Raw genomic sequence first — 72,089 nt, 5'->3', positions numbered from 1 at the left:
TAAAAGTGTCAAACAACTGACCACAATAGGAATCACAATGCTTCATTAAAAGCTCTAAAGCAGAGTAGAAAAGCTTCCAGCCATTTGCTAAACAGAACTAAATGCTAAGATACTTTCAAAAAGTGTCAGAAGATGCTTTCATCTAGTCTAGTCGGTCAGATAAATACCTCCTTGCTTATTTCAGCCCGGCTTTGGAGCTCACACCGACTCAGCAGCAAGAGCTGTATGTGTCATTTGCTTTCCTGAGGCTGGGGCATCTCTCAGTAAAACAGAAAAGGTTAATGTCCTTTCCGGTGATCAGGCCTTCATTCCATGTGGCGCAGGGATACAATCAGTAATGCGTAATTACATAGGTAAATACAGAATTATTTGAGAACCTAACCTATTTATGCAGCTGACAGGCGATGTTGTGATAAGGAATTTCAGCAGACAGGATATTTATAGACCCTTTATCTCTATGTACAATCAGAACTAAAATGTCAAACAATACCCCGAATGAAGGGTTGTTTCAGTTCAACTTTTCTCCATTGTTGCTTTTCCCTTTTTTTTTTTTTTTCTCCCTGTGTCTGGTTACTGCCTAAAACTTGGCAGTGAGAGAAAAAAGGGAATGTGACTCACACTGACAACTTCATTTGCTGTAAGAGACCTCAGTAATTGCTCTAACCCACTTACAGGAAAGCTACCCCTCCTCTTTCTCTCTTCCTCCACCCTTAGATAGACAGAGGCCATATTTGTAACAGGAGCAGCCTGGCTGATCTCAGAGGTCATGCTATCACTTATGAAGTAACCAGGCCTCTTTCTTTTCACTTTTCTTCTTCTGGATTCAAGTTAACCCCTCACAAGAAATTAAAGCAGCTTCAGTTTAAGGGGCAGCTTCCTGCCACGCATTTCTCATGAACCTAATAACCGGGGTTTCCAAAGGACTCGCAGCTCAAACGCAGCAGGGTTGAAGTGGCTGCTCCCACGACACGTACCAGCTTGGCAGCCAGCACTGCAGCTCCAGGATAAAGCTACCAAGGAGTCAAACAATTGTTGCCTTTCCCTTCTCTTATGGGATGGGGGCAGGGGATGGTAAATGGGAACAGGAGAAGAATCAGCACAGATGCCTATGCAGCACTCTACCAAAATATATTTTCATTTTTAATTACATAATCAACATAATGAGAGTAGCATTCGAAGTGAGGTGGCGGAACAGATGGCAAGGACTTAGTTTTCGGGAAGACATTAATTAACAACAACTCTGGTTTCTGCTAGAAAAGGAGGTTTGTTCTGCTCTAGCAGGGTTAAGATGGGTGCTTACTACATAGGACAAAACTCAGTTTCCAAACACAGATTTGTGATTTATTTTTTTCCCCCTACATCCCTGTTCAAATTTGCAGGATACTTTCTAAAACACAGCAACATCCTACATGCAAAGCCTTATTAAAAACCAATACAAGTTTGGGTCCTAGCAGTAGCTTGAGATTCTCCTTGCAAACACTTTTGAAGGCTCTGTGGGTATATAACTACAAAGAAGAAAAGTAAGAAGAGTTAATATGATTGAGAGAGCGTTGTGCAACCTGAAGTGCAGGTGAGGCTTGTGTAATATACAGCAGCTTCACAGAGACAGGGTTAAAGTCAGCTTTCTCAGATGATCTACTTGAAGTTCTCTCTCCTCTTTCCTCTGTTCCACACACTTGGACTTAACATCTTCAGCACAATGATGCAGCTAAGTTGGAAAGAGCTACCCCAAGGGGGACTAAAGCAGAAAGTAGCTATGAAAGATATTTAATAAAACCACACGCAGAGAATACATCACCCGGACACAATGAATAGGGAAATAGCACATGCAGCCGAAAAGTCTAGCCTCTTATTTTTCGTCTGATAAGCTGGCTGGACAGCCAGACACACTGAGCAGCCCACAAACATCCAGCTCTTCCCTCCCTGTGCTGCCAGGTGATGCGAGATTGCTTTTTCCTGCTTTGCATTCACAGTCAGAGGCTCTCCAGAGTCACACGCCCAAGTCCTGCAGAGGCCTGTGGGCCACATTCCTCCGGGGATTACATCCATCCCCAGCAGGAGAGAGGGAAGAGAGATGCAGGCCAAAAGGGATGGGCAAGCAGTGGGGAGGGAGGAGCTGGGGGGAGGGGGGAAGGAGCTGGCTGTAGAGAGCATCAAGATAAACACAGGCAGGAGCTGGAGGACAGTACTGCAGGGAAGGGAGAGGGGCAGCAGTCCTATACTGTAACAGTATTATGTAAAACAGGGCAACAGGGCATCTAGATTCATCTGCTGTGGAGCTTGGAAACGAACCCATTATTCCGACGTCTCAACACTCATCTCTGTGCTGCCAGCAAATATCTAACAGCTGACAAGAAACGTCTCTGCCCATTCTAGTGACATGCACATCTAGAGAGGATGCTTTTCCATTACTCCCACTTACTCTGTGCAGGCAGTAGATGGTTGTGGGTCTGTGCTGCAAGCTGAAAATCACACCCCTACCCATTACCCAGGGGGAGTGAATGATGTGATTGTAGATGATTTTTTATTTTCTTTTAGTGTGTGTGTGTGGAAAACATTGTTTGGATGAGTTAAAAATTACATTGCAAGAATCTTGCAGTTATGAAGTCCAACACTAAAAAATGAGTATATGCCTGAACCAAGAATGTCTGTTCCACCTTTCAGCGGCTACTTCAATTCAAAACACCAGGTCAGGCTCCCATGCCATATTGCTGTCAGCCACAAGAAAGTGCATCCTGACATTGTTATCCTGAGCATAACTAACCTGCAGAATTGTGCATGATTTGGGCCTCCATCAGTTCATGTTGTGTTAAACCAGAAACGGGCCACAGAGAGGAACTCGGTATCTTGCATACATCAGATGGCAGAGATGCTTTGCAGGATGATTTGCAGAAGTGCCAGATAACACCAAAACTGTGCTTAGGAGGTGCAAAGTAGAGGAAAGAAAAGAACACAAAAAAATTATATTCTGCTTAGCCTGTCCTCCTTTTGCAGGGGTTAAGAGGGAGAGGTGAGAATCAACAAAACTGCATTTGTACTTACGGCTACTTTTTTGGAAGGAGAGGCGAGTGACTAAAAACCCTTTGCAGATATTACCTTTAAAAAAATGAAATCAACATAACAAGAAGTTAACTCTTCATGCAAAAACAAAAAGAAAAGCACCCAACAGATGCACAGACAAGCACTGACTTCAGTGGAGCTGCAAGGCTGCATTTGGCTTGAATTCTGTGAAGTACTTTCAAAGCAGGAGCATACTGCATACAAATGAGCGTTAAATAATTCGCATCATTAAGAGAGCTCTGAGCAGCTCATCTGGACTTTGAAAAAAGCTAAAGCAAATGTACATTGTTTGAATACCATTAGGGACAGTCATTAACTAGCATTAAGACATGTACAGTATAGACACTTAGTGCTGTAATAAGAGACCCATCCTCCTTTCCAGGTTATTTTCTTTATTGATTTGTAGAATTGCTTATATACGAGCTTTAGAGTGCCACAGAGCTCAGCAATTCATGTAGGAATATCCATTAAAGAACTGTACAATTACTTCTTTTTTATATTGCATCTTTTAATTTTGGTTTTATAGAAACATAGTCCTGTTTGTTTGGTGTAGATACCATAGACAATTTAAACACCAATGTATATCAAAGAAACAAAGACACAAATGGGTAAATGGATTTATCCAGGGTGACAGAAGGGCACGTTCAAGTAGCAGAAATAGACTAAAGGGTCTGCATGCCCAGTTTCCTGGTTTAACCATTTTGCTCGATCAGCTCTAAGCAGACCTGCTGTAGAGGATAAACTATGGCTTCATATATCTCAAGTGCTTGAAAACCTTTCAGAAGTAGCAGGGACAGTACAGAACAGGTCAGGTGAAGAACACAAGTTGTGCAAAGAACCAAAGGTACACTACAGTTGATACGGCTGAAGGTATTCAAGTGCCAGAGCTGAAGGAGTTGACGAGTGATGGAATACTGAGAGCTAAATATGTGCAGCAAAGTGCATAGGGGGAGGCAGGGGCAGGCAACAGCCTACAGGCAGTTGAAGGGGAGCTGGAAGGAATCTTTAATGAAGGCAGAAATCGTTCTGGGTGACTCAGAATATTGGTATTCACAAAGAGAATTGAGAACAGGCAAAAATAAATAAAGCTGAAAGCAAAACCCAAAGGCCAAATCCCTTTCAATAGCCAGAACACTGATATAATCTGAGCAACCAAACAACAGGTCCTTGTGAAAACCTCTCTCCGCTACTTCCTGCGCACCAGCCTCTCTCCCGGCTGGCGAGGGCGGCCCGCAGCTCCCACTGCCCAGGCCAGGGAGCTTTGCAGGCTGCTGCTGTACCGAACCATTTCCCTTGCAAAACGCAGCCCCGGTGGTCTTCGCTCCACACCCCCAGCCCTCGGCTTCCCCATGACATCTCAACTAGCGCATTGTGTAACTTCACAAACTTCCCTTGAGCCCTGAGCAGCTCAGCTCGGCTTTCATTAGCTGCCAGCTTTTGTACATGTCACAGGCACACACATCGGTCACTGACAGATTCAAAGTCGCAGTGGTTTTATTTATGAGTGGATTTATGCTAGCCAGCTTCCAGATCCTGCTGCCATCAGCCCAAAACGTATGCAGGCAGCATTTAACTAAAACCCCAAGTTCTACAAGTTTTACAGTGAAGATGGAAAACCAGATTAGTTTCAATTTTTTATACAAGTGTGATGGCTTTTTGCCTTTCTTTTTTAATTTTTCATTGAAAAGTAGTCAAAGAAGTTACAGTTACATATATTGGAACTGAGATCAGTAAGACTGAAGAACAGGAAAGACTTCCTGACAGTGAGATCTATTAGTCAATGGAGTAGTCTCCCAAAGGAGGCAATGGGAGCACAAGTAGTGCTTCAGCAGAGCCAGTATTAAGTGCTCCAAGTGATGCAGCCAACTCCTAGAGGATTGCCATGAGACACACGGCCTTCAGCAATGCAGGATGCCTGCCATTAGCCTGCTAATGCACATCCTGGCTTGGCTGATTGCTATTTGGGAATAGCTCATTGACTTAAACTTTCATTAACAAGAAAATATTGGAAGACAATTTCCTAATGGTAGGGGGAGGCCTTTGCACTGTATCTACACATCTTCCCATTACAAAAGGTGATTATTAGTAGGGGGAAGAAATGAACACTTTTCATTAGTATTTGTATTAGAATTTATTCATTAACCTTTCCTTAAACTAATTCAAAGTAAAAAATAGTGAATTGCGTGGATCCCTGTCTCTTTTACCCTGCAGAAAACAGCCACTTTCCAATCTCTTGCTAGCATTACCTAACTTTTAAAAAAGTAGGAGTCACCAGTTACAAAGTGCCTTAAGTTTGAGACTACAGATCCATCATTTCTTTACCTTAGAGGGCAGACAAAACCAAGACACAAATGGAGATACTAAAATTAAGGCCAAAACCAGCCTTATAGACATTTCCAGGAGGAAGAACACAACGGTGGGGAAAAATGACATTAAACTATTTGTGAAAGGTTTTAATGTCAGTCCAAAATGAAGCACTTGAAGTGCTTTCCTCGTAATCTTCTGGTTAGTATTGTTTCCATGGTTCAGCCTGCAACTTCCAAACACACTGTATTTAGACTTTACATGTAACCTTAATACTGAATGTCTAGGGTTTGATGTTTACTTTAGAATCCTCATCAGTTACCAGTACAGGCAATTAGATCTGTAGTAGGATGAAGGTCTGTCCACGTAAGATTTGCTATTTCTAACATTTTGAAAAGATAAAAATCCATTGAAGGGTGGGACAGAGAGAGGGAGAGGATTACCTTTTGCTTTTAAAAACAACAGACTCACCCATGGAACAACAAAGCCTGCCTACACTGTTGAATTTCACCTTTGCCCCAACTGCAGCGTTTTGTTTCTTCAGAAAGATAGGAGACTTCAGGTGACTGATATGATAGAAAGGGGGAACTGGCAGATCCATTTCAGCGTCTAATTAATTCTCTCAAGTCCCTCAATAGCAGGGGTTCAACAGGAGCAGTGCTAAAGCAGCTGTGCTCCGGGGAGTCTTTTGAGAGCCAACACTAAGGACACGATACCTTTAAAGACCAATGACATTTGGCCAGTTAAGTCTGTCAGGGAAAACTGTTGACACGCATCCATGCTTCACCTCATGCCGGTCATTCCAGCTGCTGGAACAGTTGTGTGGAATCAGCTGCATCAACAGAAAGCAATTGGATGAAATATCTGATCTCAGTGGCCCAACTCGTGTTACCTGCGCCTGTCTGTAACCCAACAATTAGATCCATCATTAGCAGCTTGGCTTAATTATAACTTAGAACTTCTTCAAGCATAGACTTTGCACAAGATTTTAAATGACTACAATTAATTATACAGAAAGCTTGAAGTGTCTTCTGGTCCATTGTTAAAAATTTTTTTCCTTTCCCTGCACTGGCACCAGGATTTGCTTTCGTAAAGGAACTGGGCTGTACACTAAAAGAGAGGTATCTCTTCTAGCAGATAAATGCACAGGGAAATACCTTTTATGTCGCATATAAAGAGAATCAAGGCTTCAGATTTTTTTAATCTCGATTAAGAGATGCAAGAAGGAATATTATTCTAACCTATACTTGTTTAGTCCCACTTTTTACATGAGTGACTTCTTTCCTGCTTCCCATGTAAAAGGCTTTTTTTACTCTCCCCAGATTACTGCTCTTGGCCATTATCAGACATCTGGTACTGGACAGCTGTGCCCCAGCCTGAACCAACTACTTGAATGTTAACCAGTAAAAAGTGAAACACTGAATTAGTGCCAGAAACACTGCAATCTCTTGAAAGATACAGGGAAGGAAGGAAAGGATTATCGTGCAAAGAGACTTTTCCCACTCAGCTTCCCAGTGCCTACCTGCAAGACGAAAATATTATGGGAGCGACTCAATATGCAGAGGGCTCTCTAGAACAATTTGTGGCAGTGGGCAACATCACGTATCTTTCCTGTTGCTTTTGTTTTGCTTTGGCCAAAGGAAAGAGGGAGCCCTCTAGGGGTAGAAACACAAAGCCCTGAAGGAGCATTCAGACACCTACAGAACGATTTGCCTTTTCCATACCGAGACCCTCCTGCCTTACCTTGAGATGGGCGCAGTGTTCTGTCGTGGGCAAAGGCTCAGAAGCCGAAGGTCTAACGCAGGAAAATCAGGCTGGGTAGAAGGAAGTCACAGGCTCTTTCCTGGAAGTGCTTACTCTACAGCCTAGAATATGATGTGGGAAGTAAGTCTCTCTTCTGTCATTTGTGCAATCTTTTTCAGGGAAAATAGAACATCACCAAACTGCAGACTGAAGTGCTGTAGCTAGGCTAGCCCACCACAACATAGCTAGGATTTTTTCTTTTAGGCTATGCAAAAGACTTGGTTTTGCCTTTCTATATGCCTCAAGCATACAATGAACTCTTGTATAAAATGAGCAGGTTTATGTTTGTCAAGGCATGTTTAAAATATTTCTTTCCAAGAGCTACTTCTATTTGAAGGCTAGATAACAGCTGCACCATTTAAACATTTAAATATTTTCTCATTCTAGTAAGAACTTAAGATTCTTTCCAAACAGCTCAACGTGACAACATGAGAATGTGGCAAACCCAAACTTTGAAACATTTTAACTCCAGTAAAAAAAAAAAACAAACCAAAATGCAAGTATCAAAAAGCACCTAATGAGATATTAAGAACTAGTTGCAGTGCAAGAAGTAACAGATTTTGTTATAGTTCTAAAACAGAAAAGTTCAAGAACAGCTTAACACTTTAAAAAAACCCCGACTTTTTACATAAGGGATGTCGACTGTAAGACATCTGCACCGTTACATATGCAAAACCGCATTATCAGTTTGGTGAAACAGGTGAATACCCATTACACATCGTTTACAGGCAACTTTCTGCATGACATATTCAAGGTTATACTTGATTTCTTAAAAAAAAAATAAGAGACAGTAACATGAAAGCCTGTAATCTACATTAGTGCTACTCGAATAGCAAACCTCATCTAGATGCAAAAAATGTTTTGTCTGGCCCTCACCAAAGAGCAGAGATGTGTGAAGTCTGCATTACTAGAGGACAGCTTGTATTTCTTAAAAGTTCTCCTAGTCTCTGAAGCAGCACTTCTTCTCACACCATTTCCCAGGTGTAGAGGACAGGCATTTCTAGACTGATCTGGTAGAGCTAGAGAATTAATTTCTGCAGAGCAACTCCCAGTAAAGTTTCCTAGAGAATCCGGATGAAACCAGCAAATACTAGTCAAGGTAAACTGAGAGGCTCTACAAGAATTAAGCTCTCATTTGTGTTCTAAGTGTCACTAATTGAGGCTGAAACAGAAACATCTGCCTCATCAACACTGTTATTTTATTACTTTCTACAGTCTAGGAAACGAGTGGCTACAGATTTCACAGCGCATTCACCACAAAGAAACATACATCACATGGGGGTGGTTAAACAGGACATGAAGATTTGTTATTCCTTGCTCAAACAATTGAGGTGGATAATGCTTCTGTGTTATGAACCCCATCAATGGCATCTAAGTTTAGCTTCATGTGGCTTTAAATCAAAGTTTTACATTAATTTCCATGGCCTTATTGATTGCTTCTTGCTCAAACCCACCAGCAATAGAGACTGCAGATGATTGATATTACAGAGCAGAAGGTTGGCTATGAGCCCCATGTTGAACACATGGTCTATTGGAGATCTGCTAGATGAAAAGAAAACATTCATGAGTAAGCACAAACAGCAAGAATCAGCAACATCTGGATTTCACCTCCTACTAATCAAAAGGAGACAGTAAAGCCAACGTTGGGCACCAGCAAGGAGAAACAATAGTGATGTCTAGTCCTGTTCTCAATTGCAGCTGGAATGGGCTTCCTTTGTTAGGAAGTACCAAAGGTGCCTACAGGACACTGGAGTGATTTTGTTCAGCTCTCTGTGGTTACCAGCAAAGAGCAGCTGTAGTTGCCTTTAGATTGTGGAGTTACCTGGATGATGGATTCCCATAGTTGCTTTACATAATCCTGAAAGAACAGCAGCAGTTAGCTGTTGCTCATGCTCCCTGGCGAGCTAAGTGAATCACAGGCGAGCAAACTGCTGCTAAACATAGGCAAGCAAATCCCCAACCTACACTTTTCTGAGAATTTGCTACTTTTCTAGAGATTATTACAAGTGAATTTTCACCCCTGGAATTCTTACTGTTAAGAAAACCCACACCACAACCCAAACCAACAAAACATTTGGAAGATATTTTCAGGAGATTTGAGGTTTGATCTGAAGCAGGTTCAAGTATGCCCACAGTATCTTGGGCAGAATCTACCTGATGACTGATTACAGTTATCCTTATTCTTGTATGTCAAGAAATACCTTATCTGCTTCCTCTGATGCAGCATCATGGGCTCTTACTAGATTTTAATTTTTCTTCTTCTTCTTCTTCACTAGGATAAACACAATAGCGTTTAGACAAACTGCCTAAAAGACTGCATCTCTCAGATCCCCAAGACTGTTAAAGCTTGTTTTTTGTCAAGTCTCTTATCTCTGTCCTGCTCTTCTTTCATCTTCCTTCATCTTCCTTTCTTGAGGATATGAACACCAGCACTTCAGAAACAATCACACAGATTAGCTTAGTTTCCAAGCCATACTTGTATTTTGAAAGCTACCATCCTTCTAAAAACTTCCTTATGTTCTGTAGTAAATTAACCCAAATGTACTTCAAGAATTCGCTGTCTGTCCTTCCAATTCAGTGGTTAAAGACCACTTCTTTAACAAGTATGCAATTAAACAACAAATTGTCATGATCCCTGCTGCAACAGGGTCTTTCAGATCATTATCGCATTTCTGTAGGACATTAGGTAGTACACCAACTGCCGTTAGCTGGTACAAAGAATGAAAGAAAACTTAGATCAAATCAATCAATCAGAGGTATGCAGTGACATCATCTTTTCAAGTAAGCACGCTCTGTGATCCCAAGGATTGTTTCCTTTCATGCTACCACTGGTCCCTTTTCCCAAGAAGCCCTATGGGAGAAGGTAAGATTTGGTGACACTCAAAGATATGCAGTATGAGCATTGCAGATCCAGCTACTTGAAGTATAAGAATGAAAAATACGTTTAAGAAAGAAACAAACAATGCTTTGAATCACTATACTTTATTAATACTTCAGAAACATCAGATCCCACAGTGGAGACTTCTTATCCCCACCCACCTGTTACCAATCACTGCTTTGAGACAACTTCTTGCAATATGCAAATAGATACATGAGGCACTGTGTGAATACAAAAGTGACAATACAAAAAAACCCAACAATTAAACCTCATGCAATACATACATACATATATATAAAATATGGTAATATAGCATAATACACACGAGCACTATTAGAACAATCCACATAAATGAATGTACAATATGCATAGCATTTAATGATCAATGACAACAGGTTTCTGACCTGTGCACAAAACCAGTCAGCTTAAATAGGAGTTTTAAGATACTGGGTAACTGGTTAAGCCACAGCTTATAAAACCTGCTGTACTGCAGCTTTTCTGCTCGGGTCACAAGTGCAGATTAGCATACAAAATAAATAAGGACTACGATTCTACAACACTTGGCTAACAGCTCCTATTTCGAAGTCACTGGCCCTCTTACTTTCATTCAAGGTTCGTTAGCCAACATAGTGGCAAGAAATGTGCCTAAAGCAACAGTTCTGCTCTTGTACTATTTTAATACTGATAAGAACACATATTTTTAAGTCAGCAGGAGTAGTTACAGAGGTCTAAGTTACCACTAAATAAGCACAGGATTGAAGTTATCGTACAGAGCAGACACTGAAGAATTACACTGGCTGAGAGGCTGATTAGCCACATGGTATGCTGCAGTTACCAACCTGTCTGTTCGGGCAACTAGGGCAAGAAAGAGAGATAACTGAAGAGGTGAAGAATGTTAGAAAGTGTTTTTTCCCCCACTCTAAACAGTGCAAATGTTTGAAAACACAAACAATCTCCAGGAACAAGTAAATGCAGAGACAAGAATACTTCTAAAGTCCTGTATTCAAGATGAAAGCCACTGTTACCTGAAATAAGCGTAAGTATTCCTATGGAATAACATGCAGATAACAGGATTTTCTTCCTACACATCCAATACTGGTCAATGCCAAAGACACAACAGTTGTTGTAGTCTCTTATCTTCCTAGCTGACATGGTGCTTTCTACACTCTTGGTGTTGCAAGCCTCCAAAGATCGGACCACATTTACTATGAACACAGACAAAATTAAAATTATAAGTGGCAAACTGAGTTAACAGCCAATGGAGTTTACAGCCTAAGCAGCAGCATTTTGGGGAGGGTGACTGACAATGTAAAAGGACACAAAAAATAGAAGAAAAAGAAAATTGGGAAGAGAATAAGGAGACAAAGCAGGACGGACTTTCAGAAGAGGAAGTTAAAAGTAGTTAAAGCTGTTACGTAAGTTAAAAGTACTTGAAGTTAAAACTTACACTGGCCCTTTTTTTGCCAGTATAAAGTTTTAACCCCCAACAAAACTAACATCTTGCTATTATTAAACACACTGAAAGAAAAAAAAAAAAACGGGAGCATTGATCATCCAGTATTAAGCAGAATGCCTTTTAACAAAGTTAGAAAGGGCAACACGAAAAAGAGGAAGTCATAGTATTTAATTGCCTTGAGAAGATCCCCATAGGATCTCTCTAGTTTCCTAGCTGTTATCTCTTTCTCTTTAGACATCCAAAAGGAACCGTCATTCCTTAGATAAAAGGATAAATACTTCCTGCTGGGAGCGATGGTTACACCTTCCAGCTCCATTTGCCAAAGCAACAAACCTTCCACATACCTAATGTATTGCCACACATATGATAATAAACTTCAAGAAGTGATCCACGAGATCAGGAAAGACTGATGAAGTTCTTGTGCATGCAAATCCAGAACCATTTAATCATTAATAAGTTCAGTACTTGCTTTATTAATATCTACTGGAAATTAGGAATCAGGCCTAATAGTTGAGAGAAAATTAAATAATCATAATCTAACTAGACACAAAGCCCAGATACATTCAGCTCCTTAGAAAATTAAATATATTTTCTCTCCGCAGACTAAAAAGCACATGTCAACAAGAAGATATGAAACCCTGACTGAGAGGAGTTTGTTAACAAAACAAAGCAGACATTGCAAACCAGCCAAATTAATTTGCTTAAAACAGTGGTTTTAAGCTGACAGCGCACTGCCAACCCTTCTAGGTTGTTTTTTTATTCCATTGTTTGCATTCCAAGAAGCTTGAAAACATTTCTTTTCCTATTGATTTTGTCCTCTTCTGTTCGACAAAAGCCGCATCTTGATAAATTTTCTATGCTGCCAACACAGCTGTCTTTTGTTTATTTTTGCGTGCACCAGCAGCAGCATGCACAGCTTGGAAAACACACAAAACTAGCACCATTGAACAGTTTGTGCGGAAGGCTTGTGAGCGTTCAGGCTCTGGTGGGTCACACCAAAACAAAGGTTTAAGTGATTCTCTCTAAGATTTTGGTTTTCTGTTCTAGTCAGAGATAAGGTTATCACAAGAGCCTACCGGTTCATTTTAAGGTAGTATTTTAGGCAGTGTCTATGACAGATAGGTGTTCAGGTCCAATCACTCCCTCATGTCCCCATTTGATTACTTTTCAGCTGACATGACTGATATTAATAGAAGTAACTTTAGATAAAGTAAAGTAACTTTAAATAGAGTAAAATCCAATAATTTTATTAAAACCAACCAAAACTTACGCAAAAAGTGGCTGGCTTTGCTCTTAAGAGCTGTCAATGCTGCAAAAGAAATACTCAACAGGGCTGGCTGTTTTAGTGGCTCGATTTAGGAAAGCAGGGAGGACTAGCCCCTTGGTTTTGGTGCTGTCAGTTTTAAAGGTTATGATTGCCTTGACAGAAAACTGATTGCTTTCCAGCACTATATTCAAATGCAATCAGACCTGCTATAAACGTGTTTAGAGAGAATACATAACTTAGATTGGGAAGTTTTGCATTCATTTGAAAGCTCATTTTTCTCCCTCTCCAACCCTTCCTGAATGACATTTTGTCCGTTGGGATTCGTTTGCTCCTGAAAAAGGGCGGATGGACCATTACTTCCTAGCAGAACTTTGACAGCACAGGCCTAATTGTAAAAGGGACAGTAATAGACCTAAGCAGGAAAATTTAATTCAGGCTTAACTAGAACTAAATTATATATGAATCATCTACAATCTGCTCTGTTGTGGCTAACATCCCCCCGCCTTCTCCCTAAAGCATTTGCTTGATACTTTAGTACTATAAGAAGAGAAATAGACCATGTCTGGTGCTGTGCATTAAGTACCTGCATCCACAAGAACACGAGTAATCTAACCACCAGTGTCTCACACAAAGAGTGGAGCTGCAATCTTAATTTAGACTTTAAGCATCTTAACTGTCTATGCCCTTTACAGATGGAGGGTATTTGCTGGACACCTATTGTGCAACACCATTTAGAAATACCTGTGTTCCTCAGCCACTTGTTTCGGAAGCACCTTTTTGTCAGTTTTTTAAGGGATTGCCAGGGAGGGAAGTGTCAACCTCAAACAGCTGCTTTAAGCTATCAGCTGAAAATGGGTTTTCCAGTGCAGCCAGCCAACTTATCTCCAGAATTCAGAAAGCAAGAGAAGCATTTTTCCCAACATCCAACAAAAAAATGGAAATTTTAGTGGCTTTTCATGATGGAAAGCTAATAGCACTGGAAATGCTTTTAAAAAGAGCAGTATCTCATCTGACTTTGAATTCAGATAAGTGTCTATTAAATGCTATTAAAGTCATCACTGTGATTAACACTATTCAACTGCCAACTCTGCTGTAACCACTCCGTGCCCAATTACTCATCTTGAGAGAGCTCACCAGCCGCATCGATTCATTAACACACTTCACGGCATTTACTCACAGCAGCAGTTGCACAGTGACCAGTAACTGCACATACCGAATGCTCCTTCTTAGTGCTACCTTACACGTAAGGATGTTTAGAAAAATCCATTTAGTAGCATTAGCTTCCACAACAGTGCTGAGGGGTCACAGTAAGTCACCTTGGATGTTTCCTTCCTTGGCTGTTTTGAAGACACAGTTACCACATCTGAGTTTTGCCTTTTTAATGGGTGTGTTTCCAATTCCTTCAAGCTCTGGTATTTCACTCTAAAGAACTGACATTTGTAGCTCTATTTTCCAGCCCACTTCCTTTTTAAAATAAGCATTAATAATACTTAAATGCATTCCTGTCTCTCTCTTTCACTCCTCCATCACTCAGAGGGTGGATTTTACTTAATCTCCCTCTGTTCTAAAAATTTTCCTGCATTTCTATCCTCTGTAATCTCAAAAAAAAAAAACAAAACAAAAACAAAACCAAAGCAACCCCCCAATAAATGTAATTTGTGAAATTGTAATCTTGTCTATGTCAGACCCAGAAGACTTCACTCTCTTAGGTATGTTTCTCTGTAGGAGAGGGAAGTAGGGAAGGGAAGGGAAAGAAAGGTAGAAGTATAAATTACCCATAAGCAAAAGCGATGTTGGATACCCACTAAGCAGAATGACTAAAGCTGGTTTTCAATCAAGCACAATACAAGAATTTAAGTGTGCTCTGTTTCAAAAATGCAGACTCCTTTAAGGAGCAATTTTTCTGATGCTGGGTGCTAAAATGCAGCAGCAGACATTCATTTGGAGTCTAGTAAAATATGAAAATAACTTTTCATTGAACATTTGTCTTGAATCCTTGAGCTAACTGCTACAGCATCAAAGATTTTGGCTAGGAATTGTTTGTTGCAGGCCCATCAGAAAGACAACAAGGAAACAGGCAAATTAGTCAATTTGTCTTTAGTTGATTTGACATTGGTGGACAAGTGTTAGTATGTTGTAGATGACACTGGGAAGGCCCAGAGAAGCAAGAGCATTCTCTCACCAAAATTACGTATTATTTTTAACCGAAGGAGGGAAGGAGAACAGAATAGAACAGCCAACACCTGAAATCCAAGAAGTTTTAAGAGGAAAGATAAGAAAAGCTAATGTAGCAGATTAGTACTGTAAATTCAAAACAGAGCACCATTCCATATTTTGGACTATTTAGTTCAACTTCATACCTTCTGCTAGAGCTCCTTCCCCTCTCTCCTCACCACTCATACTAGTGACAGTTCTTCTAACAGTATTATGCATTATAGCTGGTGGCTTCTAAAAGTGATATGAAAGTCACAAGTGAAACAAAAATTGAAGGTTGCCTTGCCATCACAAGGAAAGACCATCCTGATGACCATTTTCAATAGAATTTTAAAAGTGCACTTCCAAAATCCATACTTGCATCCTGTGTCACACTTTCATTACGGATTTAACATCAAATTGACATGTTGGTTTTTCAGTTTAAAAAAATTAAGCTTCCATAGGTTTTGATCAGGCTGTCAAGAATAGATAAGACACCTCTCCAAAACCAATTTCCCCCCCAAATATATTTGGAATTTTACTGCAGATGACAATTGAGACTTACTTATTCCACTGACAGGATACAAACCGCCATTTTTGACCCAGTTACAACTCCTATAGCCCTGATCAGACTTTTTAAAGCTAGTAGGAAGTCTATGAATATTAGAGAAATATTTTTTATCCCCACTGAAATCTGTATGAGTTCCCAAAGACTACTCCTATCCACTTACATCTTAAAGAAATGAGGCACTAGGTCATTCAGAATGAAAACATCTATATAAGGAAACAGCTTCTCAGAATGCAGAATTTCTTCCCTAGAGCATAGCTTAAGAATTAAAATTTCTGTTTGCCACAGACAGCTTTCTAAAGGCCCATTTCACTCAGCTCCCATAGGAAAAAAAAAAATAATAAAAAATCGATTTTGAAACAACAAACATATTCTCACACAGCTATAAGAATCCATTGAAAGACTTAAGACTTTGTTTCCTCTGTAATGCAAATCTGCCCCCAAAAAAGCTTGAAATAAAAAGATCATTACAAAAGAATTTGGCTTGTTCAGTTCCCTCCATGTTTCAGGAAATTTGGCAAATTTCAGAAACTAAACCGTACTATGAACTTACCAACATTTCACGCCTCCTTTCATGAATACAATAGCTTCCCCCTCTCCTGATAAACCTCAGATAGCAGTGAAATCAAACAATTCTGTATGATTCTTACTATATTAATAACGAGAACTATTTCCAAGACACCAAGAGGCACTAGTGGTCATCAGAATTTAGCATGACATTGAATTTCTGGGTTAGAAATCAAAGAGACGGTAAATCCAAAGGGATTACTATGCAAGTCTGAAGACTTCCTTAACTGAAGTAGATTCACTACAAAAGTTAACACCTACCCTACCAGGTTGCCATCACAGAAAGACTTCGCCATGTATTTTAGGACAACAAAATGTAGGATGGAAAAGTCCTTGCAACCATCTCAGAAGAAAAGCTCCTGTTGTTGCACAGCAAAGCAAGGAAGTCACTGTCCGCGTTGCTATGTAATGAGATGGCAGCTCACTGAGGAGTTTCTATGTTAAACCATACGATCATCCATAGGAATCCAGCAAAAAAAAGTCACTTGGGTAACTGCATTGCCCCACACTAGCTGACAATTCAGAGACACTATGAACATAAACAGTGCTGCTCTGTTCTTCCTTTTAGCCATCTCAAGTCTTCTACCTAAATTTCTTCCCTAAGCAACATTAATGTTCAACACATTTTAATCAACAGGACTGACATATTGCAATGCCATGTGCTTCTAAATTAGGCATACAATCTTGCTGCCAGATGTAAAGCACATTTTGTTTAGATACAGAAATTACTAACACATTTATTATTGAGCCTTCAGATCTTGTTGAGTCCTGCTAGCCAGGCTATCAAGGCAAGACAAAACACAACCCGAGGCTCTAGCACGTAATGGATGTAACAGTCATACAACAACATACACATTCACTAAGATTCTTTCATCCTCACCTTAGCTTCACATCTCCTTAGAAAGGTATTTAGACTCAAAAAGTTCACGAAGTTTGGCCAAATTAACCATCTATTAATCAAAAACTGTTACTAAATTGTTTCTAGTTTGTGTTATTAAGTTTTCTTGTGAAGGTCAGAAGTGCATTTGTTTTTAAACTGAAGTCATGATGACTCAGATTGTTACTTTATGGTTAACTAACTAGAGTTTTCTGCATGAGGCAGGGGATAAGTCACAGTAAGTACTGTGAAGCTTTTACTACAAGCCACAAGATTTGGCAACAATGAAAGAGATATTTTCTTGAAACCTAGTTCCCACTAAAATAATTCACAAAAATGAAACATTTAAGTGCAGTAAACATTAGTACTAATGAAATAAAGTCACATTTTTAAAAACACTATAAACTGGCTCACCAGAATATGACAGGAAGCCAGCAATCCTTGGGTGGAAATATTTAAGGCACTTGAGGGTAGTCAGTTTTTAAAAACAGATAATAAAGACACAGCCACTTTAAATTTCTAATTTAAAGGGAAACCACAACAAAATAAAGTAACACTGCAAAAAATTCCTCCAACTGTAAAGTTCAGTAAATACACAAACACAGAATAAAAATAAAATTCTCATTTGTTATAATACACAAAGAAGTGGCAGAGAGAGAGCATATTTACCTGCTAAAGTGTACATACTGTAAAGATCCCTCTCAAATACAACAATAAACGTCTTTTCTTTTCAGGTTGCCAATTAGCCAATAAAGTATGTTTGATAGGGAGAAATAATCCAGTACAGTTAAATATTGGATTCCAGTTTATAAACCAGAGCATCCCAGAAAGCAGCTGATTTTGTACCATTTTGTCCAGGATATTTCTAGTTAGTTTTCTTGCTCTTTTTCTGGAGCATTCAGTTTCACTTTCTCCTCTCCATACACACAAAATTAAATGTCTCTGAATAAAGAGGCCACATCAATCTTGTAATATCATCTTTGGTACAAAACACAAGCAACTTACACAGCATAATGGTGTCACCTGGTCTCTCACACACCACGCCTGTTCCTACAAACCACACACAGCAACGAGCTTTTCTGTGATAGTGACAGCTTCTCTCCTCCCAGTCTCATAGAATCACAGAATCACCGAATGGTTTGGGTTGGAAGGAACCTTAAAGATCATCTCGTTCCAACCCCCCTGCCATGGGCAGGGACACTTTCCACTAGACCAGGTTGCTCAAAGCCCCATCCAACCTGGCCTTGAACACTTGTTCAAATCTCCGAAGTAACATCACAATTAAATACAACATACAGCATTCTTTTTAAGCGCTAATCTAAATTTTCACTCAGAATTCACAAACGGGTAGTCTCACCCATTAGCTTATATATATTATGGTTCCTTAACACTTCCAGGGCAGAGGGATATGACCACCAGCCCTGGGACACGCTTTAGAAGTCTGCTCCCAGAGACAAAACACCTGTACAAATCTCCATGTCTGCTCAGTGTTTTTTGAAGGGAGGGGGAAGGAAGGAAAAGACAAACGGGAACTCAGTAAGAGGAATCTTGCCTTTCTGTTAAATGTTTGTCCATTTGTCATTTTTTTCCTGACACGTTTTGCCTATTGTATTAGAGGCTTCTTCAGTGGAAGGTAGTTCCTCATGTGAACTTATTCGAACATTCTGGATTAAGCAGATTTTTGTCACTGTGTGGCTGCTGCCTCACAGCTGAGGAAATTAAAGGGTGAGCTCTGAGCATCATCACCAGCCCCAAGGCTCTTAGGGTCTCTGAGACAGTCTGCCAAGATGTCCTGAGGATCTCTCAAGAACACCACTAGAACAGTGATGTTATCACTGGATCCATTTTCTTTTGCAGCAGCCACCAGTCTTTCTGCTGCTTTGAGACCCACTCCTTTGGTTTGCATTAAATGATCTAGGACCAAGTCTACAACCTCATATGGCTTGACAGCGTCAAAGAATCCATCGCAGGCTAGGAGCAAGTAATCTTCAGAACCAGTCAGCTCAAACGAATCTCCATCTGCATCACCAGAGATGTAGGGTTTCTGACATATGTCACCTAAGACAAACAATCAAAACAAAGGCTTTATTACTTCAAATGTGAACAGTTACTTCTTCACCCACCAATTGCTTTTACTGTCCTCAGGAACAGCCAGATCATATTCCAGAGGTACCTGGCGCAGGATAAGAGTAGTGAAAAGCTATGGAATAAGCACGGAAGGCCTTTGCTTCTTTAAGAACACTTGGAAACTACCTAAATCCAGTGGGTTTCTAAGGAGTTACTTAATTCATGCTTTCCTAATTTTGCAGGGAAACTAAGGAAATTCTTTCAAAGTTTTTTCTCTCTAGATCATATTTGTGCAAGGAGATAGTCAGGCCTTCATTTTGCAGGTGTGCCTCTTGTAGAGCCTTCAGAATGCTATGAAAATAAGACAGGTTTTTAGCTATCCAGATATACAGCACGATGTCATAAGAATCTGCTCATTGTGTTTAGTACATTAGTTTCATATGGACATACTTATTAAACATGGGTTGCTATTGATCCAAGCAGTATTACACAAATTTATACTAATTTGCTTCTGCTCATACATTACAGTTATCTACTGTACTTGCCCAGGGTCTTTTATCTTTTTGCCCTAACTGGCTGTAGCAAAGTAAGCTTTTTTAATAAGATTCTGGAATACTACAATTAAAATGCCCTAAATTGCTGGATATGTGTGATTTGGAGGAGGATGCAGCGATCTGACTTCAGAACTGCAGTCAGAAGAAAGACATATTAATATTAAAGTGGACAAAACTCCCACAAAGCAGACGTTTAGACACAAAGAAGGCTAGATGAACATTTATTAGTTCCTCCACTTTTACGAATTAAACACTCTACGTTTGTTAAGCTACTGTAGAACACCACAGTATCAATGACATTTACAGGAATGTCCTGGTTTGGGCTAAATCAGAACTAATTCTGTTTTAGTGCTTTAACTTTTCAGTTAAGTCTCCTCTAACTACCAGCACTTTCTGAAACAGCAGCATGTTTTTCCAGACAGTGACTGCTCCTAGCAGTGATAAGGCCTGGTGTTTATAGTTTGTACCAAGGAACGGTATGCAGAGAGGCCCTTGCTTATACTTGTTCTTATGGCGACCAAGGTCGCTGCTAAATCTTGTACTCCGTGTTGGGGTGCCAGGAGTGAAAAGAGTCGCACCTACAGGGAGGAGCGAACTGGACAGGTGACCCAAACCTGACCAACAGAGTATTCCATCCCATATACGTCATATTCAGTATAAAGCTGAGAGATCACGAGGGTCTCGCCCCTTCGCTCTTCTTCGATGGCCGACATCTGAGGAGGACTGATCCGTGCATCCCTGAATCCAGTGCCTGAGTCCAGCTCCTGCATCCCGTCCCTGTCTGCTGCTGAGTCCAGCCTGGGACTGCCCCAGTGCCAGCCCTGCGGTGTGGTGGTGACGTATTGTCATCAGGGCGGGGGGGAGTTGGGTTCGGTATTGGTTTTGTATATATTTGTACATACTGTATATATTTCATTTTTTCCCTTATTCTTATTATTATCTTTTCTTTTATTGTTATTGTTCCATTAAAGCTGTTTTAGTTTTCTTTTCCAAACCGTAAAGTCTCTCTCCCTTGTTCTCTCTCCTTTTCCCTTTTGGGAGGGGAGAGGGGTTAGTAGAGAGCGTCTGTCATTCGTTAGTGGCCAGCCCAGCCTCAAACCGTGACAAGGAAGTAAAAGACTTAGAAGTATAAAAGAATTAGGACTGTCATGGCTAGTATGTAAAATAAAACAATATTCTATGCTTATGGTAAAACCAGTAAGATCATATAGCTTCAAGCTACGTAAGCCATATAGCTGTCAGCTAGCCCTGGGGCAAACACACTAAGAGTGGTTTACTATTTGGTTGATGCTGCGCAAAACGTCATTTACAGTAAACATACAGACTCAGGTAGTGTTTTAAATGTAATCTGAACTATACCAATTCTGATGGTTTATCTTACCAATTGCTCTGGAAACAGCCAAGGTACCATTAACCCGCCAGCAGTCCATGTAGGTTACACAACCACCCAGAGTCTCAATACGTGCTCTCTCATCCTGAAAAACAGCAGAATACAATTTTTATACTGAAAGCCTACCCATGGCTTACTGACATTGTTACCAAATCAAAAAGGAAAAAAAAAAAAACAAAAACAAAACCCAAAACCAAGAGCTGCTTCAGCTTCTGTGTTCATGCTATATGAATATAGCAAACACACGTCAGAATCTAGCTCAGAAACATGCACTTAAGATTACTGGAAACAACCCACCTACTTCCCAATCATAGCATTGCTTGTCCACAAAAAAGCAGAATTCTTAAGGTTTTGTATCATCATGTTCTTTCCCATATGGATGAGTACCCTCTTCTGCCATTTATTCCCAGCCCATGAAGCACTTGGGTAAATATATAAATATTTGGAATAAAATACAAGAGAACTAGAGTATGTAACAATAGCATCTGCATTGATATTCCTTTAACTACTCAGTTATTACAAATATTCATGCAACGAAGGCAAAGGGTTATGTAATGCTATCTAAACTTGCAAGATCCTCATCAAATTTCATGTAATGAAATACCTGCCTATTTAAAATATATAGAAAATCCAATACACTTTAAGCCAGTTAGGCTAGTAGATTATCATTAGCTTTTGAATGACAGTATAGCATATTATGAAAGACTTGCATAAAGCTAACTTTATAAATAGCTATTAATTTCAAATTAATAAGTTAATTTATAACAGGCAGTTTTAAATTCACACACACACACACAAAATCCTGTGAGTGTCTTTAATTACTACAAATTTTGAAAAGACAATCTGAGCCAGAACTGAAGTCAGGACTACCAGTACCATCATTTCCATCACTTTCAAGGGGAAAGAGTTGTAGGGATCACCTTTGCAAGACACAGGAGTGGACAGAAAAAAATTGTCAATTCTCTGAATCCTACCATACAATATACGTAATTACGTAAAGCACCAAACACTTAAGAAGGTTTGATTCCAAGGGGTTTTAAAAGAGATTCTGACAACACACACAAGAGAATAAACCAAGTCAGACTTACTTCTCTTTCTGGTTTGTGAGGTTCCATTAACGTCACAGCTTTTCCTTGCTGCACAAGCATTACCTGCGAGTCCCCTAGCCATGCTATGTGTAACTTGTTCCCTACAATCAATGCAGATACACCTGTTGTACCACTCCGCAGCTTCTGCAGAAGAAAATAGGTGTGTTAGGTGAATATTCGACAAGCCCTACTAGGTTACATGCCAATATTGTAAACCTAGGTTTAATCACACTTAAATGCAGCAGACTAGACCTGCCAATCACAGTTCAGGTACCTGAAAAAAAGGTGCAAGATACTAGACAGACTTGAAATGAACTATTTACATATTCTGACACGCAGATGGCTAATACTGCCTCTCTTACATTCTTCCTTCTCTGCTATTAATTCCAAAATGATCTAGGAGACCAAGACCGTTATTGTTCAAAACATAGACACACACAGGAAAGAAAGAGGATCTGAATTTCAGTAGTATGAACATTTCACAAACGCACACAGGTCTCACCAATCACTTTCACATTCTCCACTTTACCACTAGCAACTACAGACACCTTGCTCCTCATACATCCCCTTATCCTTTGGTATTCAAATGAGGATGTCAACAAAGGAAGGAACCTAACTCTCCTAGATTCCCTGTAAAGATTAGTGAGAGTCACCTCATGAAGATGCTGGTCCCTCTTTTGTACCTCAGTGACAGAAATGAAGACATTAACAATGAATACTTCAATATTCAGTTACTGCTACAATAAGAGTTCTCATTAAACTGTACAATAAACCATTCTCCCATTATGTAGATTTGAAGAAAGAATGTCCATCATACCAACTTGATTCAAAGATAATCAATAAGCTTCGTGAACCAAAAAGTCTGATTTAAATCATAGAATACTTTTTTCATCTTACAACCACCTGTGGCATTAATGGTGAGCCAAGAAAGAGGAAGATAGTGACAGTATTATCAGGAAGAGTGACTGCATTATCTTTTCCAGGTAAGAGACAGGACAACAGAACATCTAGAGGCTGCCTAATTTAGGCAAAGAGGCAGCAGAGCGTTCTCTCAAATAATTGCTATGTCTGGATCATTTAAACCACTTAATGCTTCTTTTCAGTCACTCACCTTGGACTTGCAAGCACTGTCATTTTGTTTTTCCTCAAAAAAATAAATAATTTGATCAGAGAAAACCTTTACATGTAGCATAAATTCATAAAGTCAGTCATTCAAAGAAACTGTACTGCCAGAATTTTCTGGATAATACCATGTTGTCCAACAGTTCTCAGTGTTACTTAAATATAATGCAGTTAATCTCTACCCACTCACCTCTCTTTTGGCTTTGAAAAGAAACATTTCATCTGTCTTCTGGAAAGAGCATTTCAAGGCCTCAGCTGGATTCTTAACAATCTCTTCATGTAGCCCAACATTTACATGTAAATGGGTTGCTGAATAATTGGCAGCATCCACTCCACCATGGCCATCAAACACCGCAAAGTAAGCACGATCAATGTCATCCTTTCGCAGAGAGAGAGAGAAAGGAAGACATATTCATGTTCAAAAACAAAACAGCTCATAGACTGGTACCAGCAAGCAGAGATTCTTTATTCTGGGCTTTCTTCATACAACGTTGCATAGGTGAGGGCAATTTAAGTCCGTTTACCCATGTGCAAAATGGATAAAATGGGTACTTTGCAGGGGAATTACTTTTCTTTGTTTGCTGTTAGTCATTCAATATCCTTGAAATTAATAATGATAACCAGACAGCTGGTTATGTAGTCCCACTGCAGCTTCATTAATTGGCACTTTTACTTGTACAACTGCTGCTCTCCTCCCTTCTTTTCTTAAATGTATCAGCTACTTCAGTCACAAGAACATTATAACTCCAGCAACATTACACCAGGTGAATTTTCTGTCTCCCTGTACCACTTATGACATGAAATCCAAGGTCACAAGATCCTTCGTTATCAGGGCAGTAGTTAGCCCCTAGCGATCTGAGTCAGTAAGTCCTCACTCCAGCACAGACATGATAAATAACTTGTGGCAACAAATTCTTACCATTTCAAGATCATCCATCACTAGGTCACCGTGTTTACAGGAATGCTGAAAAGCTAACTGGCCTCCCCAATTTTGTCCAGACTTACTGATAAACCAAACAGCTGATTGAACTCTGGGAGCAGAACGTGGCGGTCCTCCATTTTCCGTCGAGTGTTACGGATGGCATGGATGGAAACAAGCAGGAACCGCTTCAGTGGTCTCAGTGGTGGCAGCTGCTTTTGCCACTCGAAGCAAACATCCCGAAGCTTGTTAAAGAAGCAGCGCTGCAATGACTCTCCATCCAGCACTGCCAGCACAAAGATAAAACAGTAAGTTCTGTGCCTCATTTTCCTACATTACCGCATCTTTTGGCCTGTTTTTCCTTCAAGTTTCCCTCTGTACAGTTACACACACACACATGCAGAACTCTGCCTTTAGAGGCTCTGCAAGAATTAAAATAGGGTCCTGAAAATAACGTGGAGAGAAAGTTGCAGTGGAAAACAGCATAACATTATGGATAAGAGCAGCTTCTTTACTTACTAGATCTCTTTCAAAATAGAGGCTTATCACATAGGTGATTACATTACAAAAAACATAACAAAGACACAAAAATCGGTCTGGCATATTAGACATAAATGTTATTATTATGTACGTAAAATGCACAAGACCAGTGGTAGAAGTGCATCCCTACCAAAAAAAAAAAAAAAAAAAAGAATGAATAATCAGAAAAGGCAGAAAAGCCTTCAAGAGAAGAGACTGCTGTTGTCTTGGACACAAGGGTTGAAAAACCATTAGCCTGGCTTTGGGTCAGGTTATATCCTACTGAAACAACTTCCACTGAAACAACAGGGAAGTCTGAGAATGTGTTGCTGAGGTCAATAGCTCAACTCCTAGTTGAGCTGAACAGATTAGAATTTTAAGCTGTTGCCTTTATGTTTTTAAATACACATGGTTGTAGGAGCGAGAGGGACAGAAGAACACTTCCGCCACTTTCCTACTTTGTCATTACAAAGCAGAACTGTAAACACCCATTGAGCATAGTGTGAAAAGCTCCAGCCAGACACTCAAATCCTTTTCTGGATAGGACCCAAAGATCAATTAATCCAAACTTATTGTTCATCAGACTGAATCGTTTGGTGTTTGGCATTGTGTCTAGCTTTGCAATGCAGTCTCTCTCAGAATAGGCAATAATTTAAAGTTTCGTTATTTGAGTAAGAACTCTGCCTCAACGCTAAATCAACCAACTTCAAAAAGCATTGAAAAGATCACCTATAGAGCAAAAATAACTTGCTGGTCACTAAAGTGTTTCTAAAGAACTACAGTGCATGAACTATCTTTCCTATTTCTATTTTATCCTGACTCCTGCTAACACTGCTAGCATTAAAGCTTCCTCAGAATTCCTTTTTATAGATCCCGGTTCTCAAGCATTACTTTTTCTCAGCAACACTGGATGGCCAGCTTCTGATGCATTTCTGGGCCTGAAGAACTGAAAGCCTCAATTTCAACACAGATCTTTGATTAGCAGTCATTACATATTAACCAAAATTACTCTTGGTTTGCTTAATATGCAGATGTGAATGAGCAAGACATTGAAACCTTTAACTATTAAGTCATCCCATATACAAATATAATTAAATAGGACAGCATTGTGAACAGCTGTTAGTTTATATATTCGTAAATCTCTTGACTAATACTGACCAGAAGACTTGGACACACATTGCTGTGTAAATATTAAGGTTGTGAGATCTGACATAGAATTTAGTACCTAAACATTAGAAATTCTTCCGCCGTATACCACACCAAACAGCAGCACTTATATAGGCACACGTACATACCTTGCTTTTATATATCACTTCTCATTCATTCCAATAATGCTTTTTTTTGCCAGAGAGTTATTATTGCAATGGAGTAAAAGAGAGTCCATACTGCACTGTAGCACAAGGAATATCTTTCTTCCTAGTTGTAGTGATGTAATAGCAAGTACAAGATAGGGAAAATAAGTACAGTCCAAACGTGCAGAGAAATTAATACCTTTAAAGTAGATATTCCTTGCTGAGATAAGGCAATGCAAGTACCTGAATAGTAAGCAGATTTCCAGAATGTTCAGTAGGGGAATGGTGAATAATGATTTGATCTAAATGACAATGGTGACACAAGAACGAATAAACATTAAATAGACAGGAATATATAAGATGGAAATTAAAGAAGGTTTCAACCATCAGAACAGGGAAGGTTCTAGGACATTTGTCAACAAGGAGTCAAGTGAAACAGCACCCAAACTAGTTCAAGATGGAACTCGTCCAAGGATTTTCTGACTTTGCTTGCACTATCTCAAAACTAGACTCCAATCCTGTATCTTTATGGCCTTTAGATTAAAACAGCAGCATGAATTATTGTACAAGTGTCACCAATATAACGTAACCATACAGGATTCCAGAGACATTAGAAGCTTGTGACCAAGAAAATGTCCGTCCTATCAAGTTCTTCATTACTCACTGTTTGTAAACATTACAATTTCTTAGCCATTCAGATGAGGTTCACTAACTGAAGGCCTGTAGGCCCAATATTTTCACAAGACCCAGAACTAGAAATTATAGTCCTAGGCTCACAAATATATAGCAGTTCACATCTTATATTACTGCTACAGTTCACCTCAAAAATAAGTACATAAGAGTCACCAGCAGAATGACTGAAGGATGTTCTGATGACCAGTTTCAAGCTGCTTTGTGAAATATTTGTGCTGAAATCCTATGTAACTATCATACATGGGTTACAATATACTGTTCCTTATTTTCCTATAAAGGTTGAGCGATAGCAAATAGAGATACACTACTGGAGCACAAAGTCACAATGCAGTAAGCTACTATTCTCTCTGATGCAAGGGAGATGGGGAGATCTTACCATGTGCCTTATGGTCATTTCTGCAAACATAACAAACATACATTTTGGCAGTGTTAGGTTTATGGTTGGACTTAATGAACTTAAAAGGTCTTTTCCAACTGAAATGATTCTAGGACAACATACAGCTTCCAGTTACAGAAGTACCTTGATCTCCTTCAGTTTCCCCTGCACAAAGCCATGCTCTAGCACTGCTCCCTGCACCTCTGTATTTGCTTACAATTGCAGTGATCTAGTCATGCAAAGCTCTTCTTTTGCCAGCTCCTCATCTCGGGCAGCATCCTGCTCCAGGTTAGGTTAGTTGCACTGAAGTCCGTGTGATCGCTCAGGCTAACGGACAAACAGAACATGAAGTGCAGAAACAGGACACTCCAGGGAGACTGAGCTCAAAGTGCCTGGAAGACGCAACCACAAGAATCTCTGAAGGCCCTGGAACGTACTCGCAAGCCGGTTCTATACGGAGCTGCTGGGGGGCTCCAGCCCGAGCCCAGCCCAGTCCAGCCGGGGCCCGCAGCCCCACCGGGGACAGGTTTGCCGATGTCCTGCGTGCCGCTGCTCACATTCCCCATGAAGGCTGGCCACAGAATCACAGCTCCCTGCGCTGGAGGAGGAGAGCCAGGGCACACTGTTGAGACCCCGATCAAGCTGATACAAAGCCAACTCTTCCCATACAAAGTGCTGGAAACCTGCTAAGTCTCTCCAGACATATGAAGGCTACAAACATTAAGGCAAGGGGTGAAATATTCAGGGTGAAAACTTCACCTGGAGTACTGTGTCCAGTTCTGGGCTCCCCAGTTCAAGAGGGACAGAGAACTACTGGAGAGTGTCCAGCAGAGGGCTACAAAGATGATGAGGGGACTGAAGCATCTCCCCTATGAGGAAAGGCTGAGAGACCTGGGGCTCTTCAGCCTGGAGAATACGGAGAAGGGACCTTATCAATGCTCATAAATATCTAAAGGGTGGGTGTGAAGAGGATGGGGCCAGGCTCTTTTCAGTGGTGCCCAGTGACATGACAAGGGCCAACGGGCACCAGCTGGAGCACAGGAAGTTCTGCCTCAATGTGAGGAAAAACTTCTTTACATTAAAGGTGACAGAGCACTGGAACAGGCTGCCCCCGGAGGCTGTGGAGTCTCCTTCCCTGGAGACATTCAAAACCCGCCTGGATGCAGTCCTGTGCAACCTGCTCTGGGTGAACCTACTTTAGTTGGATGAGATGATCTCCAGAGGTCCCTTCCATCCCCTGCCATTCTGTGATTCTGAGTGTTCCCTCTCCTGTCATTTCAGTCTTGTAGGTGAATGTTGAAATAGCCTTCTGGAAAGTGTCGTATCCCAGCCATTACCAGACCGCTGCCTGGAGATACATCCCCTGGGGCACACTGAACCACCTTTCAAGTCATCGCAGGGAAATGGAAGGGCGAGTATTCCCTCTTACAGGATAGACTAGTTTGCCTAAGACATCTCTTCTCCATTTTCATCTTCGACTGTGCCTGCATCCTGCTCCATTTAAATTCTTGGCACTGGGATTGAAGGTTTGGTGAAGCCTAATGTTAAACACTTCAGCATGTAAATGCAATAGGACCATCTGTTACATGAGGCACAAACCCAGTACTCAGTCACCAAGGTCTGTCCTCTCTCCAGTTCACTCACACAGGAGAAAATGCAGGCATCGGGCAGAAGACATGTACATCAGGTTCTTCATCCCTCAGCATCCCATCTTTATAGGGGAGGGTGGGAAGAGAAGAAATAATCAATAAAGACAGAGACTATTGAGAAACTTGCCAAGAGAAAGATCTGGAGTTTCAAGATGTTCAGGTTGTGGAGGGGCCACAGGTCCCAAAATCTGGTTCCCAAGAACAGACAAAAGCAAAATAGATTACATGGATGAATTTAAGGTGTCAGTGTGGCTGCACAATAGCAACTGCGATGATGCTCATGTCAAAACATAAGAGCAATTAGCTAAGGTCAGTCTACCAAAGAAAAAAAAGGCACTTCAAAAATTAAGAGGTTATCAACTCAAGATAGGAACTGAACCAGTTCAAGTTAAGTGAAATTATCCAATGAGGAAAGAAAAGTTCTTAACTATTTCAGTTCAGGAAGCACCGTGGACACAGTCATTACTTCTTTCTGGGGAGAGAAACTCTCCTGCCTTTCCAGAAAGCCAACCCACATGATCAGTCCAGGGCTCCAAACATCACGTTTGCATCTTGCCCACAAAACTAGCATAGCTACCTTTCATCCCACAGATACCCACCAGGAGCAAATAAAGTTCTGTTCACTGCTGCTTGCCAGACAGCCTAACCAAATATTCTGGGAAACATTTCAAAACACTGAAGTCTTCCAACAGACAGCCTCTGGAAAAACCACAGAAGGAAAAAAGTATACTTACAGGTGAACCTTTCTTCATCTCCTTCTCCCTCTGTTTCCACACTTTGCTGCTTAAATTCAGTCAAGTCTGCTTGGAGGACTTCATCAACTGCAGCATGGATCAACGACGCTGCAAGAACTGGTGAAACACCTCTGCTGGTAAGAAAAGGAAGGGAAAGCAAAATAGACTGCATTAGTTTAAATTGAGCTACAACCTCACTGTTTATGGCTGGTGACCTCAGAATTAGAAAGCATTACACATAACCGACAACTCCAACTTCATTAGTAAACTAGTAGAGGAAACCATATGTTCAATATTTATTCATAGAAATCTTTAGTAAGATCTTCAGTTAGACAACTGCTTTCTTAAGAATGCAAAGAGGAAGAAGCATATGAATCATGTTTTCAAACTGTTGCCTCACACTCCAGTCGCATATGGTACCTCCTTGTCTTGAGCTCTCAGATGGGAACTGCTACCTTCAATTCTAGCCTCTGAACACAAACATTTTATTTCTACTCACTACACAACATTTCTTGCTTGCAGTCAACTGTCTCACCACAAACAGAATCAGGATCACTGCACTGTAATACACACAAATCTCTGAAGAGGTTACTTAAGACTCCAGTTCCCTTCCCTCCACAAGAAAAGTCACGCTCAGTATTAACCTACAGCCCTTTAACACTCTGTTCCTTGTGACTGGAAGTTCCCAGAAGGGATCACCCAGGAAGAAGGTGCAAAGAGTTAGCACTGGGGACTAGGATAAGAAAAGACTCCAAGACTTGTGATTCAGCTGAAGCTTTCAGGTAAGTATCTAGAAGACAATAATGCCACTTACCTACAAACCCTCTTTTTTACTCAACGCTTCTTGCAAGCTACATGCTTTATAGGAAGCACAAGCTTGTTATAATGCTTTTGAATCTGTAAACGAATAAGCCCCCTCCAACTTTAAAATGGGGCTACTGGAAAATAACTCTTTTATTCACTATATTCCCATGGCAGGCACTAACAATTACAGTACATAACACACATTCCAGACATTTTCTATGAGCACAATGAAGAATAAGCGTGGACGTCCATAAAAAGCATTTTATCCGTTGTTCATGGAGTGTTTAATATCCACAAAGTACCAAATTACACAACCAAAGCAAATAACACATTAAGACACCTGCAGCAAGTCAACGACAAGACTTTGTCTTGGCAGGAAACATTTAGAAAGTCCTGCATAAAACCAGTTGGCTACAGGGTAAGAAATGGTGGAAGCAACTGGTCTCTGCAGATGTTTAGAGAAGACTGGGTTTGTGTGTACAGAAAAGCAGGGAGGGGATGACCGTGAGGTTGTATATCCCAGCGACAAGATGAAATGCATTTTGCCATTGTGTTTCTGAAAGAGAGGCCTTGTCATACCCTCACAGCCCTGTACGAGTACCTCCTGTGGCAGCAAACAGAAAGCATTGTGTAGACAGCAGGCTGCTAACAGAAGCCTGTTTTATGCTACACAGTCTGTAGCGGTGATGGCCTAATTTAATGAGTCATTTCAGTACTTCAAATAGATGGCAACGTGTTTGCGGTCCTTTCAGTGCTAGCTGCAGTCAAACCAACTCAAGGGAAGCCAGAAATCGGCTTTTTCTTTCTTTTTTTAAGGCTAATATGTTTAGGGGAGTTAGTTCCTTCCCTACCCAAGTTAAAAGTAACAATGCCTGCTTATAATCACTCTGACACTAACAGACCACCTTTTAAGAGGTCAGGCAAGAAAACACATCCGAAACTGATACGGCAACACCCACCCCCCACCCCCCCCCCAAAAAAAATCCTGCTTCCTGTTTTTGTTTGTACAGGTGGAAAAGAAAGGAATATGAAAATATAAGCCACACAAACAATGTCAGATGTGTAGCTGATGCTGCTGAAAGTCAGAAGCTTTAGTCGAAGTAGGTTTCAGCTCCAAGAACAGAGACAAAAAAATATTAAGTGAAACAGCTGTGCATTTAAATGCACAGTGAGAGCCACAGCTTCAGTCATCTCCAGAATTTCTCTGCTATGCTTGAGGAAAAAATTCAAATCTAGCCTGGGTTTCTAGCTCGGCATCAGAAGAGGGCTTAATACTTTGATACTTCTGATACTTCGTAGACTTCTGCTTTCCAGAGCCCTGACTTGCTGAACTGGGTCCATAAAAAGAAGTTTAAACAAAAGGCAATATACTAAGTGCTATAATTCACAAGCCCTGTATAAACCTCTGCTTTCAGGATGCCTCTAACAAAGAAAAGGTTTACAAGTTATTATGTCACATCCTTCAACTTTTTCCAGTTGCCACCCAGTTCCTAAAAAGGAAATTCAGATTCCTCAGTACTGATAACACTTCATTCAGCTTTGCTTCCTATGCATTTCCTCCCTCTCTGTAGTTTCGCAAATCTATACAAAGAAAATGGTTGTTTATTTGGATTCTATTTGTTATACAGCCAGCAACAACATTGAACAGTTGATTCTGACACATTGACAAAAGACAAAATAAAAGCCTAAAAAATGACCCTACCTATTTAGTTCAACCTCAGTTCTGAACAGAACATATTTGTCAATTACTTTATAAACTCTTTAATACTAGTACTACCATATTGGTAAGCCTGTTTTTTACTCAAGCTCAGGTAAATGGAGCTCCAAGGCAATGGCATCTTCCATTCAGTTTTGATGTTTACTGGTTCTAATTCCATCCTCTAAATCAGACACTTCAAGAGTTAACAAAATATATAATTAGAGTAAGAACTGCTTCTTCAATTGAGAGCTACAAGGTCTCACTTGGCTAGAGAGCATCTGGAAGCAGGCACAGTACCTATGGCAACCAGTGTAAAAGTAGAAGCCCACTGCAGTTACCATAACAGACTTCAAACCTTTTCTGTAAGCAAAGAACGTCACTTACTGTTAAAATCCAAAGAAGCCCAAAACACCCTGCTGTCAGGCTGAACCAAGCACACTTTAATCTTCGTGAATTGGAAGAAATACTGTAGCTGCTTCCTAAGTGGGAAGACAACTGTGTTGGGAAAGGGGAAGCTGGTGAGGTGTGTTACCTGGAAAGGATGTTACCTTCTCTTAAGAGAGTCTTAGAAGAAACATGTGTCAGCCCCATTTCTATGACACATGCAACACTAATTACCTAGCTTCAGCATACACAGGCTCGTAGTAAACTGCATTTCTTTGCTACAGGCTATTTCTTTGCTAACAAAAAGGGTGCGTTTTGACCACAATAAAAAAATATTAAAAAATAATTAATGCATGTTGTAACTGCAGGTGAAGCACTGTAGCTTCACCACCAGCTAAAGTCAGACTGACAGTGGCTAGAGCATGGAGTTCATATCCTCCAGCCACTTCATGGTAAAATACAAGCCTCATTTTAAAAAAGTATAGTGGTAAGTTAAAGCGTAAAGCAATGCTTATGCTAATAAAGAACACACTTAAAGTTACATGCCATCCTCCTCCTTGAAAGATTCCGGACTACTGGACACATACAGTATTGTTAAAAAGAGCTATGCAAAGCTTCTGTGGATACACATACCTGTGGGCCAAAATAAAGTTACACATGGAAGTAGAAAGCAATTATATTTTGCATACTTTAGATTTGGCATGAGTTACAGAACAGAACTAACTTCTCTTCTTGTTCACCTTGTTTCTCTTCTGCAACACAATTTAGTTCTCTATTTTATTTCACCTGAAAAGACCAGCTGTCATGCCATCACAGCCACAGTGTATTCATGTATGTCAGAGTGCTCTTAAGACTGACCCCTTACATATCAGCCTTCAGAAAGAAAAGACAGAATATACCCAAGTTCCTTACGATCACTTCTTATTGGGTCATCAAATCCCCAGTAACACATGCAGCGAGTGCTGCAAACAAATCACCAGCTCAAAGATGCCCCTTCTTCCTCTCAAATTTAACAGTGTATATTCAGAAGTCTCTAGTAAACAGCTTTGTGGGCCAGGGGGAAGCATCAAAGGTCAGGCCACCACATGTCGTCCAGAGCCTCAGCTATGACTACACTTTTTTCAAAGGCTTGAAAACAGATGACAGACGTTCTGTTGTGCTCTGTGCCCACAGCTTACAGCAGCTTTGAGAAAGCCGAGCGGTGCAGCAGATGGCAGACTGTGAACAGCTGCTCTTCAGCAGTCGGAGCAGAGAGAAGCAAGCTCTGTGTAACTGGGCGGAGAGTGGTACAAAGCTTCACTAGGCCATACCAAACACCCAGTGTTTACATGAAGCCTCCTGGATTTTTATTTAATTTTTTTGAAGGAAAATAATTCACATCCCCCCCCCCCCCCCCCAACCACACACACTCTCCCCCAGTGCTGTCAGGAAATCTCTGTATAAAGAACACAAGAGATTGCTAACTGTAGGGGCAAATTAAAGAAAAAAAAAAAAAAAGGGTCACATGATGTTCTTTCTAGATACTATTACCAAAGTCATGGCAACAAGGCAGCGGTGGTATATTGCAGGCCAGAGAGCCACTGTACAATCCTCCTTTCCTTTCAGAGCGTGCATATATATAGATATACATATGTGCATATGTGGGGGAACAAAGACGTGCTGCATCTGCTAGCAAAAGCTTCTAGCATGGCAGCGGCAGCTCACTTACATCAGAGGGAAGATGTATTTGTGGACTTGCTACCCAAGCTCTGTAACACCAGAAGATCACATACAGCACAGCTTTGCCAGTAAAGCAAAGTTCATCACTGCGGACTCAGTGTGTGTTTCTAGCACATTACAGCTATATCAGCAAAGTGTTTTTAGCACAGATCTGCAAATGCTAGCGGTTCTCTAGTAAGTGAAAGATCCTCTCATACTGCCAAAATAATAGCAGGTCACAAGTTTCCTCATAAACAAAAGCTGCTTGTATTCAGTATTTTCTCCCCAATCTACTACTTTCATTTCCCTCCCTCCTTTTTATTCTTATAATCAACTACAGAATGTTTCCACTCAAGTGGCTCTAAGCACTAGTATTTATTACAGCAGCACCCAGAGTTCCCAGCATATTGGTGGCCAGAAAAGTACAAATATGTATCTGTCGAGGAGAGAACATCTGACATCCTACAGCGCACAGGAAGTTGTTTCTTGTGTTAATGACATCAGGTTTTTACAGGAGATGAATAAGGTGGAATCAGAACAAATATATAAACAATGCCACACACAGAATTTCAATCTTTTATGTTTCCATCTTTACATGAAGCAGTTTTTTCCAGATTTTCTTCTGAAATGATCAGAAGCAGCACCTTTAGAATCCAGAACCCATCTGTTTAGGCCCTTCAGTCATCATCAAACAGTTTTTACAGAAAATGTGCAATGGAGAGTCACCTGCTTCTTCCACTCCATTCTCAGCAGGAAGGAAGATGCCACAGCAGAACAGGAGAGGCTTAATTCCACAAAATACACTTTTCAATTAAGCCCTAAACCTGTTGTTTCAAAATTGAGTATTTCTTATCTTGATGCCACATTCAAACAGCAACAGAAAGGCTGTTTCATACAGATTATGAAGGCAAGATAATGCAAGTTCTAGGGAAAGGCAATTTCAGTTTTACAAGCAGAACCAAAGAAACCTATTTAAACACCAGCAAAGCAGCCCTAAAAGCTTCCTCCTTATAGATTTGATCTTTTTTTTCGGCATTTCATTACATTTTTTTCTCACTTGTACTGCAGGCGTCCCCATACATACACTTTCTTTTTAAAGGCAAAGTGATTCTTTCCCAAAGATACTCTTGAGAGTATCTTGCAACAGGGAAAACTCCCTGGCAGTTTTAAATGAAGCAATGTATTCTGAAAAGCAATCTACTGATCACAAAATTAACAGTTTATCCAGCCTCTATATACTGTTGGAGGCAGGTCAGAACTGCCAAAAACTTTATTATCCAGACACATGTACAGTGCGAGCTGCACATCATTTCTCTCAAGCTGTGTATCGTCCTGCCATCAGCTTCAGAAGCAGCAGTGGATAAACCACACACAGCACAAAACAAGCTAGTTTTGACCACCACTCAAAGTTACCAGAGCCAGTTTGTTAACCATTTGCTAAATTAACTAGTAAATAGCACAAGTGCCACATTCCTCTTGTGCATTAACTTTATCAAGGCTTCCAATTCTAACATTATTAATCATAAACCAGCAAGAACGCTGGTGTTCCTGAAAAAGTAGGCTGTTTCTGCTAATTCTGCTTTTGCTACTAAGCACAACTGGTCCCAGGAAAACTAGAAAATTTGTTTTCAGGCAATCACACATGAAATTCACTTTCTCATCTGAAGTGAACAGATCACTGACACCGTGAACATGTTCCTAGCAACAAGAAGTATTAGTGCATTACAATAATATACACTAAATGGTACAAATTAGGAATATGGAAGTAAGTTTTAGGGGATTTATTAAAAGCAGAGGTCATGGTAGACTGGGTATTAGTAGTTTTCACAGAGAAGGAGACTAAAAGGAGTTTTAAGAGACTGGGTAAACCAGAGGCAAGATAAGATTCCTTCCTCTCCTCCCCCCCCCCAATGACGCTTACATCACATAAAACCATCAAAATACCAGAATTGTCCAATTAACTATCCTAAAAGCAGCTAAATGCTGAAAACAAAGATGCCAGGGCCACACCTTGGGTGTAAGCATTACAGAGTAAAACACAAAGACAGAAAACAGGATGCTGGGGCAACCGAGAGATGAAACACAGTGAATCGTTTGGGAGGGGGCAGAACAGGAAGCCTAAGTCTCACAACTGTTATTGTAGTAAAGTCTCCTCAAACAGGAAGGCAGCTGGAATTTCACATTGTTCTTTGGCTATGTCACAGGATGGTCATACAAGTTTCAGCTCCTATCAAGGGAAAGGAGACATTTCTGTATTCGGGGGTCTGATTTCAACTCACATTCTATATCAGTACAAGTTCATAAAATTTCAGGTTAATTTCTAAAGCTTTGGAAGTAAATAATGGACTTTCCATTCACATTGACCGATTTCCACATAGCTCTTATCCAAAAGTGTATGTTAATGACAATTCTGCAAAACAAGATTACTTAAGCCTGCCCCAATTCTTCAGAATTTTATGTATGTATTTAGCTTCATACAAGGCAGGCAGTTTGACTGATTTAAATGAATTATTCAAAGTAGAAGCATCTGCAAAGCTTTGCCGGATTAGCGATTTAAGCGCAAGTCCTGCCAGGAAGCGAAAGTGGTTGGCCGTCTTAGCTAGAGTTTGGCTATGCTAGCTACATTTGCAGAAGATTGTTAAAATAATTCACTTTAGATTAGTAAAGACATTCAAGGGGGTTAGCCTCAGATATCCAACTGCTTCCATGTAAGAGATGTGGGTAGCCTTAGAGAAGCAACAGCATTCAGAAACTCCTTGTTGGATCTAACAAATGTTATTTCTTATCCCATTCTCTTCTCAACAGCAATCTGGTTTGGTGGTGGAAGAATATTTCTCCTTGCAAAGACACAAAGGTTGATGCCTCCAAGCAACTGGAAGGACAAGCTAAACATCACCATATGTTGTCTCATGAGCCAAGGATGTTGCTGGGCCTTTATTGGCTTAGGCCCCTCAAGGCATGACCCACACATCTGTGTGGGTGTGAATGAAGTATCTGACAACACAGAAATAAGAAGCAGAACTGCAGAACTGCGTGCCAAACTCAATTTCCAGTGACACTTTGATCTACAGAGAAATCCTTCATCATTACTAATCATAATGTAAAATACATTCTGTGATGCTGTAGTGTTGGAGAAGTGTCAAACTAAGGAAATACAGAACAAGCATCAGTGCCAGAATTCAGCAAGGTACATCCAATAACATCTTCATAGTGTTAATCCTGGTTATGTTGACACTGTAATATTTGAATGTGTGTATTTTGCACTGAGCTGTCATCTGTGTGTTAGGGATGCAACCATGACAGCCTGCAACAGCAGATCACTGGACCTAAGCTACAGTGACCTCTCGCGAACTCACCTCCTAACCTGGCATCACTCTGCATCTTCAACAACTTCTACACAAACATTTAAGTGTCTTTTAAGTGTCATCCCCTTATTTTTCCTGTTCTTAAAACCTTTAGCATCCTCCTTCTCCTATTTCCTTACATTCCCTCATCTACTTCACCGAGGATTTAGGGGATTCAGATCAATTGAAAAGTTTATTTAACCTTCAAAACTGTATTTTGAGTTGATCCACAGTAGCAAACACAGGAAATAAAACAATGTTTGACAATTTCTCACACAATCAGAGACTTTAGTTTTGGTTCTTAATTACATGGATTATGAGAAGGCAGCCTGCACTTTCAAAATACTAGATTCCTGTCTTGGCCTTAGGTTCTGCAAGTCTCTTCCTCCACACACAAGAGCTTAGCCTACCCAACAGAAAACTGCAGCATTTTTGCGATTGCAAAATGAGGTTTCTTTTCATCACAGGAGTCCAAAACTGAGCTGTAAGTCTGCTGGGATCCCTACATTTGACGTTTCAGGTATGCTGCACTATGCCCAAGCACACGGTGCTTCACACAGTTACTTCACTGTTTTGTCTGCAGGCAGCCATGAGAACTTGTAAAAACGCTTTTCTTATGTATTTCTGTTTTCCAAGAACATTTTCTGAAAAGAAGGATAAATATGTAGATTGCTGCACTTTTATTCTGCTTTGCTTTCTTTAGCAATTTTCCCCTTCCTTTATATACTTTCCTTTGCCAGCTCGGGACTTAAGACTCCACAAAACAGGCTGTCTAATCAGAACTGGCTGCAGGGCAGGTATGTGAAAAATGCAGCTTCTGACAGGGCAGGCTCCTTTCTGTGTAAACACCAGAAGTGACAGGTGAGATGAAAGCATTACAAAAGCAGCACTCTTTTTCTGCTGCCAGTTGTTAATATGCCCACTACAGAACCACAGAATGTTGGCAGATACATAACTCAAAGATAGTTTTAAGAACCTATCCCATATCTCTACAGTTTCATTCCTCTCTAAAACAATTTTAGAAAACACTAGCCTGGCCCACGTGGGCCAGATGTGTTGCCATATGACAAGTATTTGTTCGAGGCTGGCATTACTCTGTTCTTCAAACCCTCATCCAGAACCACTCTTGCTCCACAGAATTCAAAGATTCAGTGCACACGATGAATTTGCAGTCTTGTTTAGGAATGCCACAGCTCTGGGTTTGTGCAAGAGCAATTTAGTTAAAGCACAACTAAATAATGCAATGATCATATGGGTCTTTTTCAATTACAGCCTAAAAAAAATTTTTTTTTGCATGCATTTCTCATCTTCAGGTTTAGACACACCATTTAACTGAAAGACGTTATGCCCAGGAGCATCTTCATAATACAAAGCACAAAAGTAACTTTATTTTTTTAAGGCGATTTTAGTACCTAAACATCACGCATACACTTTTGACTACAACAACAAAATCTATTGAGTGTTCATAAACTCATCAGATGGTAGCTAGAGAGACAAGTAATTCAAACCCTGTTTCCTGTCCCGTTATCAAATTCCTCTAGTAACCAGGTAACATTTAGCACATACCTAAACAGAACCAGTCTCCCTTAACGCCCTGCCTTCACTAGTTATCCCCAGCACCACAGCACAAAGTCAGGTCTCCACTTAAGATTCTTTTAAACCATCCACAATCCCTGTTGTTTACTCTTAATGAACACATTGATGAAGCAGACGGTGGTAGGAAATTTGTAAAACCTAGAACGTGCCGGCCCTACTGCTGAAGTGCTTCAGGAAGCAGACATGGAGAATAGTATCAGGAGACAAGAAGTCAGAACACGACAACTTGTGTCTTGGTGAAGCACTAACTTGCCAAAAGTAAGTTGCATCCAAATCCCTAGTGGTTTCAAAGAGGAAGCCTAAACTGGTAAGGATGAAGGTTGTAAGATGTCTCACCTGAAATCAGGGGATGACAGAAACATGAAAGAGCAGCGGTGTTTTCCAGCGGTGGTGTGACTACGCTCCTTAAGTTCTGAGAAAACATCAACCTGAGAAAATCCCCGCAAGCACGTCCTACTCACCAGAACAACTCAAGAGGGCTGGGAAGCTGAACACTTTTCTAGCTGGCTTGCTTCTTACGCCTGACAGCCCTGCAAGGCAGGCTGCAGCTCCCTGACTCCCTCGCCAGCCTTTCCAAGTAGATCCACACGGGTGCCCTTAGGGACTTGAATTCAAACTATTGGCACTTCACCACAAGAATCGCCCTATCACGCTAATTGCGTGATTGTAATTTAATCTCTCATACACCGAGGGTGGGAGAGAAGTATTTTTGAGAGCACACAAACATTACTATAAAGGCACAGATCTCGGCAGGAGGCTTGTGACAGAGGCACGCTGTTAAAAGCCCAGCTTTCAGGAGAACGTTCACAAAAACAACTAAGAAGGGGGAAATAATAAAATAAATAGAACAAAAGCAGCTGAAGCCGCCCAGGAGACGCTGAGCGGCTCTCCCCGGGCTGCCCGCGGCAGGCGGCACCGCGAGGCCGCCGCGGGCCCCGCCGGGGCCAGGAGTCTCCCCGGGCGGCCGCGCCTCCCGCCGCTGCACCTGCCCCAGCCCCGCTCGCCTCCGCGGCGCCGCCAACTGTCAGCGCGGCGCCGCCCCTGAGGGGAGGCCGGCGGGACCCCCCGCCCGCCCCGCCGCCGCGCTCTCACCTGCCGCCGAGGAGGGTCCTCGCCCGCTCGGCCAGCGCGCCCGGCACCTCGGCCTTGCTGAGGGCGCCGCTCCCCGCGGAGCTCCACGGCAGCGGCTCCCCGGGGCCCAGCGGAGACGGGAAGTCCCTCAGGAAAGAGCTCAGGGGAGCCCCGGACGCCTCCACTTCCAGCGCCATGGCGGCACCGCCGCGCTGAGGCGCGCTGCCCCGCCGCCGCCTCGCCGGGAGCGGGCCGGGCGCCGGCGGGGCCGGGCGCCGAGGGGGCAGGCCCGGGAGGGGAAGGCGAGGGGAAGAGAGAGCGGTGACGGCCCCTTTAAGCGAAGCGCAGGGGAGGGGCCAGGTGGGGGGTGTGGTCTCCGGGGCGAGGGCGGAGCCAGAAACAATGCCTGGAATGCGGGGGCGGGGCGGCCACGTGGCCGGACGGGGCGGGGCCGCCGGACGGGGCGGGGCCACCTCCCGGCAGTGGGGGCGCCCCGGCGGGGCGGGGGGATGGCGGCGGCGCCCAGGGCAGCGCCCGTCGCCTCCGTCCCCCCAGCGCGGGGTTGAACCCGGAGCGTTCGGAGCCCACACACGGTTACAAGCGACGCCGTCTCACCGGCCCCCCTCTGAGGCTCGGCGCTCACCCTCCGTCCTGAACTACCCTACAGGAGATGATGAAGAATTCCACACAGAGGTATGCGCAGCCGGGAAGGGGGCACAGGCTACAAGTTCACCCAAATTTATTCATGAAGACAATTCCCCCCCCATCTTGTCATTCACAATCCCTTTTTGTTTCCGTCCCCGCTGAAATTACTATAGAAAAGCTTCCTAAGACCCCATTTCACAGCCGTGCCAGGTTTTTCACTGGGCGTAATCCATTGCAACACACCTGGGCTACCCTTCAAACCTCATGGCAGGCAAAAATACCCGAGGCCACCACTTCAATAGACCGTTAGCTAAAGGTACAGTGATTTTGACAAGAACAAGACAACCAGTTTCTCGAAATAGTTGTAGTTAAATTAACTATGTCCACCAATCAACTACCACCTTTTCTTGCTCATTTATGAGCACCTCTGGCTTAGAAAAGGGAGCCCATCAGTAAACTAGATGGAACTATCTTTGTCCTAAGCTGGAATCTTCTAAGAAGCAAGTGAACAAAAATCCTGAATCCTAGACTCACAAAATGGTATCCAACCCCCCCCAGTGAGGTTAGTAGGACACAGGCACTGACCTCATTCCTAGATCTTTTGGGCCCTTTTGGGTATTTACAGCATATCAGCTAAAATCCCTTTCCTTCTTGCCTCACTCAGAGCTGTGTAACTTTGCTGAAGTGCGGTACCAAAGCACAATCCCATTCATTTATCTCATCCAACCAAGAAACAGCAATCTTTCCCAAAAACAGGACTCTAGTTTATTACTTTGTCTACTGGCTTTCTTATTTTTAATACCATAAAACATGGGCCTTTCATTTGGGCAGTATTAAGCAAACAGTTCTATCAAGATATTAACCTGCATATTCAATTTGGAAAAAAAAAAAAAAAAAGCCCAAACCTCAAAACTCGTTCCCCCCAAATGACAATGTTTTTAATGCTGTTTGTATTCCCCATCTCCTCCTCAATATTCAAACATCTAGACATGAACACGTGACATGTCTTAACTTCCAAAGAGCAGCAGCTTCCAGCATGCACAAAGTAAGAAATACCTTTTTACTTCAGGTATTAAGAGTCATAAGGATTCTGTCCTTACATTTAATATCTTCCAGCAGTAACTGGATATAACAGAACATTTTTAGAGGAGGAAGGAATAAAATATCAGATGCTGCAAAGCCAGGACAGAGAGCACATCGCCCACAAGTACTAGCACATGCTCAGTGAAATAAGATTGCTGCAAGCATCTGCATCTTTCCATTTTTCTCCTCCTCAGACACCTTTATCTCAGAGCGTTAGCTCACGTTCCATCCCCATTCTACTGAAAAAGCTATCAAACACAATACACTTCACAGTTCTTTAAACCCCAAGAGCTCTCTGAAAAGAAATGCAAAGCACAGTTAATGCTTGTTGTTTATACTGGGATACTTCACAGAGGATCTCATAAAAATAAATTATCTATGAAAAAAAGAGGGCCAGCATTTTTAGCAGGCTTTTAATTCAGCAGTGGGATGCTCAGTTTTGTGAAGGATCTTAGTACTCCAAACTCCTGCTGCACCTAGTACCAGTTCAGCATTCACAACAGATTGAAGCACTGAGCACAAAGTTAACTGTGTTCAGCAACAGACCGCTGAGCTTTTTAGAGATTTCTAAGCCATTAAAGTCAAGGAGATTCATATCCCACCTCTTCCCTTCGTATTTCCACAGTAAACTATAGCAGCCTGTATCCTGCAACATCCCTGTTATGATCACTCCTACCGGCAGTTCCAAGAACAAAAATTGTTTTATAATAGTCAAATGACTTAGGAGAGAGCAACCGTAGATATGGAATGGACCCTTAGACACGGAATGAAATCACCCCTTCAGTATTACTATGCCTAAAATGGCCACCATTCACTTTCAGACAGATGTTTTGTGTCCTTACCATATTCCTTCCCTGCTCCTATCAGAGATCTAATCACCTTTTTCCTTCCACACAGACATAATTATCAGATCAAAAAAATCTGTATTTTGATCATCATCTTAACCCTGAGCACTGCACTGTCTGTCTGCTTTTTGGCACCAACTTTCTATGGAGATCAACAGCTACTTCCCTCTCTCCAGGCTGATGAAAGCAAACTTCCTAGGGCACCCCGGTGCCACCTCAGCAGGGACAAGCGTGCAGCCATATAATGTAGATCAATTAATTCGTATTCTTTCATTAGCTATGGCAGCCAAATCAATCTTCTCTCTTGAGCGAACGATGCTATTGTAAAGGTAACTTCCTAAGTAATAAAAGCTTTGCCCTGAGCTTCTCCCACAGAATATAAACTGAAAGTAGAAGACATTTATTTTGTATGTCATAATTCCTTTTCTTTTTCCAGTAAGAACCGTAGACACGAGACAATAGTGCTCACCTTAATGTCAGACACACATCTCCAGGGACTTCCTAATTTAAGGAAGTTTCTTGCTCTCTTGTACCGTTTAAAGCAATCCCAGGAATATGCCTCTAAGTTTTACGTAGAAACTGAAAGCGCTCATCCCCTCCGCATTCTTTTCGCTCCACTCGAGAGACAATTGCCACCACCAGCCTGTGTGCCGGGCCACAGCACCGAGAGCCCACTGTGGCACCTCCTTCTCCCAGGCTGCGGCCACCCTGCGCTGAGAGGCAGAACAAGCTTCCACAGCCACTGGTGCAGTGCAAAATCAATGCCTCCATTCCTCAGGCACAGGCAGCGACCATTCGGAATGACTGCTCGCAGTTACTAATCTATATCAGAAAGAACTTCGCCATTTGTGGTAGTCAACAAAGGAGCTGCTGAAATCTGCCAGAACATGTCAACGGCTCATTCTAAGCACTTGAGAGAAGGTTCCCAGCACTTTATTTCCACTGGGGCTAATACAGCAAAGATACTTTACAAGCAAAAGTTTGCCTGAAAATGGCCAAAATAAAAGTCATGCTTGGAGAAAGAGGAAAGTGTTCTCACACAGCTCAAAAGCCACAAAGAATGACTACTGACAGGTTTCCCACACTTCCAGGGCCTCCCTCTCCAAGTATCACAGAAATCCCAGCCAACAGCCAGTGTCACACACAGCAGCAGAAGCCAGCCGAACACACAGGTATTTTCAGAGCAGTATCCCGCTGTACGAAAAGAAGCTACAGAGGTAAGAGAGGACTTGAACGACTGAATCCATACAAGCACACTGAAAGCTATTATAGTTTATGCCAAGATCTATGGCACTGAGACACTACAGCAAGACGAACTTTAAAACATGGAAAGAAGCTACTCACTCCAGGCTAAGAGAGATGCAAAGACAGTTTGTTTTTACTAGAGAGAACATTTAATATTTAGGGAAAAAAGCAAACAAACAAGAACTAGAGAAAGAAACTGCTACCTATGGCTGGGTCTTTTAAGCAATACTATTAAAACACAGTTCATGTTTGAGCTGTAACTATATAAACATTTGATCAGAGCAACAGGCTTGGGGCTGTGGTGTTTTGCCTATGTTCTCCTTTTCAGTAAATGCACACACTGTGCCAACCAAAACAGCAGAGTTGTACAATACCTTTTGCAGGGACTTGTCTTTCCTTTCTGTTGCCAGTGAATCACGTGTCAAGTTGCTGTCTGCATATTCTGGGTTCAAATGCAGTAGCCTGTGCGCCATGTAAAACTGCGATGGCATCCTCCCATCCAACCACGGCTAGCGCTGAAACTGTTTTGGGGGTATAGATGATACAAACTGCACTTGATCAGATGACCAGACATGATCAGCTATGCGCACATGGAAGGAAAGGAGAGAGTATTATATATTTGTACAATTAGATTTTGTAAGGTGGCACCCAGCGGTTAGATACAGCTCCATATAAAAACACGAGGACACCCTCCTTTGGATGACAAAACTAACCATCACTTGAAAGGACGATTTGGGGTACTGACAGTACAAACTGTATTTGACCGGGTTATGCGAACACAGAGGAAAAGAAGAGCACGGGTACTCCATCTGACCTCCAGCAGCAGGGGGAGGGCTGATTTAACTGGGGACGGTTGACCAAAAGATACTAACTTGGCTGCACAGACCATAATTTGGAAATCACTGCTCAAGGCAGATATTCCCCTTCACATTTATAATTTCCATTTCACATGTCTCTTGGCACTATTCTCTTATGCAGCAGAATGACAGATTTGAAGTAGTGCTCTTGCTATTGCAGATGTAATCTGAAAATCTGACAGCTACTAATCATTTACTATTTTTGAAGATTCAAAGTCAGATGGAACAAGTCTCATTCCACACCTAAAGACTACAGCAGCGTAACAGCGATCTTGATCAGCTCTTATTTTCATGGCACTTGCATTGCTGACAAAGGCCTCAGAAGTGGCAGAAGACAGAAATTCCATTTCCCTTCTATCAGCCACAGGTAACGGTCTAGGTAGGATTCCCAAGTTTCCCTACTGTTTGTGAGCTCTACTTCGACCAATGGATTCAAATTAAAAGCTTAAAGGCTTACTCAGTTACTAACTGATCATCTAGAAGATTTATTTTGTGATTAAATCAAGGTGTACAACAATCTAAGCTGTTTAACTTTTCTAAGAACAGGAAAGCAGTGAAGATCAAAAATACTCAAAAATGAACTTAAAGGGAAACAAATTTTTATAAGAAGTTTATTTTTCTGTCACGTGGCCATTATACAAAGTAAGCAGCCAGAGCTGCCATTTTGTCCTTGGGTTTCTTTGGATTGAGTCTTCCTCCAGGCCTCCGGCCTTTACCTCTTCCTCGACCTTGCCTTTTTCCTTGTCCCCCACGGTGCATGGGGTGCCTCATGGCTGCATGTTTCAGCTCCACCAGATCTTGAAACACAGGATCACAGAATATGCAGCCTGAATGCTGGGTCTCATCACCAGGTAGAGGAGATTTGGCTTTGTTAAAATCTACGTCCACAAGGGCTGCATCACACAATTCACAGGTCTCCGGTGACACTCGGACTTTGTGGGCATTCTCAAAGAAATGCACAATCACATTGCATTTGTTGCAGGCCATCTTCCACTTGGGACCCGATGTTGAGTCTAGCACCAGAACCCCATTCTCACATTCAACGCACTGCCCAATTCCAAGCATGCTAAGAGAATGCTGGCACGTGGGGTGGGTGCATTCATTACAGCCCATTCCTGGTGGAAGAAGAGTAAAACCATACCACAAGGAACCCTTTATACCGCTACCCACACTACCCAGTTTGTGGGAAGTGAGACACAGAAGTCAAAGACAGCGTAGTATATTATTAGGTTTTCTAAATCACTAAAGAATGGAACCACTCCCCAAATGGTGACTTGCCTTTTCACACATACAGAGTAATCCCTTGCTCAAAAATATATATGAAACTTTTAGAATTGCCAGATACTGCCATCGTACAGTACATGCAGTTCGGACACATTAATGATGAAAACTAATTATGTTTTCAATTAAATGTATGGCTTCTAACTGCTATTTTATACTTGCACTACACACTGTTAGTACAAGACATTTTTAATTAAAAGATGGTAATAGAAAGATGCCAAAAAGCTCCCAATACTCAGAGCTTCAAAGCACTACTTTAAGTAAGTTTGGGTCTCACAGTCACCAGTTTTACCCCTTCTAATATCTTTCACAGCTTTTGACACACCATCTATCTCAGTATCAAAACACTCTCAAGACCTGCTCTTAATCTATAGTCCTATCCATACCAAGCATACTCCAATTTGCAAGGTGTTAGAATCTGTCTTTCACCGCATACTGAGTGTTATGAAGTTCACCCACTGTGCATGCATGTAAATTAATTTCTTACTTCCTTTGTAAAGAAAAAAAAAAGTATTCAGAAATGAGTTAACTAATATATTTTTGGTCAGTGAGTTTGACATGACTTTTAAATATCTGTAATCTAATTTGAATAGCACTTTATATTAAGCAACACTGATTAATAACTATTAAAAAGCACACTGTATAGACTGCATCTAATTTATGCCAAGTGAGGTTGATCCCTGCATGTTTGCAGAATTCCTACCTTTTTTCATGTCCCTGAAGGGAGGATGGTTGTAACAGTATGGACAGAGTGGGTAGCTCTTTCCTCTGGATCCAGACGACCACAGCACCAGCTCAAAGTCATCTAGGGGGCATCGCAACTCTTTGTAGAGTTTAATGGTACCATTCTGTGGGAGACTGTAGGTGTCATCACAGTGAGAGCAATGCAGACGACTTGGTTTGGCCTGGAAACAGAATATAAACCTCCTGAACAACTGCAGTGTCAACAGAGTTCAAAATTTGCAGTAAATCTAACTGCAGCTGCTCTCTGGTTTGCTCCCCATGGAAAAACTTCATCAGGTTTTTTGTTTTAGAAATGCACTTTTGACAGCCACATTGGAATACAAATTCAATAATGGAAAAAGGGGTTCTACTCAATGCCCCCCAGCAAGTGAAATTTAAATTCCAAGCATGACAGGAACTTACCTGAATATACTTCATGAAACGATGGCATTTACCACAGCGGGAAAGAGGTTTACCTGTGGCAGCTAAGGGTGAAAAAGACACTTCCATCAGTTCATCCATACCTGCAAAAGAGATAATCACATTTATGTTAGAATTCTAGTTCTTAAGAGAAAACCTCACACAAAATCATCTAACAAGACCTGTGAAGAAGTGAGAATTAAAACATTTTATTCACAATGCTCTTCCTTGTTTATGAAGACTTTTAAAATACACAGCATTTTGCACTGAGCATGCACAAACACAGAAGGCTAAGTACTTCAGCTAATCTGAAGTTTTTGAAAACTTATCACTACACAGTCACAAAATAAATCTGAAATAAGAGTTCGGAAGCCATGATTCAGTCCACTTCCTTTCAGAGAGCAACTTAATTTGACTGGAAACTTCCAGTTCTGGCACAGTCCTTTTCTGTAAGCCTAAACCTCTGAAAGGAACCTAATATACATGTATTTTCTACTAGCATCTTTGCAACAGTTAAGTAACTGTAGGGAACTTCACATGCAAAAATTTTACCTGCAATAGAGTCCACAAAATAGTGAAATTTCCTTTTGAAAATATCAAGGGTGTGCTCCAGGACCTGATGATAATTTGCTTTACCCAGAGCTATTAAGTTGAGTTGCTTCTCTACAGCACTGCGGATTGTAGGGAGAACCAATTCTGCATCTAATGGAAAACCAGAGACAGCAGCAACTGAGAAGCAGCAATGAAAGATCAAAAAATGGGGGTAGGAAACTGCCCATACATAAATTGACATCAAAATAAACAAAAAAGTTTTAATCATTATAGTCTTTGGAATTAGTAACACTTTCCTGGGTGCATCATTTGAGACAGAAATGCTACTTATACAGGACAATAGCCCTTGACATACTGAAGGGAAATGAAGGTAAGAGGATGGAATGGGAAGAGCATTTAACTGACCTATTTTGTAATAGCCATGAACCAGAACAATGCCAAGGTTTGTAGGCTTTAGTCTCCGACCACTCTCCACTGTGACATAGTTTCGCTGACAAATGTTGTTAATGTGGACTGGAATACTTGCATCAGTTCCTGTCACACAAAGGAAAACAATACATCCATCCTGAACACAAGAAAATTTTCATCAAATTACTCGCTTCTGACTTCTCTGGTTTTATGTCAAATTATAGGGCTCCTGAGACTGCTTAAAATTCAGATACCTTTTTACTGTTACCCAACTTCCAGTGGATAAATCCTCTCTCTAGTAACTCTTACATTCCTTTGCAGTTCTGAGAAGTCCGAAACATATGTTTTAACCTTAATCCTTTCGTCTCTTCCAAGGAACTACTATTGAGGAGACACCTATTCTCACAATCACTTATTCTGGAAAAACACAGTGGAGTAAGAGACTATGTTTGATTTGACTGGACAAATATATGAAAATGCATCGAAGGAAACAAGTCAGATTGAAAAAGTAGTATTGTGATAAATTGTATGAGAAGATACATAAGAACTATTGGAGCCAACAGAGCTGAAGCAAGCTGTAAAGACAAGGAATCATTCCTAAAAATGAGGGGATGCATTCTGCCACACAACATCAGCTCCTTTAGACAGAGAAGTGACAAGAATGTGTTATGAAAGGATACTGCTTAGGGCAGAAACTAGGCATAAAGATAAAAAAGGGAAAAGAACGTGGGGGAAGATACAATCTACCATCCGCTAAGAGGAGCTACAGGCATTTTGGTTTGAAGGGAAAGAGAGATTATTGCTGTAGCTATTCAAATGAATACTAAAGGGTCGTTACTGACAGAGAGAGTTTAGAGGAACAATTCAGACTCTTTGCACTCTTGGTGGATGTATTACATTAGGCAAGTTCTTACCAATGCCATGCTTTTCCATCAGAGTGATAAGTTCTGCTTCTGTCAGGTAGTCAGGCGGACTGGTTTGCTTTTCCAGCAATTTTATTTCACCAATTGGAAAAAGATCTCCTTTCTCACAGTGGGGAAGGCTCTCTTCTAATGGGATGCTGTGCCATGGCATAATTTCTGTGAACCCTGGAGGTAAAGAAACAAACCAACAAAAATAACAAGAGCTTATCTTCACAGCTTTCTAAAGCCCAAGGTCTATGTTTCCAGTTTTAACAGGGGATGCATTATACAGATCAAAGTTAAGAGGCTGATTGCCATACCATGCAGAAAGTATCTGAGCTCAGGAATACCGAGGAAATACAGTATCACAACACGGTATATTTCTCACTACACTGCATTAGATCTATTTTGTGCGTGACTTGAGTCAGGCTGACGTATGAAAAAAGTAAACACTCTCCTTGAAAGAAAGCACACTGCCAGAATGGACAGGAAGAGTTTCTTAAAAAGGAAGTATAAAGAGTAAGTCATATTAACATCATAAGGACTATTGGGATAGGTTCCCATAAAAGCCTCAAAGTGGTGGCCCTACGTTGTTTTTACAGAGGGCCAAAAAAAATAAATAAATCTGCCTTTGTGTAATTTATCCCCCAAAAGGCATTTGCTCTCCGTAAAAAGACTGGTCTTCACACTGGCAAATGTGGCATTAAATCTTTGAGACTACTACATGAAAAATAAGACTTTTTCTATCCTAATTGAAGTATGGAAACGAAGACAAAGATTTGGTCTCTGGTCTTGATAGCTCAAACAATGTCTTCAAGCTTGTACTTGTCCGCAGAGCTTCACTTTTACATTCAATTCAATGTATTAATGGGAAAAAAAAAAAAATCCGTAGCTAACTACTTACTCCCCAATTAGTCTTACCTGGTGAAGTCACCACTTTTCCGATACAAGTAAAACGTTCAGGGCCAATACTGAAAGAAATGGTGGTTTGTAGGTACTTGCAATCAGCGCTGACAGTGGCAATGAAATGTCTAGTTATATACTCATACAGTCGCCATCCATCTCCACCTGAGGATAAACAACATCTTACCCACAAAACTCACGTCCTGCAGCTCTACACAAAATCTGCACTAAGAGGTACCAGATTTCCACAGGTACCACAGGAAAAACTGGTACCTAAAAGAAAATAACATTCAAAAGTCCACCCAGTTTCCCCTTTAAAAATTCCTGCCTATAGAATCATGACGTGCAGATGCTCTTGGAAAAGGACTGCCCATTTAGCCAGCCCATCTCGCAGTTTTGCAATGTGTTTGAGTGACAGTGTAAAGTAGAAAAGACTTTTCTTTTCTGCTCCAAAAAAAAAAAAAAACAAAAAAAACCCACAGGAACAAAAATAAAATGGTCTATTACTTAGTGCCACTGGAGACCACATCCTAACCTAAATCTTAAAACTGGATTCTAGTGGTAGCTGCCACACTGGGCAGCTCGAATCCATGCAAGAGATCACTCTAAAATACTACTTATTAACACTAAGATAGGCTAATTTTCAAAACAAAGTTTCCTTATTCACAATCTACATATAAGAAATCGAATAGTTGGAAATTTACACTGCTATGAACAGCTTCTAATTCTTACTCCTGCACTCTGCGTATTTCATCTTGCTGTGTATATAAAGAAAAAAAAAAATCTTACATGGCCATTCAGTACCGTATACAATTACTCAGAATTTTAAAGCATTTATTTTTCTATCAGAGATTATTTCACCTATTCATGAAAATCAGAAGTTACCAGTTTTCTACAACAATCTTAGCTATTCCTAATAAATAATACAATATATTCATTACACTTTTTTTACAGCCTTAAAATCCTTTTTTTAAGGGATCACAGTGTACCGAAAGTCAAATGTTAGATTTTAACACAAAACCCACAAACCATAGAGACTAAATTAAAGTTTGACTTACAAGCATAAAAATACAACAAAATTTCAATACTTGGAAGCTCTGTTCTGGAGCAAATTTCTCCTAGAGAAAGTAGGCATTAAGCGGTTACACTGGCTATTCTTTTTTCTGAGCAGCACTATGGTCCCTAGGATCAATTACTAAATAGCAGACCAGCTCTGAACTTCACTGTCATCAGAAATTTAAGTTCAGATAAAGTCTGCTCTCTTCACTTCCTGCCATTCAAATAATGATACCTTCTCTTGAAACCCAGTGATTTTCAAACTGTCTCCTCTATCTCAAGGAGCTCATTTCCTCCCGTAGTGTTCCAACACTACTGAATTGGCCTATACCTAATTCTGCTTCTGTTGCAGCTCTCATCGGGGTGATGGGAGGATGGTCTCCTGCATCATGGCCCTTCCTTGGACGATTAATGCCTTCTGACAGCAATGCTTTTACCTGGATAAAAGAAGAGAGAGAAAACAAGCTGGATGAATTGGATAACAGGTGTCTCTTAGCACATTAAGAAACTTTTCAGATCAAATCCATAACAATACAACATCCAAAAATAAAAGCAATTATAGATATTTATTGTTTCTGGAAACATACAGGTCATAATACACCAAGTGAGATATATTCTAAAACACAGACTAGAGAACGATCTGTTAGTACAGGTTTTGCTTCATGTACTCACAGTTTCTGCCCAGTAAGGATTATTGGCTTGTTGTCTCAAACATCCTTTCAAGTCAAAGTTTTCTGGATAATGGGTAGTTTCTGTTCGAGGGTAGCTAATATAACCCTGAGTATAAAGACGCTCTGCTATTTGCATGGCATGTTGTGGACCCATTCCTAAGATGGGATAGGGGAAAACAAAAATCATCTACACATCACTGCAATTATGATGTTTGCTGCATCTGAAAGTACACCTTACCTAAGCATTTAAATAAATCGTGGTTGTCCTTTCCATAAGACTTTCGTCACCTTGATCTTACCCAACGTTTCACTTTTGACAAGCTTTCTAAATTTGATCCTTCCACCAAAATGATGTATTATAAGCAGAGGAGGGTATCAAACTGTATTTGGTAACTCTTTGATTATTTCGTTTGAGAAGCCATAATATTTTGCTTTAAAACAGTGTGAAAATCTGAACTTTTACACATACCTAAAGCAGCACTGGCCACTCGTAGCATTTCTACCGTGTTCAGAGCCAGTGGTCTCTGCTTCACCTTCTCTTTTTTACTCACAGATTCTACCTAGAAAATAGCATTTTCCCAGTAAAAGTTTTGAAGCTTGGTAACTGGCAAGTGTATAATTTCAATTGTGCCAATAAACACGTGGCATACCTACCATTACTTATTCTTGTCACATCTGGTTGGGGTTTTTTTTTTGTTTTGTTGTTGTGGGTTTTTTTTTTTTTTGAAAAACAAAAAACAGTAACCACCAATATATTTTTACTTTAGGAAATCTGACTGGAGATAATTTTACCAAATCCTAAAGTTACAGTCCTAAGGTCCCTTTGTGCTATGGACTAGATCAGGCCTGTAACTGGGAATGCAGCAAGGTAGCTTATTGCTATCTTCACTTCCCATTTACCTCAGCAGCACCCACTCTCAGTGCTACAAGGATTTAGTGCTTATTCCAAGTAATGGTCCTAACTATAAGGATCCAGATTTTTAAAGGCTTCATGCTGTCTTTGAACCTTGATGGCTACAAGCACTTAAATCCAAACATACCATCAAGCAAGTATTGAATAGAGCAGAATTGGAAGTTAATTGGCTATAAAGACTGTACCATACACATGATTAAAAATTTAACTGCAGGAATATTGCCATATAAGTAATTAAATTCTGATTTACACAACGTCTCACGGGAAATAAGAGGTCTGCTTGGACAGATCTGAACAGTATTTCTTAGCAGGTTTAGTAATGAAGACTTCCTATCAAGAGTGATGATCATTTCCAAAGTCAATATTAAGGGGCTTCTGCTGAGGTGACCACACTAGCATAATAGGAACTACAATAAAAAAACCCTCTTGCCTTTTATTCTCATTTACACGAAGTTGGAGTTAAAAAACAACATACAGATATTCTACGCTCTTCTTGAACAAACACAGAAAAAAACCCAATATGCAACAAATTAAATATTAAATAGTACTTCCTTTATATGAAATATGGCTCTACTGACACTTAGTAAATATTCTTACCTTTGCTTCTTTTGCCATCTTTGTTATATTCAGGAACATTTGAGCAATCTCACGATCGAACACCCTCACTCTATCCCAATCCAAAGTGAGAGAACTTTCTTTTTCAGGGTTCACCTATTGGGAAAAAAAAAAAGTAACTCCCACCAACTCTATTACTAAAAGTGTGAGAATGCACATTGCAAACAATAATCGAGCAAGCAAATCCTAGTAATACCTGTATTAGGACACAAGTGCTTCAAACATGCAGTTGTACTCTTCTTCACAGGAGCTTCTGAGAAAGATGAAGTACTTTGAGGTTTGGGGTCAGGGGAACGAATGACTGGAATTATTCCTGCAGTTAACTGAAATACTATTCTTGGGTTTAGTGCTGGGAACAGTAAAAGCTGAAATGGGCAAAACCTCAAAGTTTACCCTTTTGATTTAGCAAAATCAATCAATTGTATTAAACTGTAACTAGCTCATGTTTTAAGTCCAATGTACAAAAATAAATATGAAGCAACCAATCTGAGAGAGCACAAAAGTCTCTGAAAACAGGCACCAAATATTTCCTAGCATGACACACGAGACGCACCAGAAAAGAGATGACAGCAGACACCAGATTTCATCTTGGTTTTAATTTTTAAATCTAAAAATGGCAACTTTTTACCATCTATCCCTTATTTGTTTAAAAAAATCCTTGTGATCACAAGCAGTAAAACCATGTTGGTTTGCTCTCAGAGCTTGGACAGCAGCAAGGCTATAAAACTGCTATAAGCTGCCAAAGTACTCGGAGGACTCAACTGCCAATTAACACAATGAGCATTTTATTTGCTTTAAAATTCCAATACTCAGCAATGCCAATGTTGGTTGGCAGCCTAATTAATTCCTGGATTCAAATTAACAACATAGTCAGTCCAAGGACCTTGGGGAACAAAAGAAAACCATTTTAAGTAGTCTTTTTGGCTGAGCCTAAGCTTAGATGGTTAGCGCCAAAGAATTCTTATAAGCAGCAGAAAATAACCACTTTAATACAAAACTGACATCCTGGAATTTGTTCTCAAGAGAGTGGTGACACACATGTGAACTGAATGAGAACACATGAGTAAACTGTAGGCATTGTGAATTCTTGTCAGCAGCTACAAATTTATGAATGAACAAAATTAAAATATAAATGCATTTCTTTTGTAAAAATATATGTTCCTCAAATACAAACAAGTATTGTAAAACTTACTTTAGCTTGCAACACCCAGTAAGTCTCAGGCTTAAATGACTGGATTTTGTCATGCCTTTCAACACAGAATCCAAGTGTTGGGGTCTGACATGGCCCAAAGGAGATGAGGGAGCTGTCTAAATTCCCGTATTTCCCCTGAAAATATTTAGTCTGAAACCTAAGAGAGGTGGGAAAAAAAACACAGGAACAAGTACATTAATATCCTCATTCCTATGAAAAGCAAAGGTTTTCATTAACTTATACACACAAATATAAGTAATCTATTAAATTGTTCAGGCATTAGGAAAAAAGCATTCTGAGCAATATCATCTCTTACGTCTAATTAAGTCATAATTACTTCATCTCACTGAATCCCATTTATTCCCAAAGACATGTGGGAGAACACCATAAAATAAGATCATACCACAGTTGCTGATAGTACTTTACTGAGCTCAGTTGAAGCCATAACACAACGTTTTATTTCTGTTTATTTGTCTGCGCATAAAATTGTTCAGTTTGGTGCTGAGCAGAACTAGCCACTAGAGTTCCGAGACAAATTTTGCAGACAGAGCAGTATTCCTGAACCTTTCATAAAACTGTCTGTAATCTATGCTGTCACCTTGTAAATGCACAGCCAATTCTAAGATCCAGCTCCTGGCGGGCATCCACTGAAAGAGCTTCATTGCGATTGGGTTCTCCCAAGTGATTCATGGCATTGCAGATGTCTGTGTCAGTAATAGAACTGAACTTAGCTCTATAAATCGTCCTTTCATTGCTACGAGGTTTGTTCATAACAGGAAGAACAGCATCAAGAACCTAATGAAGATCAGAAGCATAATTTAAGAGTATTTGAAAGGCAAGGGCTTAAGTCAGTTTTTCTCTCTAAAGAAAAAAAAACCCCACTCTTCACAAAATATTTGCTGATAGGTAACTACTTTCTTAATCCAGTAAGATGCCAGGCCAATACACTAACTGATAAGCAAGAGTAGTTTTTGTCTATCCACTTGGACGCATATTAAGAATTAGCAAAACTGAAGGATTTATTTATTAAGCAGCAGCTGCTGGAAGTGAAGCACTATTCTTAGGTAAGTGCAAAGACATTCACCAGTGCAGCTGCAGCACCATTTGGTGAATATGTATCAGTTTCTACTCGGGTTTATTCTACATATTGCCAGGGTTCAGTTATGATACAGCAGTATTTAAAGAAGTTAAAACAATTACTTGATAAAATGTGCTCCTTTAAACAAAAAACACCAAAAAATACTCTTCATGTGGACTTCTGGGAATAGGATGTTAAAGAAATATCTTTGCACACCAAAGTTTTGGTTCTGTACCTTTTATGTGCAGTGTCCACATTCCTGCATAAGCCTACAGTTAAAAGTGGCCTCTATGCTCAGAAGAGTCTAATTGCTTAATAACAAAGATTGCTTAATAACAAAAGATAATAGAGATCAAGTTTCATAAGGACAGCAAAATAACTACTCCAGCTGTGAAATACAGACCAATTCTCAAAGCACTGCAATGTTTGAACATTTAAAAGACCTTATTGTTCACCTCAGATGAGCAACAGCTATGAAATTGATTTATACTCTAACCGACACATTAAGAGTTCAAAAGCACATGAGTTTTTCCACCAAGGCCCTCCATGCCTTTAAAACTTTACTCAGCTTAGCTTGAATTTTACTGTACACTCATAAAACAATATGCTGATATTATTGCATGTCACAGACAAATATATTATGGTATAAGTAGTCTTAAAAACTGAAATCTTACTTCAAAACAGATGTTTTCTCCTTCCTTATCACAATCCAACCACAAGACAATACAATCACAGCCTCTTCCCTCCACCTGTGAGAAAAATTAGCACATTTCTTCAGCAATTCAAAAAAAGACCTACCTTCTCACTAACTGTACACTTTTTGTTTCTATGTTGAAATATTAGACATAATTTACTTGGTGCAAAAAGTATTGGAAGAATACAGCAGAATGACAAGAAGTGTGCAGGTACTCAAACAGTGGTTGAAGAAAGGTGCAAGCTGTGCTTTATGGGACCAGAAGTCTGCCTACAAGACGCTTTTCTGTGGGACCTGAAAAAATTATCATAGCTCTATAGCAGTGGAAGTCTCCTGAAACTGCCACAGTCTGTGTGTGCAGCCTTGGCACAGTCCCTTCCCCTTTCCGTGCCTTAATTTCCACATCACTAAAAAAACCAAACAAACAACCAAACAAAAAACAACAAGAAACACTTTCCTAGTTCATAAAGATAACTGACAGAAATCAGTTTTACACCACATACACTTGCCTTTCTGAAAGAGCATTATTTTGTAAAAGCAACCAAACTACTGCTTTCCTCGCAGGGGAGCACATGTGAAAAGCAAACAATAACCAACACAGATTTATTTTAAAGCAGACATTTACAAGCTATGTCTTGCACTTGCTGTTAGAAGCAAAACGTGCATCCAAGCAGGATATCAACAGTCAAAATACCCGGAAGGCAATGGCAAATGTGAATTCAACAAGGCAGAGATTTCAGATAGTGTAAGAACCAGTAAAATTAATAAAATTGATCTAACTGTGACAAAAAGCTGCTTCCTGCAGGGAAGAAAATCCTCATTTAGGAACGTACTTATTTCTTTTCAACCCTAGAAGAACTCTAGCATATTGTACAACATATTGCCAAACACTGCCCACTTTTGGGAAGCAGGTGAATAGACCTGCTAAATCAAACATTCGACAACCTGCAGCCTGAGAAACACTACATTCAGATGGTCTGTCTGCCTTAGTAGAGGGAACATATGTAACAAATGTTTCAAAGCACAGTCCTCTGCATTATCCTCCAACAGAAAACTGTTACAAAGACAGCCTCGATTTTTCATACTGGACTGAAGATAACTGACCCAAATCTAACAGCTGGAAGAGGGCTGTACTTCTGGTTCTTAAACACAGCTAAGTAACTTATATGAACTTTGTTAGAAAGCAAGGTGATAATTCATAGCAAAATTCTGCATCGTTCTTTCAAATTTATTAACTTTTATTGCTTTCCAGAACCACAAAATAATTTCACTTCTTTTTCTTGGCAGGATAAAAATCAATCTCGTTGCTTTGTATCTAAAGAGGAAGAACAGGAACAATGAATCCTTGAAGACGGAATATGCTCCAGAAGAAAAAGAAAAAAGAATGCCAAGACAAAAAGGATCTCTCTCACGTACTACTCATAAGAAAGAATACCTGTAAAAACTTCACCATGGTCAGTTTGGGATTAGCTTCTTTCTTTTCTGTGGGAGCTTTGCTAAAAAGTTCTGCTGGATCTACTTTGTCCCAGCTGTTATACTTTCCTGAAAAGCAAAAGTGTATTAAGCAGAGCACTAAATATATATTTAAAAAAAACCAACAAACAACAATACTTTGCAAAACACTTGGCTTTCAAAATCTGTATTGGAAAATTTCCTACTCTAACACATCTTGCTTTACTGTGTATCAAGTGACCCCTTAACTTTTTATGTGAATTGCAGCTATCATTTTGAAACACGACATACAAAGGAAAAAGAAAGAAACACTACACACCTTTCAGAAATTTTAACATGAGCTATTACAACACCTTTTGTTGTACGATCAGTTGATCAGGCCAAGGGGAGGAAGCTGGTTTTCCTTGTTTTCACAGTGCATCTGTAACATGCACCATTGCAGTCTGTTTTACTGTTCATTACTTATGGCCAGCTATGTCTCAGCCCTAAAGCATCCTACATCACCTTCACATCAATGCATTTATTCATTTCCATTTCTCTGAAATAATCATTAGCAATCTTGCTTAGTAATTACACAAAACCATACCTCTTCAAAGCACTGTGTAAACAACTCAAAATTCAGTTCTCATAAAACTTGTGAGGTAATTATCATTAGAAGAGATTCACTAGTCACATGACTAGTCCAACACTTCAAAGCCAGCTAGTGACAGGATTCTGTGTGCAATCCTTACCAGACCTCTATTTTGCAGTAATACATTACAATGCTTCAGCGAATATGTCTTTAGACTCCATGTTCTTTAATCATCTTTCATCTGAAGTACTAACACATTTTTCCAGGTAAGCAAATTCAGCCTCATCTCCCCTCATTTTCCAGGGACTTAATTCAGGCAAGAAAAAATAAAAGGCATGACTGAGGTCATGCAAGAAGTCAGACAGAGAACTAGAAACAAAAAATCAAGAACTGCTGACCACAAGTGATCTTTTCATTCTCCTTTTCTCTCTACTTCTCCCAGGAAAATACTTCCTGAATCATTTCCACAACTAATTTCCCTATTGGAAGACCCTGACAGCTCTACAAGCCACATCAGTTAAAACATCTTATGAACAGACAAATACCTATGAAATCCAAAGTCATGACATGACCACATACAGATGTCATCTTGAAATGAGCACTCTGTCCTATAAATGATCCAGTATACTCATGCACAGAGCATGCACCATTCAGTCCCTTGCGAGAGGACATGTTTCCTGTGAAAAGAAGATCATAAATATCAACAAGGTTTAAAAAAAACCCAACTATTCAAATAAGCTATTTTCTGTGAAATGACACCACCCTTTTCTCAGATCTTACAACTAAGGTCTTCCTGATCACAAAATTCTACTCATTTATCAATTTTTTAATTCAGTTAATTATCACTTCAGACCTTTTTTTAAAGCATATTTCATTTTCAACTGAAACTATCCATTATCTCCTCCATCCTTTCCCTCCTGTCAGGAAATACTTATGAAATACAGCTAGATTTCTAGACCAGTACAGTTACAATCAACCCATTCTATTTCCCACGATTTATAAAATATTTAGTATAGCTTCAAAAATCTCAGAAGACAAACTTGCTACTTGATCGGCACTTTCCAGAAACCACACGCACGACGACACACCACAGTTACGCACAGCATAGGCATCGGCACGTAACAGTAAACAGCATGCCCAGGGCACCCAGTTCTGCTACGAACCGCGACCCGTCCTGTGCCACCGTTCCCGGGCTGCAGCTGCCCCAAGATCGGGGTGTCCCCCAACCTCCCCTCCCCTCCAGCAACACCCGAGACCCCCGCACCGCGCGGACCGCCTCTGGGCAACTAACACCGGCAGAACCACAAGCCGAAGGGCGAAACCGACGTGCTGTTCTTTCCTACCCCTTGAGAGGATCTTGGCGATGGACTGAGCCAGGGAAGGCTTCTCCGCGACCATCAACACCGTCTTCATCTTCAGCGGACAAGACGCGCGGTGCCACAGGGCCTGACGGGACGGTTCGGGTTCACGGGACCGCGGCTGCTCCTCAGCCTGCGGAGAGAGAGCACAGAGCAGCCTTACTGCGAAGCCGCTCCCGGGAAAAAACAACGATGAAAACCAGACAGACAGCGGCCGGCCCTGCAGCTCCTCGCGGCCGGGGAGGTGCGTCCTCCCCGCGGGGCTTCCCGGCTCCCGGTGCCCGGGCCCGCCCCTCCGCCGCCGCCCCAGACCCTCGCGGAGAAGCCTCCCGGGGCAGAGGGGCGGCCCGCAGCCGCACCGCTGGGAACTGCTTCGGTCTGAGGTTTAAACGACAGCCGGGGCCTGAGAGAGGCCGGGAGAAGCCGCGCCGCCGCCGCCCGCCCCGTCCCGCCGCACCCCGAGGGGCGAGGGAGCCGCCCGGCGCGCCGAGGGAAAGCGGAGCGCCCCGGCCCGGCCCCGCTCCGCTCCGTACCTAGCAGGCGGCCATGGCCGGCGCTTGCACTGCCGGGTCACGCAGCCGGAAGGCGCGGGCGAGCGGCACCGCCGGGTGGGAGCGGAGCGGAGCGGCGCGGCCGGGAGCGGCCCCCCGCACCCCCCCCCCCCGGCCCCGCCCCTCCGCGGGGAGCGCGCGGCTCCCCCGCACCGGCGGCCGCCTGCGCGAGCGCCCCCTGGCGGCGCGGGGGAGCGGCGGGGGCGCGAGCGCGCGCCTCAAACGTGTCTTTTCTCACGGCGAGGGCTGCGGCGGAGCCGAAGGTGACGGCGGGAGCCGGTGCGCGGTGGCGAGCAGGGCACCAGGACAGCGCACCGCCGCCGCCCGAAACCCCGGCACTCGGCTCTGCCCCTGGGACCGCCGGGCCCGCGCCGCGCCCCCGGCTCCGCAGCGCTCCCGCGTTGAGCCGGTTACCGTCAGGGGCGCAGGAACAGAGGAGCAAAGCTCTCCCACAAAATCCACGCACGCCACCGGGACCTGCTTTTTCCAGCGACTTCGGCTAAGCCAGCGCCCCTGTGCTCAGCCCGTCCTTCAGCCCCCGGCTTCCCCGGACTCACGCCCCCATCCGCAGTCTGCCACCGGCAGCACCTCCTTCGGGGCACGGGAGCTTGTCAGGGAGCGCTGGGAGCAGCCGACTCCCTTGCACCCAGAGAGGGTGATGGAAATCATACTGGTGTTTTGAACGGTCTTGAGTTTTTATCATAAACTCTTAAAAAAATGCAGGGTTTGCATGTTAAACTTTAGCCAAATGTTGATTTCGCACTTGGAAATAAAAAGAAGCGAAAGGAGAGCAGGAAGGGAAGGCCCAGGCAGAAGCACGCCCTCCCCTCACGCCACGTTTCCCCTGGGAGGAGGTGAGGGCTGCCCCAGCCCGTCCTGCCCCAGGTCGGAGGGGCAGCAGAGGCCCTCTGCCTCCTGAGGACACTGGACCCTGCTGAGGAGGTGTTGTCCGTGGACTGGGGAGGTTTCCAACCTCTCCTGCAGCCTTCTACTCCTCCACGTGCCCAAAAGTGTTTCTGTCGAGGGAGGTGCTGAGAGGAAAGCCCCAAGTCCATGAGCTCCACAGGCCCTTTGTGGGGGAGCTCAGCTCTCCGTCTTCACCCCTGTGGTGTGTGACGGTCATTGCCAACGGTCACGGCACTTCTCTTCCAGGAGCTGCTCAGTACTGTACAAACTGAAGAGGCTGGGGAGCAGCCAGGATCAGAATGTATATCGGCCTCACGCTGTCTGGAATAAAAAGGAACTTGTCCACCTTCGATTAGATTATTAATAGACAATTAATACATATTAGAGTTGCCAGTACAGAAAAATCCAAACAAACCCAGGGCTTTTAATTCTTTGGCAATACTGAAGTTAGAACTTGTTAAAACAAATCTGTTCTGCTGTTTCAATGGCTGGTTCCCTTTGACATCTGGAGAACATCTGGAACAATCAGGATGCAAGTTAAAACCAAGTCTTCAGATATGTCAGATACATATTTTTCAATTTCCTCTAGTAAAAGCCCTCTACAAACCCCAACCTCTCTTTTCCTTTTGAATGTGCAACGCACACGCGAGTTCAGGCTGGTGCATACCTGCGAAGGCGCGGTCGGGTCCCTCCGACAACGGCTGAGGGGCTCTGGGCACTTTGAGCCCCGTGAACCAGCAGTTCGTTGGGCCGCACAGAGACGCTGGCGGCCCGAAGGACCCCCTGCTCACCGGGCAGCCCCCAGACGCCAGCCCGCCTTGGCCTAAGCCACGGAGCACGTCGGGACATCAGGTCACGACGGCCGCTTTGGAAAGCCCTTGGCGGCTGGGAAAGCCTCCCCCCATTTCCAGCCCCCCAGCGTGCAGCTGCTTCGCCCCCGCCGCTGCCGACGGAGGGGCTCACCCGCCGGGCTGGGGACAGGGGCTCCGCAGACCCCCGGGCCACCCCCGCACGGCCCGCGGGCGGGGCGGGGGGTGCCCGCAGCGGGCGCCCGCCGCTAGAGGGCGCCGCGGCGGCGGAGGTCTCCGCGCCAGGGCGCGGGAGCCGGCGGGGGCTCTCGGCCGGGACACGGCTTTTACCCCGTTTCCTTCACTTTCTCCGGCACAGCAGTGGGCTGAGGACGTTGTAGTGTCACGCCGCTCCAAGCTGCATCGTGTTTTCCCCAGGAATCAGCTCCCGCCCGCTGCGACAAGCCCGGGGGAGCCCCGGAGAGCCAGGCTCCCGCCCGACCTCCTCTCAGAGGGCTTTTCCCCGCCGTGTGGTACCGCTGTTTCAGGTTCGGCCGCCCTTTCTTTAGAAGCACGTCTCACCGTACTGAGGAGGCTCCAAAAATCATCTTGCCTGACCCCACTGCCGCTGTGGCGAGCACCCAGGTCAGGGAGTCTCTTCGTTCCCACCTGGAGAAACCCTGGGGAAAAGGGGCAATGTTACCCACAGCACTGGGGCAGCCTTCATCCAGGACTGCTGACACCCCTTTACTTTTTTCAGCTCTGGACGGTGTTTCTTCACTTTGTTCTGAAGAGCTGAAGGCCATGAACACAGCTCTCTAGCTGTATGAATGGGGTAGAACAGTAAAAAATCAAAGCAAGTAGCTTCTCCTATAGTTTTCTCAGAGGGAAAAAAAAAAAAAAAAAAAAAAGTTCTGTTTCTAGGTTTAAATCCTGAGCTAGATTTTGTTTTACACTGGCTTGGTAAGAGTATGAAATCAGGAAAGCTACAGCTCTGGGTAAGCACTTTGCACACTGAGGACACTTTGACCTCACTGGTCCTGCTGCCCATAGAGTCTCAATCCTTTCAACACTGTTTATCTCCCAGGTTATTCCAGTGGATGGTTCTTTAAGCAGCCTTAGCCCTCACCCTGAGTGAGGTGTCCATGTCTCACTTCTCCATCAGAAGAGCTTGTGCAGAGGGCAGAGCCTTGGACCTCCTCATTCTACATTGACCCACTGATTCATTCTGGTAACTAACGCCTTGGTGCCTCCTCTCACCTCCAGGACTCGAGTAGCAACTTCCCTCTTCAGAGCTGTTTTACTGATCTGTATGTGTAAAGCCCATTTTAAGGGCAAGATAGAAAAAGCTGCAGAAATATAAACTGTTGTAAGGAGCATGATCATTCCTGTTTCGCTTCCCTGGTCTCATTCTTGACCTTAGAGTAACTTTTTCCTGTTTGTTTCCAAACACACTTGAAAAGATTGCCATGAAATTAATAAGTATTGACAGGAGGGTCAGGCAGGCAGAAACACATCTGGAAGGATGCCACAGACATTAGAAATGATGAAAATGCAGGTCGAATTATTAAAATAGTTTTTTTTTTTCTTTTTAAAAGCTAAATAAGAACTGAGGCCACAAAAACGTGCCTGAAATCTTGACTACAAATCTGGCCTCCAGACACTTCAGTGCTAGGAAGAAGGAGACAGAGCCGACCACATACAGAGCAACTTGAAGTGTTTTGTGCCGGAGTGAAAGTTAAGCTTGTGCTCCTTATAAGAAATTTTAAAAAAATAATCTTTTAATAATAGAAGGGAGAAAAGAGGGTGAATGCTGATGAAACAGGATATTACTAGCTGGTGGGACACACACGACACATGATGTATCCTTGGATCTCAGCTGTGTTTTCCGCTTAAGTAGTAGCCTTTTGCTCAAAGGAAAATGCGTAAATTTACAAATAACCAAAGTTCTGTGTTAGCAAACATACAGGCTTCAGTCCCATACGCATCCAACGTACACCTGCCAATTAGGACAGTACTGCTTAGAAACAAAGGCTCACCAAGACAAGGGGGGTTATATATCAGAATAAAGAGACAGTGCAGCTAAATCATCCATTTATCATATGTAGCATTTCTTTTCACTGTAAGGCCACCTTAAATTGAAGAAGAGATGTGGAAGGGATCTATGTGAATGGGAGTGGATCCACAGGGATGGAACAAGAGAAGCTGAACACATGCTTTTGTTCCAGTTTAATTTTGCACCAACTGCTGTATAATCCAGCCCCATCTTGGTATTGACACTAATCCATAGTCCAGGTAGGATAACACAATCCCTCTCCAAACACAGTCTGCAATAACCAAAAACAAAACAAAAAACCAGAAAGAAACCCAAAGGCAACATGATGGTGACCATTTGAAACTCATGACCCCATGAGTATGTCGTTGTATCGCAGACCTATGAGTATGGCTGCTTTCATGGGGTTACCTGCAGATTAACAGCAATTTAGCTGTGGCCACACGAGGTCTCAACCTCCAAGAAAGCAGATGAGACGTGGGTAGTGCAGCCCACATGGGAGACTATCTGAGTAGAAAGATCTGCATGAGCTGCAACCTCACCACTTTGGTGTAGGCATGCCCTGAGATGATCTATCAGCAGACTCAGCACGCTTCACTGTCTGGGGGAAGAGTTTATCCTCCTAGGGGAGGTAACCTGTCTTCCTGTCACGCATCAGGGAAGCCTCTGGCACAGGGACACTGATGTGCAAATCTCCCAAGAGCTGAGCTAGCTCCCCGGCTCCTGCACAGGGTTTCCGAGCTGTGGTTGAGCTTCACCTGAGAAAACCGGCTTTGTTCTGCCCTACACTGTGGAGCTTCTGATATCCTACTCTGAAGCTACTGCTGCCCACCCTCTGTTACGTTGGCTCAGGCAGGGCTGGCACCAAGGCCAGGCTAATAACTGCGCAGCTGAGCTAGATCATGTAGAGTTGTTCGTGTCTGCTCCATGTCCTCCCACCTATACATACACTGTACTCCCAGCTGTAATACTGCAACACGGTGACACTCGAGTTGACTTGTCAGAAACCCACCAGAAACTGGTCTGGCAAAACAGACTCACGAAGTGCTCTGGCCATGCTGTGCCTGTACTGGGTATCAACTGTATTTGCAGTTTTGAAGTTCTTGTTCAAATGATACAAATCTAGATAACAAAATAGCATGCCATAAATAACCCCATTGCAAAAAATAATACCTGGATGTGAAAAAAATATGTGTTTTGAAATTCATAACCATACAGGGAGGTTTAAACAGCTTTCTAATATTTACTGTATACCTAATTATTCATATCTCTGCTTTTTAAGTGTCTGAGTTGTGTAAATTAGGGGTGAGGTAAATTCTAGGCTCTCACTGCAGAAATCTCAACTGGTTTTTGAACTACAGTTTTTATTTGGTTTGGAACTTGGAATTTCTGCTTTGAATTGGGTTGAATCCTCAGGGTTGAAAGAGCTCTGCCTGCTGACCCCATGTGGAGCCAGCCAAAAGCTCGTCTTTTCCTAAATTTCACATGTCACTCCACCCAGGTTGGAGCAGAATTCAGGACCTTGAAAACTTCGTTGTGTTTTTATATGTTTTATCCTTCTTGTTGCGACCATATTTTCTTATGGTCTTTCTCTATCCCACATCTCTGAAGTTAAAATGATCCAAACAATTATAGCTACACTGCTCTTTCTTTGTGAAGGACCACCCATCTCCCCTCAAGTCTAGTGCCTTCCTGAGGTTGAAGCAGCTGTAAAAAAATGAATGACCAGCTTTGAAAAAAAAAAAAACCCTAAGACCCATCATTATCAGAATCCTCTCAAAACACAGTTCACAGTTACAGTGTTTTTAAAATTATACCTATATTAGAGGCTTATGCAGCCTCTTCCTTCTGCTGGCTCTCGCTGCCACCTAGCTAATCCCAAAACTTTGTCCGTGAGTTGTGGGGTTGCTATTTCACTGGTGATGGCCCTGGCCTTTGAGCTGTGAGTCAATTTTGCATTACACATTTTGAGCTAACACCCACGCTTGTGCTGAAGTCCAAATTTGCCTTGCATCTCTACTGTTTGGAAGTTGCTTTGGGTCTGGATCCATGCCATAGCTCCTTTGCTGCCAGCTCCAGGCACGCACAGAGTTCAGGGAAAAGAGCCTCTCTTCCCAACCAACCCAACTGCTTATTATAAAACCTTTAACCTCTCTCCTACAGGAGACCAGCACTTCCCTCGCTCTTTACAATTAGAATTAAAACCAGAACCAATTGGGTAGAAATGTGGTAGAGTGCAAGGAGCCGGACATTTAGTGTTGGCTACTGACTCTCCTGCTTTGCAGCTCTGAGCAGCACATTGTACTCTACATTGCTACAAACTGGCTTCAAAATCCTACCAGATGCAGCGTATCGAGCTCAGCATCCTCTTCCTGAAGTGTTAACTGTGATACACACCGAGAAAGAGTCCACGAATATTGGTTCCTTCTGTAAAGCTCGTGTTGGTGCCTGCTCAGTCTCCCCACCTGACCTGGGCTCTCTGCACGCTTTTGCCTGGTCCCAAGGCAGCTCCATCTTTCCTATGTCTTTTCTCTCCACTTCACAACACTTCTGAAGCACTGCAGCACAGTAAAGCATCCAAATGGGGAGACGTCTCTAGCATAAACCGTGGAGGGTTTGATTAACAGAATTGCTGCATTGTGGCTCTCACATGCAGCAGTGTTGGCACCTTTGTGAAACACATCCTATCGAGACTATTTTACAACAGTGAAAACCTCTTTACCTGGGTTTTCTTCTACAGCTGTGGCTACCTAACTCCACCTGGATACTAAAGGCTGTACAACCGCCATTCAGACTACCTTCAATGACTTTGTTAGCCCATAAATAACATCAATCAGCAATTGTTTTTGAGGTAGGGAAGTAACTTGACAGATTCTTTCAAAGGAGAATTAGGTTCCTAATTATCTGTGACCTTGCCTGTTTCAGAATCATTATAGCCATTACAGGACATCACTTGTCTTTACTTTGACTGTTCCTGCTTCCTTTTCTTTCTCCGACATTTTTCCTATTGATTTTCAAAGAAACTGATGGGGTCACGCTGTGGCCCTCAGCAGACATGAATCCTCAGTACCTCCAGCAGCTCATAATCAGAGCATGGAATGAAAAGCCATATATTGCAGGACCAGTTAAACTCTGAGCCCTGCACTGCTGCCTGGGAGATTGAGGCAGAAGCAGTGTCCATACTGCATTGGGGTGGACTTGCCAGTTAGGGCAATTGCCTGAAAAATGGGCTACCACCCCAGGAAGCTGCTGGGATAACTCAGCCTTCCTGAGACCCTCCTGATTGTGCTGCAGTTAAACCAATGCCCTGCAAAAGCTACGGTCAGACACACAGCCTGTATTTTCATGGATTTTCCAATTGCTTGCTACAGGCACTCAGCAGGAGTACAGCTCTAGCTCTTGCAACAAAACCTTAACAGAGTGGAGAGCTTTGTGCAGTGACAAGGTGGTGCAACTGGTCCTGAGTATTTTGAAACTGCAGTCATGTTGCAATTTGATAGCTCTGGAGGCATTTTAATGCACAGCCTGCTGCCATCGTTGTATCACCTGAAGTTGAGGGGAGAGAAGGCTGAACGAGCCAGTGGCAACGCGATATTTTACACATATATTAACTATGAGCTCAAGCTGAAATCAAAGAACAACCAGCTGTTGAGAACATTTCCATGGGAGGTGCCTGAGGTCATTTTTCCATAGTTTTCAGAGTAACTCTACATCTCTGCAAAATTGTCTGGAAAATACTGTGTCCAAGACACTTACTTTCTTTCCATTTTAGAGCCTCCGTGGGTGGAGTGATGGAAGGGGTTAACTGGGCAAGAGAAACGTGAATTCTGGAGACATTTTGAGATACCTGGGGTACCTTCGGCTCCACAATGTTGACCTCTGACTCTCGAAGTTTATCAGCACGTTCACTAATCAGGGGTGTTTAATGGAACAGCCACAGGGATTCCTGGCATTCTTGAAACGTTATGACCCTGTCAGTTGTATGAAGACTAAAAGTCTCTTGCTTTTGAACTCACTAGAGTTTGCACTGTCTTAGAAGCCTTTGATAAATACTTGCTGGATTTCTTACCTAGCTGCTCTAATCTGCCCAAGGTCATCATTACAGAAAAAAGGTTTTATTTTGTGGCCATTCATCACTTAAATGGATCAAATCAATGTTTTCTCAGATTCTGGAATGGAAAAAAGCATTGTGTGCAATGTTTAAGAAAGTCAGCAGATAAAGGATTTATTTTCATGTTACATGTGGGGGGGGTTTTGTGTTCACCATCCGTCTTTAAAGACCAGTAAAAAACAAATTTCAAATATGTTTTTCAACAAAAACCCCCTAACATTACTTAAATAGACATCACACAAGTACCCAAAGGTTTCACCATCAGAATCTGCATCCATGTTCTTTCTTCACAGTTCACACTAGAGAGTTTGAGCACAAAGGTCTGGATTTAGTTACATTCAGAGATCCAAGCCTGGCTGGCGGGATGTGTGATCCAAACCTTGTCCAGAATTTAAACGGACCCAAATTCAAATGGTTTGAATTCCCTATGAATGAGGTACTCAAATCACTTTAAAAAATTAAACTAGAATGTAACAGTTACTTTGAGCACTTTGAAAGATTTACTTTAAGTCCAGGATACAAACATAGCACATCAAGGTCCATGTAAAATAGCCTGAATTTTGAGCAAAATATATTTTTGTTGAATTTCTTATGAATAAGCTCCATTCAGAGCAAGCCTTGCTGGCACAAATAAGGCTGGATAACTCATCAGTGCAAGAAAGCCTTGCAATCAGGGTCCTGGCAACAGGCAAAGAAAAGAGGCTGGAAATATCAAGAGTTAACAGGTGACTTGATATGGATGGCTGTCTCTGCTACAAGGCTTTTAAAAGCAAACAGTTCACATAATTTATGAATGGTTTCATAGGAAGACTCACATTTATCCCAAAAGGCCATGCCTCAGCATAGCAGACCTCCCAGGAGACTTTTCAGGTGACTCTTCCTTTATCAACTTCATTTTATTACCCCAGCTCTATTCTTCTGCTGTTTCTCATGACATGTCTTGATATTTTTAAACTCATCACCTACTGGCAGTTTGTCGTTAGATTACATTGTTCAGCTGAGCTACACACTCTTATTTCAAGACGGACAACGGCAAGAGCCTGACCCTTCGCAGGGCAGGGGGAAAGCATGTGAAAAGAACTGAGGAGGTCAGATTCTGCACACTGTGGGAGTTGAGATGCTGCTGTTAAGCTGAGCATTGAGTAAAAGCATCTCACTTGCACGTTAACATAATGCTTGCCCATTGCTCCACATGCACCATCCTCCACCTCTTGGCTTTTACCTGATGTTGTGAGGAGCTGAGGAATGGGGACACACAGTGAACAAGATTATTTCCCCTGCACTCGACCTCACAAGCACCCAGGCAGACACCAGCTTGCACACGTTGCGGCACAGCTACCTAGTGTTTCCTCCTGAGCCTCCTTATGTGGGCTCAAAACCTAGGAGGAATTTTGTAGCAATTCCTGGGACGTCTTGCTCTCCTCATTACCTCTCCTGACCTAGCAAATGGGGGGCAGGATGGGAATGATTTTATCTAGGTCAGATCTTAATCTTTTTTCCTTTACTGCAGAATCCCTCCCTCCTATTTCCTCTCAGCTCTTTTTCAGGTTTGCCTTTCAACTGCTGGTTGAGCACTTGTCTGTCATTCTCTCCTTCTACCCTCTTCAGCCCAGGGCAGAATCATTTGTACTGTACAGAATGGCGCTTTTCTTCATTTTCTGTCTTGCACTTTTCTTTTTCACCCCACCTATCATATCCCCACATCTGACTGATGTAATACAATGAGATATTTAAAACCACAGAAACTGTGCAAACCAGATTTTTTTTTCCCCCCATACTTAATGGCAGAGTAGAAACCAGCTGGGAAGTCACCAATGGCTCCCTTTACTCTCTTTACCACTCACTTATCTGTCTCCAGCCTCATGTTCCTCTGGTCAATGAGGCCATGGAGCTGCAACCACTCTGTCTTCAGTCCAGCAACTGCTTCACCCAGCATACGAGGCCATGGAGGGGGATTGGGCATGTCACCTAGCTGTGCTCTGGGCTCAGAGGCCAAGGGACCTGTTGACTTTCACTCCATGCAGTTCTGATGTTGGGCATATCTCTGCTGCCTGACCCCTCATCCTGCTCTGAACAGTATTTCCATGAACACAACATTCACAGATGTCCCTTCAAGGTGACTTAGTCCTGTGTTGGCCCACAGCTACACTGGGACTTGTCCCACACCCTATATGCAAAGCCCTGTGCAAACCTCCTCCTGGCAGCCTCGATTTTCCTTTGGGAAAGTGACATTCTGACACAGAGGCTACCGCTAATAAAACCCTGGCACGCCACACAAAACTTTGAGTAGAGCAAAATATAATCACTAATTTAATGACTGTCAAAATAAAACTCAAAATAAACTTACTACAATACAGGAAATTGGAGAGCAATGGCAACCACGAGAGGAAAGCAGGAGAGTACCACAAAGGCCTTGAAAGGCTGCAGCAGCCAGGCAGAGACATGGCTCTTCCTGACCCCTCTGTCCTTACAGAGGGGGGAAAACTCACCTCCTCCGCTGAGTCAGGGGCCCAGCCTGCAGTTAGTCACCCATTCTGGATGACACCAAATACATTAATTTAGCAAACTAGCTAGAAATAAAGCTTTTGAAAGAAGCATCAAATAAATCATGGAAGCCCCATGTATAAGAGCAGGCAGCGCGAGGTGAAACCTCGGCACAGGCCAGCCGTGACCTGTGTTAACCCACCCAGGCTCTGGTGCTTGAGAAACGCCAGAGAGAAGTTTTAGAGATGATTGCTGACTTGTACAAGAACTGCTGCTACGATCATCCTCTTTATCTACCCCTCTCAGGGAAGAAGAGGCTGGAAGGGCAATCCCAACCGCTTTTCTTCTCCTTTTCTTCTTCCCTTGTTCTTGTGGACTCTGATCCACAACACGCAGCAGAGCCAGACTGTGGGCACACACTCTCTTCCAGCTGCCGATGTTTCAGCTGAGAGGTAGCTCTCCTGGTTTGCCCTCATTTCTCATCTCTGCAGCCTCCTCCTGCCTTTTAGAGACCATTGCTATTTGAGAGCTGAGCATCTTGTGTGACACTCAAGAGCAGATGAGTTAGTTTAAAGCAGCAGCGCTTTGCCAAGCTGACCTGGCTCTTCCAATTCAGACTATGCCATGAACGGAGCAATCAACTCGAGCGAAGGATAGGACAGCAAGTAGATCAGAGCTGGGGAAGACTGGAAGAGGAATCGGAGGGGCGATGAAACAGCTAACAGAGCCCTGGCTGCCAGACTCAGACTATTCAACCAACAAAGACAAGTAGGTCCTATATTTTTACTATTTACTTATTTGCTGTGGCAGTTTCTTTGGTGTGTGCATACAGGGATGTGCCAGTGCCGAGCAGCAGGCAGGCTAGATGGTCAGCTTGGGCCTCAGCCCATCACTCAAGAAACGCAGAGCAGGAAACCTGCAGGGCAGCCAGGTGCTGGCTGGCATCTACCCCCCATCTCATCCCTCTCTCAACTTGCCCTTTAAGAGTGAGTTCTACTCTCCTGGTACATTGAATGCTCAGTAATGCTAGGAAAGTACTGAGTTTTATTCCTTCACATTTGTTCTTTCCTTCCCTGTTCATTTCTCGGAAGGGCCAGGAAAGCAAACTCTAGAAAGTGTTTGAAAACTGCCAGTCCCTTGGAGGCTGAAACACTTTTCCACTCACGAGAGTGTTACTGGTTTAAGACTATAGGGCAAATTGTTCATTTATGGCAAAGCTAGTGAAATGTTAATGTGTCCTACTGCTGCTAAGGCTGCAGGATACTTTGACTACTGGTGAAAGTTTAATCATCCAAGCTTAAGTGAATAACGTAGCTGAAGCGAACAGTTGGTTTCATGCTTCGCTTACTGAAATGCTCTGAGGTGCGAGGCTCCCTGTTTGCTGCAGTTTGCTGTGCGCTGGATGTGGCTTGCTCTCCATGTGTGCCACTTGTGGCTGCTGCTCTGATTCTTGTGTACCCTGTTAAATTGGAGCAGTAAGAGACTTTAAGGTAGACAAAGTGCTAGCTGGGAACTTCAGTCACCACCCCAACATTTGGCACTCATAGGAAGTGCCACGACCTCTGTGGGTTCCCAGCAGAGAGGAGGCTCAGCCAGAGGACAGCTGGTTGGTTCCAACTGTGCACTTGAAGGCAGATGCTGCTTCCACAGATCCTCTGCTCCAGCACCTGCAGAGTCCTCCTTCTTTTGCTCCTTGGATGAGAAGTTATTTTTGGCTATGTTTTGCTATATTAAATATTAGCTCTAGGCTTTCCCCTATG

At 42.2% G+C, this 72,089-nt stretch overlaps 2 protein-coding genes across 3 annotated transcripts; both read right to left on the bottom strand.

Moving 5' to 3' along the window:
• Positions 1 to 18,467: 18,467 nt before the first annotated feature.
• PPM1F (protein phosphatase, Mg2+/Mn2+ dependent 1F) lies at positions 18,468 to 40,169 on the bottom strand. 2 transcript variants are annotated; one of them, XM_086474276.1, is made up of 7 exons: positions 39,994 to 40,169; positions 29,377 to 29,510; positions 24,200 to 24,399; positions 23,385 to 23,573; positions 22,073 to 22,216; positions 20,976 to 21,069; positions 18,468 to 19,031 (listed from the first exon to the last, which is right to left on the bottom strand). In XM_086474276.1, the coding sequence occupies exons 1-7, from the start codon at positions 40,167 to 40,169 to the stop codon at positions 18,658 to 18,660; spliced, it is 1,311 nt and encodes a 436-aa protein (XP_086330402.1). In that variant the 3' UTR covers positions 18,468 to 18,657. The 2 variants fall into 2 exon arrangements, with proteins under 2 accessions (XP_086330402.1, XP_086330403.1); XM_086474277.1 differs by having other exon boundaries at positions 29,377 to 29,507.
• A 5,060-nt stretch (positions 40,170 to 45,229) lies between these two features.
• TOP3B (DNA topoisomerase III beta) lies at positions 45,230 to 59,551 on the bottom strand. The gene is made up of 17 exons (XM_009949293.2): positions 59,422 to 59,551; positions 58,624 to 58,755; positions 57,491 to 57,597; positions 56,036 to 56,110; positions 54,882 to 55,078; positions 54,284 to 54,440; positions 53,074 to 53,187; positions 52,033 to 52,123; positions 51,565 to 51,719; positions 51,224 to 51,329; positions 49,855 to 50,001; positions 48,946 to 49,119; positions 48,029 to 48,157; positions 47,624 to 47,773; positions 47,075 to 47,175; positions 46,632 to 46,833; positions 45,230 to 45,762 (listed from the first exon to the last, which is right to left on the bottom strand). Exons 1-17 carry the CDS (start codon positions 59,489 to 59,491, stop codon positions 45,281 to 45,283), a joined length of 2,589 nt encoding a protein of 862 aa, XP_009947595.1. The 5' UTR covers positions 59,492 to 59,551; the 3' UTR covers positions 45,230 to 45,280.
• Positions 59,552 to 72,089: the final 12,538 nt, after the last annotated feature.

The sequence above is a fragment of the Leptosomus discolor genome, chromosome 16 (assembly GCF_034619465.1).
Source record: "Leptosomus discolor isolate bLepDis1 chromosome 16, bLepDis1.hap2, whole genome shotgun sequence".
Lineage (NCBI taxonomy): Eukaryota > Metazoa > Chordata > Aves > Leptosomiformes > Leptosomidae > Leptosomus > Leptosomus discolor.
The sequence above is the reverse complement of the archived record's forward strand: the minus strand, read 5'-3'. Positions and strand labels throughout refer to the sequence as shown.

Coding starts and splice junctions, on each gene's coding strand:
- PPM1F (XM_086474276.1), bottom strand. CDS start 40,169: ATGGCGCTGGAAGTGGAGGCGTCCGGGGCTCCCCTGAGCTCTTTCCTG. Junction 29,511..39,993: donor AGGACCCTCCTCGGCGGCAG/GTGAGAGCGCGG, acceptor TTTTCTTACCAG/CAGAGGTGTTTCACCAGTTC. Junction 24,400..29,376: donor AGATGAAGAAAGGTTCACCT/GTAAGTATACTT, acceptor TTGTGCTGGCAG/TGCTGGATGGAGAGTCATTG.
- TOP3B (XM_009949293.2), bottom strand. CDS start 59,491: ATGAAGACGGTGTTGATGGTCGCGGAGAAGCCTTCCCTGGCTCAGTCC. Junction 52,124..53,073: donor AGATGGCAAAAGAAGCAAAG/GTAAGAATATTT, acceptor GCTATTTTCTAG/GTAGAATCTGTGAGTAAAAA. Junction 51,330..51,564: donor ATCCTTACTGGGCAGAAACT/GTGAGTACATGA, acceptor TCTTTTATCCAG/GTAAAAGCATTGCTGTCAGA.